This window comes from Cornus florida, unplaced genomic scaffold (genome assembly GCF_030987335.1).
Source record: "Cornus florida cultivar Cherokee Brave unplaced genomic scaffold, ASM3098733v1 CherokeeBrave_3.0.0_Hap2_Chr04, whole genome shotgun sequence".
Lineage (NCBI taxonomy): Eukaryota > Viridiplantae > Streptophyta > Magnoliopsida > Cornales > Cornaceae > Cornus > Cornus florida.
This window is the reverse complement of record NW_026775574.1, coordinates 66,081,518-66,153,606: the sequence shown is the minus strand read 5'-3', so window position 1 is coordinate 66,153,606 and position 72,089 is coordinate 66,081,518. Positions and strand designations below refer to the sequence as shown.

The window sequence follows — 72,089 nt, the reverse complement described above, 5'->3', positions numbered from 1 at the left end:
CGGTCGGTATAGTTCTTAGGATTAAGATAACTTATATTAGTAATAGATAAGGAAAACTACTCATGATCGCACAACTAATTTTTTACTTATCGGCGACCTGTTCAGCATGTCATTGGTTTTGAATCACCTCGTCCAGATCACCGAGACAAGTCACTCCACTTAGTGTTTCCATCGAGTTAGAAACCAACAGTTACACTTATGAAATAGAATGTCCAATTCTATTCCTTTGAGTGCGAACATTAATAATTATGAATACCGATGAATATATATCTCCGATGCACGAACCTTACTTTATGTGCACATAAATTTATCCTATCATAATTAATGGACAATTAGCTCAAAAAATCTTTGAACTACTCAATACAATAATTCACGGCCTTGTGACCCAATGGTATCTCCTCTACCTTCTAAAGTGGTTGGGTGAGGGTTAGAGTCTCCAAAGGAACAAAGTGGGTGTGTGAGTTTCTTGCCAATGACCAAAAAAAAAATTACATTATTTCCTATTTATCTATAAAAAAAAAAACAACCCAATACAATAATTCATCAATATTATATATGAAAATAAATAAATTAAATTTTATTAATTAATGTCAATTTACAATCAATGGCTTTGTCGGGAACAAACAAACCCTAACACCATCTATAGTAACAATTCTATACAATTTTTACACCTAGTTTTCCTTTTTTCAACAAGGTCATTTTTTTGTTCTTTGGGTATTGAGATAGGTGAATGGAATTTTCTTTTTCTTCCTTAGCTTTCTAGCTCTGCACAATTCTTCCTTACTATTAAGCTCATTGTGTCCTTTTTTATTTTAATAAAAAATAGTCAGTGTTATTCAATCAAATCGCAATTAATTTCAACTGTCACACAATTGATATTAGAATTATCGTTTAATGCAGTTATCTTAAATTTTCAAGGACTTCTAATGTAAATGACATTAGAATTATCTTTTAAAGTAGTTATCTTAAAATTTTCTTCTCGTAGACTTTGATATAGGTGTAACGGTTTGATATAGGTGTAACGGGCCGGGTGCTTGCCATAAGCCCCAAAAGCTTAAGCTATTAGGTGGATCTGCCTACCTGCCGATATAAGCCCAAGACTTTCCCTATCCGGATCCGATGTAAGACGAGAACTCTCTAACATTCTCCTCCACCCGAACTCACAACGCCCTCATTGCGGTTGGACCATCCAGCTTACTTGTCCCACCTAACGGCAGAAGTAACTAGTAACAACCCAAACACAAACCCGACCCGTGTGGGTGCTTGACATGACACCGGATCAAGGACTTGGCATACTTTGATACCACTTGTAATGGGCCTGGGGTTTGCCATCCGACCCAAAAACTTAAGTTGTTATGATGTAGGATAGAATTATGCACAGTTCCACAAACAATTCAACAAGTCCATTTTTGACAAACCAATAGTTTTTTTTTTTTTGGTAGAAACGATGCATTGAGAAATACCCATTGGCTTTAGCTTGTGGGCCACGCTGGTTTCCGGCTGAAAACCTTCGTTTAGGGCTCCGAAATCGTGTTTTATCGTTTTATACGAGGCCTGCTAGTTATTTCGGGATTTTAGTTCAAGGTCTTAATGAACTTGGATTGCTCTAAAATTTTAAATTTAGTATTTTTAATTTATTAGGTTTCTTATTCTATTTTTGTGGAATTTTTAGAGAAACTTTATTTTTAGGCTTATTTTTAGTGTTATTTTCCTTTTGCTATTAGGTTTCGTTATTTTTTAGTTTTCTTCTAATGTTAGGTTCTCTTTTATTACAAATATGTATACTGCAAAGTGTAGAATTAATTTTTAATTATTCAATTATCAATAATATATCAGATTTCTCTTAATTATCTCTTCGTTTTGTGGATTTAAAACACCTACTTTATGGATTCAAAGTAAAATGCTCCTTGTGAACAAATTTATCGCTTCTGCTTACGTCAGTTGGTATCAAAGCCCCGTCTTTTCCTTGTCTGATGGCAGATGAACGTGGTGACATCAACCTCGCTGGCGACGAAGATTGACAGAGAGAGGCTTTTTCGAGGGCCGAATTCCTGGACTTTCGATAGACAACCCAACAAGCATTGCAAGAAATTCAAGCAACCCTTGGTGGGCTCGCATTGGGTCCAAATCAGAATCGCAATAACAATAGGGTGCGAAACGTTGACGAAGATCTCGTTCGTCCTTTTTGGAAACGCAACCCCATGCCACGTAGGCAACCAGCCTACGAGGATAAATTCAGTGATAGTGATGATGAAGATTACGCTGAAGACGTGTTTGGGGGTCATAGAGACATGTCTAATCATTGGGATTATAATCTTAGGAATTTTCCTCCTAGTTTTGATGGTCGCTTTCATATTGAAAATTTTTTGGATTGGCTAGAAGATTTTTAGAGGTTCTTTGATTACATGGAAATTAAAGAGGAAAATAAGGTGGCATTGGTTGCATATAAATTTGAAGGAATAGCTTTTAATTGGTGGGAACAGTTGCGAGTTTCTCATGCACGACAAATAAAAGCACCGGTACGATCTTGGTTGAAGATGAAACGTCTTTTGCTAGCCAAGTTTCTTCCACCTTACTATGAGATAAATCATGAGAAGAATTTTGTTGTTTCACCTCTTGTTAAAGTTGATGCCGTTAAGGAATTTAATATGGCAAAAGAAGAAGATGGTGACAAGAAGTTTGAATTTCAAAGCGAAAAATATGAATCAATTGTTGACGGGGTCAAAGAAAATTTTAAATTGAATATCCAAGATGGTTTTGATGAATTTGAGATTCAAATTAGTGAAGGATCATTATTTGAGTAGATTGCAAGTGAAGAAGTTTTTATTCAAAAAGGTGCTAATAAAAATACTTTGGTGTTGTGCTTTGAAGATTCTCATGGCAGTGAACAATATGATTTTGTGGTAGGCAATAATTCATGTTGTACGCAGCCAAACTTGAGGACGAGTTTTTTTTGAAGTGGAGGGGACTGATGTAGCACAGAATTCTGCATAGTTCGACAACCCCGTTTTCGACAAACCAATAGTGTGTTTTGGGCGGAAACGATTCATTGAGAAAAACTCACTAACTTTTGCTTGTGGGCCATGTTGATTTTCGGCCGAAAACCTTTGTTTAGGGCTCCGAAATCGTGTTTCATCGTCTTATACGAGGCCGGCTAATTATTTTGAGATTTTTGTTTAAGGCCTTAATGATCTCGGATTGCTCTAAAATTTTAAATTTAAGATTTTTTTGTTTATTAGGTTTCTTATTCTATTTTTTTTCGGAATTTTTAGAGAAACTTTATTTTTAGGCTTATTTTTAGTGCTATTTTCCTTTTGCTATTAGGTTTCTTTATGTTTTTAGTTTTCTTCTAGTGTTAGGTTTTCTTTTATTATAAATATGTGTACTGCAAAGTGCAAAATTAATTTTTATTCATTCAATTATCAATAATTTATCAGATTTCTTTGAATTATCTCTTCGTTTTGTGGATTCAAAACACCTATTTTGTGGATTCAAAATAAATTGTTTCTTGTGAACAAATTTATCGCTTCTGCTTACATCATGTTAGGTGGAGCTGTCTACCCACCATATAAGCCAAGACTTCGCCATCTAGATCTGATGTGGAACAAGAACTCTCTAACAATAGAGAAATGCTTATGCTGACTATATCTGACTAAAAAAAAAATGAACTATGATTTAAAACTAGTTATAACATAGTATCATGCTGTATTTTTGCAACCAAAAAATACCCTTTCCATCACCTTTTTCAGCAGGATTGGACAAAGAAAAAGAAAAAACAATTTGAATAAGAAAAAATCCCCACAGTACAATGCTGCCAGCACTTAGAATAAGTTTTCCCACAGTTAAACAACAGATGTTCTATGGTTGAAAGAAAAACCAACCTTTTTCCCAACCTCAAGTGACCCTATTTCATTGTCCCAGAGTACTGATTTTGCACCATTTACTGTCACCATTTTCAGAATTGTTTCAGCAGGAAGAACTGTAGGATCAGTTGTTCCTTTCACACAAGCTTCCCTTCCTTTGTTGATCAGAGAAGCTAGGTACATCTCATCAACTGCACAAGGATAATTCCACGTGTAAATTCTCAACCGGTATCATTGCCGTAAGCAATACTAATCAAGAAGTAATTTCCACTTATCAATGAACTACAAAGGCATCTAGAGAACAACATTAATTTCTGTCAATTTTAAATCACGAGGGCGAACCCTAAAGAAGCAGACACTGTTTTCATGACAGAACAAATCATGGCAATAATTATAGTGCTTTGTAAATTTTGCCAAGATTACATGTAGCATGACCCAAAAGGAAGTTAATTCTTTTTCTTCTTCACTGATTTTTTCTGTCTACTGTTGTTTGCATTGTTAAAATCTTGACTTGCACCCTCCAAGAAAATGTTTCTTTTTTGTGTAAGTACAAATTACCAGATATAAAGCCACTAACACAGATCCATGACAAGCTTAACTATGCCACCAAGATTTGTAAGATGGATTTATTAATGAGAAATCCCTAAAGCATTACCGACCAAAAGAAAAACAGAAGCCAAAAGAAACTCTAATTGGTCTCTTAAAAGGATTACTAAGTCTCGATATCACAAACAGCAACTGTCTCTTTTATTTTATTTTATTTTTTTGGCTGTGGGTGAATGTGCTGGGAAGGAAAGCTGGGTAGCTGAAAATTGAGTAAGCAGTTCCTTGGTTACATCAATACCCACAAGACATCAACATTACATGATCTAAAGAAAAGGGAAATCTTACATAAAAAAAGTGCAAGATCGCGTCCATTGTGCTCCAACATGAAAGTAAATTTATTTATTTAATGGAGCAAGAATGGAAAACCAGAATTTCAGATTTAAGACAAACCAATGCTCATTCTATTATTCGATGGTGCACCATCTGTTCCCAAGGACACACAAATACCAGCCTCAATCATTTCTTTTACAGGGGCAAATCCAAGCATACGCATAGCAGCAGCAGGACAATGAGATACTTTAACACCAGCCCTTGAAAGGAAACCAATCTGAAACGAAAATATGAGATAACAGTTTAAACACCCTGCAATATATACATGTATATATATAAGCAAGGTGAAAATTGTGATTAATCAATGATCAGGTAATAAGTGCATTGACTTCTAGAGGTAATTAAAGTAACCACAAACAAAAAGATTGTTAAGAAAGTGTACCTTTTCTTTATCTGTGTTTTATTTTGTAAGTAAAAGTGCAAAGGGGGAGGGGGAATGTTCAATGATCAGCTCCAGCACTTGAAGAAGCCTATGAGGTCAACATTAGGTTGAAATCCAGAAATACTGAATATCTTTTCAACTCTATGATCAGCAGTTTAAATACAAAAATTACCACTATATTGATGTGCAAGAAATATGCAAGGCAGCTCAAGAAATATTTAAAATGCCTTGCACCAAAAAAAAATGTTAAAAATGCTCAAATTTTCCACAATAAAAGGAAAAAAAAAAAGAAAAAAAAGAAAAGAAAGAAAAATCCTTGAAACAATATCATGCATTCGTCACTAATCAAACAAATGAACCACAGTAGCACATCTCTTGCCACTCATTTATTAAGTAAAGGGAAAAAAAAAAAAGAATATTAAATGCTTATGATGTACATGAACATCTTTCAGCCTGTATTTTAATGTGCATTCCACTTCACTATCTTTGGGCAGTCTTTGACTGCATTCTGATTTTATTCTATATCCATGACAAGTTATGCAGTTTGATTTGATTAGTGCAACACAGAATGAACAGAAAGAATTACCTCAGTTTTGTTGACCCATACAGTATGAGCTGCTAGCAAATTACCCCGCAGGAGCTTGATTTTCTCCAAATATGAAACAGTTCCATGATCAACTTTTCGAGAATCCATCACAACTTCATTCTCATAAGGTATCTCTGCAACGTGCTACATACAGAAAACATTAAAGGAGAACCAGCAGCAACAAACTATTAAAGAATTCATATCCTTTGTTTTTGGGGGGAGGGGGGATGCTATGCCTAAGACTATTCTATATTTTTGAATAAACAAAGGAAGAAGAAAAAAGAGAAACAAAAAAACTTTTGTACCAGATCAACAGAAATTGGTCAAAATATTGAACAGCGAAATTCTATAAATTTCTCAAGATGAAAGCAACCTTGGCAATTTACAGTTTTGAATCTCTCTCAAAAAGAGGACTAAAAAAAAGCAAGTAATTTATGTAGTGGAATCCTCTATTGCAGTTTCAGTAAGAAGACATAGGAATAAAAACTTCTGGGGCCATGACTTGGTATACCTGGGTTTAACCATGAAGGCAAAGTAGTGGACAAAATGAGGAAACTGGTAAATTAATTCTATGAATTAAAATATCTAATCCAATGAGCTCCTCAAGCTCGATTGGAAGTTGCAGTGTTACCTCATGACTGAGCTGTAGCTCACGATGCTATCTCAAGAGTTTGTGGTGTTAGGGCTGAAAACAAGGACTCGCCAAGGTCATTCCCTGCGATGATCTACCAAGAATTTTAAATTTCTCATTCACTATTTTCTCATTCTTCATTGAGTTATATAGATGATCTAGCAATGTCGGGATTTATATTTTGTTTACAGAATCACATGAAGTTTTACCCAACACCATACATCTAATGGAATGTATGAAACACATATGAACCAAGAAGAAAAGAGAATTTTCAACTCAAATTGGAACTTGCAACAGATAAAAATGGAACAAAATTTAGAAAACATTCATGGAAACAAAATTCAGCCATTTAGACTAATTATGTTATGGATTTTGATATTTTGTCAGCTGTCATCCAGGACTCAGGTTCACCAATGTTGCTAGTGCTATTTAACCTGAGAATATTCTCTTATTTGCTCGTATCTCCATTTAGTTATGTTGTCCTAACACATGTGCTAAGTATCTCCAGTTGTCCTCTGTACTCCCGTACTCTTATAATAGGGTATTACCCCCCTCTGAATTTCAGTAAAAGTTCTGGAAAAAGAGGACAACACTGACTTGTGGCCGGGGTTCTCTCTTGATTTATCCATTGCTACCACACACTCACTCTCTCTGCCCCCTAAGGCCGCACCAGCTTCCAACCCATCCACTCTTCTTATTCCTCCATCACCCTCTCCATCACCAGACGCAGACACCCACGAGGCTCACGACAAAAGTTAATCAACACACCAGACATGCAAGAACATGGAATTCAAAGGTGTTTTAGATTATGAGAAAATTTTTACATGTGTATAACCAGGGCGTCTAATGAGATATCCTCAAAAAGCTTTCATACACACATGCATTTGTGTGTGTGTGTGTGTGTGTGTAAGAGAGAGAGAGAGAGAGAGAGAGAGAGAGAGAGAGAGAGAGCCCTACCATGTGGATCCCAGTTTTCAGCTCTTCCGCTGTCTCTCTTGTTTCAAGCAGTAAACGATCAGTTGAATTCATAATTTGCCTGATTCCAAGCCATATTCTGATGCGTCCATCTGCTGTATCGTGGTGTTTCTTGTAAAGTTCCTTTTGAGACTGTCCTTAACATAAAGACACACTTTGTTCTCATAATGATTGAAGTAATTGACTAAATCAAATAAGGATATAAATAAATCACAATAATTTCTAAGAGATGCTAATGAATAAAAGGGTAAATATTGTAACATATGCTAGGGCAGAATTGGTTCATGCACAGGATGCACCTCCAACGCTGTCTAACAAACAATTCACCCCAGCCCATGATAAAATAAAATGAAAAATAAAAAATAACCAAAAAAATAAGCACACTGAAAAAGACACAATTAGTATTTGTTATTTATCACACTAAAATAAAATAAGCACACTAAAATAAGCACACTGTTGTTTGTTATATGAGCAATTTCCGGTCGACATCATTGACACTGACAATCTTTTGAATGTCTCCTTTGAGCTAAACCTTTTGTTGTTTTTTTTTGGGTCAAGATTTCATTAAAAGAGTGCTCAAAGGGGAGCGCAACTTAAGAACAAAAGCAAGACTAAGAAAATCTGCTATACATTCACTGAATCCACAAAATTCACTAAATTCCCTACTGATTTACAATTCCATCCCTGTAACCAAAAAAATTAAAGTAAAAAGAATAGAGAATATAAGCACCCAAGTCGGAACCTCAACTCCATCAAAGGAACACCTGTTCTGCTCATGCCACAATCCCTACTATAAACAAAGGGGATTTACCCTCCAAGCATCTCGGACTGGCCTCCTCACTGCACACCCTCTCCAAGCCTCAAGCATGCCCTGTGGGGACTCTGGCATAACCCAATTGACACCAAAAAGGGCAAAGAGCATAGCCCAACTATCTCAAGCAATCGGGCAGTGCAAGAGAAGATGACTGACCGTGCAACACCAATTGACAATAATCTGACGCTTCCTCATAGATTATCAATAGTCAAAATCCTCCATAGAACCACTGTCCATCCAAAAAAGGCCACCTTGAGCGGTGCCTTCCAAGGGAAAGAAGGCCCACGAACATCCATCAAACTTCGGTAAAAAGCACGCACCTCAAAACAGAAATGGCTAGACTCCATCCAGACCCAAACACATCAGGCTCCACCCCTCCCAACTTCTAACGGTATAGCAGGGCCAACAACTTACCAATATCTCCCAACTCTCAATCCTGAAAGGGCCTCACAAACTGGACATCCCAAAGCATCATCCCACTATCAAGTGATACTGGTTGGCCACCATAATTTCCTTGTCCATAGATATCTGAAAGAAACACAAATAAGTGGATGCTAGCGAACAATCCCCACACCACACATCCGTCCAAAAGCTGACATCCTCCCACTCCTCACCCTTAACCGAATGTGTTTGGAGAATTTGTCCCATCCTCTCTGAATAGCCTTCCAATGCCCACCCTAGCCAGCTGCCTCACCTCTAAGGAACACCATCCAATCCCTGATCTCTCCAAATTTGGTGGCAATGACCCTCCCCCAAAGCTTACGTCTATCCACCCCAAATCTCCAAAGCCACTTCCCAAGCAAGGCCTTATTTATAAATATCAACAATAGTGTACAAATAAAAGCAAGTGAGGGCATACCCCCACTTACACAACAAAAACCTTCCTATGAAGGCCAACAAAAATCATGACAGAACAAACTAGAAAACAGATTACAAGATGTCTTGAAGACTAATCCCCATTACATCCATAACCTCCCACAAAATACACTTAGCTAGCTCCATAGAGTCACACAATTTATCATTATGCAATCTCTCATTTCTTTCTCTCCAAATAAAATATAAAACTGCAGTAAATAATATCATCGCCAAAGCAAGGCCTTATTGAACAGCTCCAACCTTTTGATACTCAACTCACCTAGCTGAATAGGCCTACAAACATGCTCCCACTTCACAAGATGGAATTTGAGAAAATCTCACATGCCACCCCACAAGAAGTTCCTTTGCAACTTCTCAGTTCTCCTCACAATTGAGATAGGGACCTGAAAAAGAGAAATAATATGTTGGAAGTTCATAAGAGTTAAACCACCCCCCCTCCTCCTCCTCCTCCTCCTCCTCCCCCTCCCTCTCTCTCTCTCTCTCTCTCTCTCGATATTACTTCTTCCAACCTGCTAACCTCCTCTCAAAACGCTCCACCACTGAAACCCAACACAGACACTCTCCTCGAGGAAAGATCCCAGCGGCAAACCCAAATATGTCATAGGAAGCGACCCAACACTACACCCCCAATTGTTAGGCAACAAGGTTTTATCAACAACCTCCCCAACTGGCACAATCTCACTCTTCCCGAGGTTGATCTTCAGCCCTGAAACTGCCTGAAAGCAAACCATAACACATCTCAAGAATCTTAACTGTGACTCATCCGTGTCACAAAACAATGGTATCATCTGCAAACAAGAGGTGGAAAATCTCTAGCTGATTCGGGGAGTCCCTCCCCACTCTAAAGCCTCTGATGTAACCTAACTCCACAGCCCTCCTTGCCAATCTACTAACTACCTCCATCACAAGATTGAATGGGAATTGGGATAAGGGATCCCAACACAACCCTCGAGGACTGTCAAAGAAATTAATCCGGAGATCCATTGATCAACATCGAGAATCACATTGTAGATATACAAAACCATATCCATCTCCTCCAAGTATCCCCGAACCCCATCCTCTCCAGGACAGACAACAAAACAAAACCTCCAACTAACATGGTCATAAGTATTCTCTATGTGCAGCTTGCACACCACTCCTGGAGCCTCGCTAGACAACCTGTAGTCCACACACTCACTAGCAATCAAGACAGAATCCAGAATTTGTCTTCCTCCAACAAATGCATCCTAACACTCTGAAATCACCTCAACAATAACTCCTCTTAGGTGTAGAGCTAAGACTTTGGCTACTAGCTTGTACAAGCTCTCCACCAAGTAATAGCCTAAAGTCCTTCACGTCCGCAGCACCACCCTTCTTGAGAATAAGGGCAACAAGGGAAGCATTCCAGCTCTTCTCAAAACTACCATGAGTGTGTAAGTGATGGAGCCCGCCATAATGTCTCCTCTAACCACTTCCCAGGAAGAACCCCATCGTGAACCCATCTGGTCCATGCGCCTTATCCCTGCTGTAGCTATTCAATGTCGCCAAAACCTCCTCCTCCTCAAACGGCCTCTGTAACTCCTATCTGTCTGCCTCCAAGATGCAATCAAACTCTAAGCCGTCTAGCTGAGGTCTACAACAAGCTCCCTCTGTGTACAACCTCCAATAGTAAGATGATATAGCCCTACAAACATCCTCCTCCTTTGAGCCTCTCAAGAACCAAAACTAGATTTATTGGAAGAATGAAAGGTTAGTAAGCCTTAATAAATTAAAAAAAAAACTAACCTTTTTCAAAACCAGTATACAGGCAGGACTTGTTGCATCTAAGAACCCACTAAAATTACTAATGTTTTTCAAGCTATACTAAAATAACTAGTGTTTTGCAAATAAAATATTATGTTTTACTTGAAGTATCATTTTGTTTGGATACATGAGATAGGAATCACAAGCCATCTAGTATTGAGGCAGAGGATGAATGGGGGTTGAGTCAGTTGAGCTGTGAACAAGACTTTTTTGATAGTTTATGTTGGGAAAGGAAACATTACAAGTTCTTTCAAGTCTAACTCAAATAACTGCAACTGCCAAGAGAGGTATAGGTCTATGTGGAAAATCGCGCATGTAATATAAATGTGCCAAGGAAAAAAGAACATACTTTTTAATTGGTAAATATCAGCAAAATGCACCAATTCAATTACATTGGATTGCATGATCAATAAAAAATAACAAATGATCATCCACAATGCGCATGTTAAAACATAAAATCAGAAATAGATAAACTATATCCTTCTCTAACAACAATTTATTAAAAAAAGAGAAAAAGAAAATAGTTTGGTTACATTGCACTACTCATGAAGTACATAAACTCTCAATAAAAAAGAAAACAAAATCGTTACATCCTAGAGTCGTCAATTGACACTTTAACAGATGCTGAATGTTATTTTTGTGATCAAACAAACATTCAAGATGTCGGCATGCCTCAACGTGAAAGAATAAATCAAGCATGTCATCAGAAATAAGGCCTACTGATCTACCAGTATAAATGAGAAAAAACTGCAATATCATAAAAAAAAAACACAATTCACATAGTTTTTCTGTAATTCATTGCAAAAAGATAAGGAATGGAAGTACAAAGAACCTGAATACAATCATGGGTAGTCAATTTCGTCCAAGATGTCGGTAAACCCTCCCCGAAGTCCATAGTTGACTGTGTTAAACAAGCACGCAAGCCCAGTAACTCCACTGCCCTCGCCATTCCTGATACATGCTGTCCTCCTGCTTCTGCAAAGCAGGTCACCTGATTCAGCACATCACAAACCCAAACCATTTGCATTTTAATAAATCAAAACAAGAATCCATCAGGCATTAATTAGCTTGTGATCATTAATAATACTCACACCAGAGTGTATGAGTTCGATTGCACAAAGCAAAGTGGAGATGTATGAATCTTCCTCGGTCATGTTGGACTCGTAAGGCCAAATGCGATGGTGCAACCAAGTTATCAAATCAACGTCATCAGCTATCCCTCTAGCGAGCTGTTGAGAAGTATGAACGTGTGTGTTGATGAACCCTGTATATGTAACCACAACAAACGGAGGGAAGTCACAAATACATCAAATCAAATGACAAGTTTCTGTGCCGTCAATCTAATTAAAAATTTGCCCCAATTTTTCAACCATTTGTGTACAACTGTAAAGAAGATACATACAAACACACACATTTTTTTGAAGTTTCAAGCAAACGGGCACCCCACCCACAATATTATCCCGGATAATACATGAATATATAAATCTGTGTCTAGACTCTAGAGACATAGAGAGGAACAAGGGCTAAGTTTCAGTATCTTCAATGTAATTAAAAAAATTGTCCTAATTTTTCAACATATGTGAACAACTCATTTTTCACACACAGATATATACACACATGAATATAGAAATCTATGTGTAGACTAAAAATTTCATAAGGATTTGGTTTCTTATGAGAACTGTTCCCAATAAAAGTAAATTTTATGACCAAAGGGTAATCTTTTTAGATATTCTTATATGTGTACATGAATATATATATATATATATGTGTGTGGAGAGAGATGGTAACCACTAACCAGGGAGTAGGATTTGGCCATGGAGGTCGATGATTTGGTGTTCGAGAGCAGAGAAATGGTGGAGGATGTGAGAGGATTGATCGATGGCTTTGATTTCATCGTTTTCAATTACGATACCGCCGTTTCGGAACACTCGGCTTTGGGGGTCCATAGTGACGATGAAGGCATTGTGTAGTAGTACCATCACTGAGCTCTTCTTCTCCGCCTCCATTACTACCGACTCACTGTACTCTGTTCGTTTGTTCTTCTTCAAACTAACCAACCCACCACCACCGTATGAGTATGACTCTCTCTTTCTGTCTGAACGAGCCTATAAACTCGCTCTGTTTTGGACGTTTGTCCCATTTTTAGGTCAACAATTGGCAAGCAAATTTCAACACGTCTGAATAGTAGAATATAATATTATTAAAAAAAAATGTAGACTGAGCCTGCTTTAACTTGTTAACCGAGTCTAAATCTCTCTCTAAAATTACCCATCACAATCCGTCTCTCTCACTCTAGAGTTGCCCTTTAGATCTCCACTGCCGCCGCCGTATCTCCGCCGTCCGCGGCGAAACCCTACAATGACGCATCTGAAAGCTCTATCAAAGGGCGTGAGGATCTCCAGCAGAGCTCTCTGGCTGGACATGCAGTCGTTCCTGTGCGCCGTCCGGTTCGCCACCTTCACCGTTTCTCTCTATGAGCGCCCGGTCTGCCATTATTGCCGATCTCTCCAAGAACCTTAAGCAAAGGAGCATCATCGGCGCCTCACCGGACTGTTATGCCCTAACGGCATTTGCAATTTCAGTTTGGCAGTTGAAAATTCAGGATGGGCCTTGGGTCTGATTCCTCTTGGGTTGGGCAAATAATGTTACGTGTTCATTAGTCCTTGTCAGTTGGGCTTTGGGAATGCAACTATAGAATCATCTAAATCCCCTTATACTATCCAATTTGATCACATAACCCTGTAGTAACAATTAACCCCCAAAACTAACAAAAGTGATTATTTTACCCCAATTCTTAGACATTTTCTTAAGATAGTGTTTATATATATAAGAAAAATATTTGGAGAATTATATATAAGTCTTGCAATTATTGAAAGAAAGGAAAACTACAGTATTATTAGTGTAGTATATATATATAAACTAACAAAAGTGATTATTTTACCCCAATTCTTAGACATTTTCTTAAGATAGTGTTTATATATATAAGAAAAATATTTGGAGAATTATATATAAGTCTTGCAATTATTGAAAGAAAGGAAAACTACAGTATTATTAGTGTAGTATATATATATAAACTAACAAAAGTGATTATTTTACCCCAATTCTTAGACATTTTCTTAAGATAGTGTTTATATATATAAGAAAAATATTTGGAGAATTATATATAAGTCTTGCAATTATTGAAAGAAAGGAAAACTACAGTATTATTAGTGTAGTATATATATATATACACTACACTAATAATACTGTAGTTTTCCTTTCTTTCAATAATTGCAAGACTTATATATAATTCTCCAAATATTTTTCTATATACTACACTAATAATACTGTAGTTTTCCTTTCTTTCAATAATTGCAAGACTTATATATAATTCTCCAAATATTTTTCTTATATATATAAACACTATCTTAAGAAATATATATATATATATATATATATGATATTATATATGTTAATATTTTCAATTATAAATGAAAATTTCAATGATATTATATATGTTTTTTTTTTTTTGACTATAAATGAAATTTTTTATAACTACTATTTGTATAAATTACTAAAATACTTCTTTATTTTGATCATTATTATCATATTTTGTTAAAGCTTATAGATTTATTGAATTATAATTTTTTTTTTTTTAATTTTCATCATGATAACAATGATATATCTTTGACAAAGTGGAATCAAAGTATTTTAGAAAAATAAAAATTTAGAGATTAAAATTATTGAAAATTTGAAACAATGTTAAAGGAAAAACTATTTTCTTTCTCATATTAGTTTTTCATATATTTAACCGTATTAGGGACTTGATTTGGATATATTATTTTACAAGTTGACACGTACTAGTGGTGTTACTATTTGGGTTGATATGATTAATTTAAAAAATAATGATAATTTTAGATATTTTTCTTTTTATAGGGGTTATATAACTGATTTTGGATAGTACAGTGGGTTTTATGATTTTAATCATAAAGGTCAATTTTTTCATTTCATATGTTAGTTAATAGCTCCAATGGAATGGGGATAAAATAATTGATTTTGTTAGTTAGGGGGGGCTTATTTGCTAGTATAAGGGGTTAGAGCATCTCCAATACCCACTCAAATGGCCTCTAAAATTTAAAATATAGCAAGTGGACGAAAATTAGGCACTCCAATGGGCTCTTAAAAGATCTCTCATATTTTGAGATTATCAAAAGTATTGTGAAATATAACAGCTCTCAAATGGCCTCTCAAACTCAAAATATAGCAAGTGGATGAAAATAAGGCACTATAATGGACTTTCAAAAGACCTCTCATATTTTGAGATTGTCAAAAGTTGGGCGATCTTGGAACATTACATTAAGTGGGAAGATTTGATGAAATGCACCATTGGAGCAAAATTGCTAAAATATAACATTTTGACACTGTAACTCTTCTCAAAATATAACTTTGGCATAGAAATAAAACATTTTGCATTGGAGATGCTCTATTGTGATTGTTTGAGATAGTAGAAGGGTTTTATAATTTTAACCCTATTATTTATTTATACAAATTGCTTTAATTTTTTTTCTTTAAAAAATGACAATATATACTTACCTACTCACCGTTGAGTAAGTATTCCATTTTGACCGTCCTTACCTACTCAGTGACGGGGAGGGTTAGTGAATTCATAGTGTGATTTACTATAAAGAAGTTATTTTTCTTATTTATTATGTTATACAAAAAGAAAAACTCTTATTAAAAATTAAGTACATATAAATCCATATATTATCAGCCTGTACACAAATTGCATATCTGCAAATTAAATAACGAAATAGGGAGCACATAATAGTTTATTAATTTATGAAAATTTGAGTACAATCCTCTCAGGTATTCTTTACAAAAGAAAGAAAATATCCTCTGATTCAATCTCCTTTGTTGGTTAGATGCAAGGGTTGTTGGAACTTGATCTTGAATCGGGCTATTGACAATCTTCTTCAAGTATTTGTAGTTGAGGAAGACCGCCAATGATTTCTTATCGAGGGCTGACGAAGCTTGATCTTGAATAGTGTTTTTTGGTGATTCTTCAATCTTGTTGAATCACGGAGAAAAGATGACACGATTTTGATGTGTGTGTTGTTCTTTGTTAAATTTGAGAAAGAACGACACGACTTTGGATTGATGTTCTTCGTTTTCAGAAAATTTGTTGAATTTGTGAAAGAACGATTTGTTAAATTTGTGGAAGAACGGTATGGCTTTGGTTGTACTTGTTGCTCTTCTTCTTCAAGGATTGGGTGTTAGGGATGAATGGCGGTAGAGTTTCTGTATTTTACTCTGAAATTTTGGACTTCCGAGTCTCTGAATTTCTGCACTCTCTGAATTTTTGGCCCTCTGGATTTTTGAGTCTTTTAATTTATGGACCTCTAGACTTTTTGGGGTCTCTGAATTTCTGAACTATCTGAATTTATGGATCTCTGGATTTCTAGACTCTCTAAATTTTCGAACCTCTTCCTCCTTTATCTATGCCTCTATTTATAAGCTTATTGGATTAATAGAATGATGACATGTGTCATTTCTTAATAATGACATAATTATAACTGGGTCGGGGTGGTTATATTGTGATAATTATCCATAAAAAATAATTATTCCAAATATATTTTATTAAGAAAAAATATTTTTTTAATTTAATCACCTGGGCTGGGCTAATTAAACATGAGACCCATAATTGACCAAGTTTGGGCCAAATAAATAATTTACTTAAACATGAGACCCATATTTGATGGGTTAATTTGTCAAAATAAAAGTCAATAAAATTTTAGTGTTTACAAATTGCCCCTACTTTGAGTCCCGCTTTGCACCGGACTTGTTTTCTATTTCAAGTGGGACTTTAAGTATCCAACCTGGTCTTTGAATTATAAAATTTTCTTTTTTGTTTTTCTATCCAACTTTGGATTGTAAGATTTCCTTTTTCGCTTTTCTATCCAACTTTGGATTTGTAAAATTTCCTTTTTCGCTTTTCTATCCAACATGGGATTGTAAATATGCACTTTCCAATTTGAATTGAATTATACAAATCCCATTACAAATTGAAGGTATTTTATTGCCCATATATATCACCCATGTCATAGGGTTTGACATCAATTCCAGTACTGTTGAAGACTTGTTAGGTTGGAGCTCTCTTTCTCTCTCTGAAGATTTGTTAGATCGCAGCCTCTTTCTGAGCAAATAATTGGTACGTCTTTTTTATGCTTGCTTCTTCTTTTGTTTTTTTCGTCTTGTCTTCTTTTCTTTCATATAATCCAATCAATGCACATGATTTTTTTTTTTTTTTTTTCACGTAATCCATGCACATGATTTTTTTATTATTAATTTTTTTAAATTGATTTTTTTTTTTTTTTCCCCAGGATTCTGCAAAAACTTTCAAAAGTATTGATGAAAATTTTGTCAACCGAAGCAGAAATTGGATTCCTTCTTTCAGACAACATTGATTGGGTTCCAATTAATTTTGCTCATTTATCCCATTATGGTGGTATAAGCAGAAATTATATATATCCTTGTAGACAACACCAATTGGATTCGAACTTTGTTCGTTATCCCATCACGGTGGTATTCAAATGTTTCACAAAGCAAACGGCGACTATCTCAGAAAGAAAAGGTGATCGAAGAGGCCAAGGAACCGCAGTTTATAAACACAACTATCAAAAGGAAGCACATGGTGACCAATTTGGGAAGAAGACCGATCCATGACACTTGGGTTACAAGCACCACGATGAGAAGTTGTTGCAGATACTGTAAGGATGTGACAGATGAAGCTTACATGCCTATGCCTCTGTGTGGTGATTTTTTTTTTACTTCAACAATACTTTGTCGACACCATGAATTTTCCTTGACGCAATACCTCAATGGAAAACTAGATTTCTCTTTCAGCAACCCCTCAGTGGCGAGCAGATTTTTTTTTTTCAACGACACCTCGGCTTCGAGTAGAATTTTATTATTTTTTTCTTTCAGCAATACCTCGACGGAAAGCCAAATTTATCTTTCAGCAACACCTCGACGGCGAGCAAAATCTTTTTTCTTTTAGGAAAGCTAAATTTCTATTTTAGCAACACCTCGGTGGCAAATAAATTTTTTTTCTTTTCTTTCATCAATAACTCAACGGAGAGCCGAAGTTTTCTTCGAGTAACACCTTAGAGATGAGCCAACAATTAATTTTTCTAGAGACACTTTGGCGATGAACCGGATTCTTTAGCGACTCCTTGGCAGTGAGTCAAATTTATTTATTTCTTCTAGCGATACCTCGATGACAAACCAGATTCTTCAACGACGTCTTAGTGGCAAGTCGAATTTATTTATTTCTTCTAGCCACACTTCGACGATGAACCGATTTTTTTTCCCTTTACAACGACATTCTGATGATGAAGCAAAATTATTCTTTGCCGACGGATCAAATTTTCTTTTGCATTTACAACTCTGGCGACGAACCAAAATTATTGTTTGTAGTTACATTTTGACGGCAGACCTAATTTCTTTCTTACAGCTACAATTTGGCGACAGACCAAAATTTCCTTTACAATTCGGTGGCATGCCAAGTTGACAGGGTGCGACGAGCAGTTTTGATATTGCATAATGAGTGACAATAATACCTTGACAATAAGTGAAGTTGACAAATTGTGACTAACCCTTTTGATATCTTGTGCCATTTTGCAACTCTAAGGAGTTTTTTATTATTTATTTTTTTGTGGACTAAACTTGGAACAAACCTCCAAGAAACCTCCAAGATGCCTACGTACCCTAAACAGGAATCAAGTCATCATATAGTCCATTTTTTTTTTATAGATAGTTTATACTCCTATTAAAGAGTTCTTGATATATATTTTTTCTTTTTTAGGCAGACATTTTATACTCGTGTCAAGGAGTGTCATTTTTTTTTTTTTTTTTTTTTTTTGTCCTTTCAGGTAAACATTTTATACTCGTGTCAAGGACAACTTTATTTATTTATTTATAATGTAAACAATTTTTACTCATGTTAAGGAGTTCTTGATTTTTTTTCTTCTTTTCAGGTAGACATTTTATACTCGTGTCAAAGAGTGTCATCGATAGTTTAGGCTCATATCGGGGAGCACTTGATCTTTAATTATTCTTCAACTTTGCAAGAATCTTCTTATATTTGAAAGCAGATTTTCTTGACAAGTTTGGTCTTCTACCACGGTTTCCTTGACTTAATGCCCCCTTTGACTGAGCACCTTCTATTGAAGTCATTGTAGTAGCATGATGCGTTTCTTGATTCAAGTCATTGGAGACGATTCTCGTAATGAAAGATGAGCTACTTCATCATCAGAGTTAAGAAGTATTTTGTCTTCCTCTTCGGACTCACTTCCTTCATCTTAAAGACTGTCTGGTAAATTAGGAACATCTTCCTTTGCACCATGATTTTTCATGCTAAGCTCTATGTTGTGGGCTCAAGTAATAAGCTCTTCAAAAGTGCGAGGCTTTATTCCTTATAGGATGTAAAGAAGCTCCAAGCGCATGCCTTGTATATATGTTTCAACTACCGAAATTTCAGATAAACGATCTTTATAGTCAAAACTTAGAGCTCGCCAACGATTTATGTAGTCTACCACAAGTTTGTTCTTCATTTGTTTGGTGTTAGTAAGCTCTAACATGCTCATTATTCTGCGAGTACTGTAGAAGCGGTTGAGAAATTCTCGCTCCATCTGTTCCTAAGTGTCAATACTCCCAGCTTTGAGGTATGTGTACCAATCAAATGCAATCCCTTTGAGGGAACAAACGAATTGTTTGACAGGGAGATCTCTGTCTATACCAGCATTGCCACAAGTTTTTGCGAAGTGTACAACGTGTTACTTGGGATTGCCTTTTCTGTCAAACAGTTGAAGCTTTGGAGGTTGATACCCAACTGGCATTTTTAAGCTCCTAATTCTTTCGGGGTAAGGCTTTAAGTACATGCAAGCACTTTGAGGGACGCCACTGTATTGTCTTTTTATAGAATTTACTATCATGTCTTGAAGTTGTTGGACAGAAAATGAGGCGATAGAGGCATCTTCAATTTCTTGGTTGGCGGATATGACGTTTTGATAGTCAATTAGAGTGATCTCTGGCTTGGAATCAGGAGGAATTCTGCCTTTGTCTAAATCAGTAATGTCGTCACGCAATTTTAACTTTTCTGTTAGTGAGGCAATTTTCAGATCTTGCTTATTGAGAGTCTCTTGTAATCTTTCAATTGCATGGGCCATACTCATCAATTTCTCTTTGTACGAGGTAGTACTCATCATCACGAACAACATAATAACGGAGTCAGAAAAGTTCTTTAGCCTTGGGTAGACTAGCCTCGAACTTGGATTTGACAACAGTTTCTCTGAGATAAGTTGAACCTCTGAGTTTGCATAAACCTTTTCCCTTGGCCCCGGAGAGGTAAAAGTGTTATGAGTTTGATTTGTTGCTTTGATGGATTTGACGGAGTTGACTTTCACCGTATCATGTTGTCTTTTGACAGGAACGGATGATTTGGCTATGTTCTACATCATTGGGCTTGCAGAGATGTTGGTACCACTTGGCGAAGTTGCAACCTTTTTACCACCTTTTGTGGTGGTATTGATGTTGTCGGCCGTGACTACGATGTCTGTAGTGGTTTTTTTTTGCTTTTCGTCTGAATCTTGTCGGAAGTTATAGATCCTAACGATGAGTTTATTGAGGATTTGATGTAGGAGAAAGATGTGAGAGGCAGAGGATGTCCCACCAGGCGTGCCAAAAATTTGTAGACACAAATTTCGTATCTGCAAATTAAATAATGAAATAGGGAGTAAATAATAATTTATTAATTTATGAAAATTTGAGTACAATCCTCTAAGGTATTCTTTACAAAAGAAAGAAAATATCTTCTGATTCAATCTCCTTTGTCGGTTGGATCCAAGGGCCGTTGGAGCTTTTATTTTAAATCGGGCTGTTGATAATCTTCTTCAAGTATTTATAGTTGAGGAAGACCGCCAATGATTTATGATCGAGGGTTGACGAAGCTTGATCTCGAATAGTGTTGTTTGGTGATTCTTCAAACTTGTTGAATCACGGAGAAAGAATGGAAGGATTTTGATGTGTTTGTTGTTCTTTGTTGAATTTGAGGAAGACCGACACGATTTTGATGTGCTTATTGTTCTTTATTGAATTTGAGGAAGAACGACACGACTTTGGATTGAATGTGCTTGTTGTTCTTCGTCTTCAGAATTTGTGGAAGAAGACACGACTTTGGATTAAATGTGCTTGTTGTTCTTCGTCTTCAGAGAATTTGTTGAATTTGTGGAAGAACGATTTGTTAAATTTGTGGAAGAATGGCACGGCTGTGGTTGTGCTTGTTGCTTTTCTTCTTCAAGGAGGGTATTGGGGATGAATGTCGGCAGAACTTCTATATTTTACTCTAGAATTCTGGACTTCCAAATCTCTGAATTTCTGGCCTTCTGGATTTCTGAGTCTCTCAATTTCTGGACCGTTAAAATTTTTGGGGTCTATGAATTTCCGGACCTCTTACTCCTTCCTCTATGCCTCTATTTATAGGCTTCTTAGATTAATAGGATGATGACATATGTCCTTTCTTGATAAGGACATAATTATAACTAGGCCGAGCCGGTTATATTGTAATAATTATCAATAAAAAATAATTATTGTAAATATATTTTATTAAGAATAATTATCTTTTAATTTCATCACCTGGGCTGGGCTAATTAAATAATTTAAGTTGACCAAGTTTGAGCCAATTAAATAATTTACTTAAACGTGAGACCCATATTTGATGGGTTAATTTATCAAAATAAAAGTTTCAAATTGCTCCATAATCATCAATTTTGACAAAAAAAAATTTATTTATGAAAACTCCAAAACGCCCTCATTGCTGATGTAAGCAATAAAAAAATAACTCTCTCTTCTTTCTCTTTCCTAAAATTCTTTCTCTCCACTCTCTCTCTCTCTACAACATAGATTACCGGACCTCTTTATCTACTTCTAGGAAGGTTAGTGAGGATGATGAGATTGCTTGTCATGTTTTATTCTCAATCCTAATTAAACACCCAAACACCACCATCACCCCCGTGTACACCATTAACCATTGTACTGGAGTGATCGGGAATTCTGGGACAATCATTATACAGTTGTAAATTGGTTGTGGATGTAAACTTTAATTAAATTTGTGTTAGACTTTAATCACAAATTATCATAAAACCTTAGATCTTAGAACTTCAATTAATTTCACATCCTTATAACGCATAAATAAATATAGTTAGATATACATACCTCTATTCATGATATCAAACATTGTTGAGATTAAATTCAACGTCCAGATCCTTTAATCACGAACCAATCTGCAACTCTGATCAACAGGCAAAAGCGGAAACTGGTTTCTCTCTCTTGGCCTTTTGCACACAATAACCTTTTATGTGTTGTCTCAATAATCGTACATAATTGATGGAGCATATGCACTTTTATAAAGGCATAGAGAGGACCAATTTTCCTTTTAGTAATACAATTCTACTTTCCATCAAAGTAAGGAATTAGAAGGAAAACACTTCTCCATAAGTAATTACCAAAAAAGTAATTATAAATTGACCAAGAATAATTAATTGATATCTATTTACTTAGCCACCAAGTAATATGTCACATGTCCAAATCATGTGGGCCACAATTAAATAAATAATCTTACATTCTCCCACTTGGCACATATGATAACTTCTGTAGTGGTTTAGTAAAATAGTCATTAATGTGCATCATAAATCAAATTAAGATATTAATATGGTCATCATAAATACCATGGTAAACAAACTACCAATATGAGTCATGGCGATTGTATATCACTAAATGACACAATCCCTTCCATGTACCACAACACTAGTAACCTATTTAACATGGTCTATAAGTGAGAAGCATCAATAAAGGTCTAGCAATAATGTCTTTTCTAAGACTATTCCTGTTTTCATCATTTAAAGTAATACATGCATGTACATACATAAATTAACAGGAAATAACAGAAACACATTTTAATGAGCTCAAAATGTCACATATAAATAAGCATTGTTAAGCAATCCATAACAAAAATAATAGTTAACTTTGATTACATTCAAGACCCATTCTTTTAAGATGCCCTATGAATGTCTTGGGTGGTAATCCTTTTGTTAATGGATCTGCAACCATAAGTTGTGTGCTTATATTTTCAAAAGACACTCGTTGTTTCTGAGCTTCTTTTTTAATGGTAAGATATTTTAGCTCTATATACTTAACGCCATTGGAATACCTATCATTTTTAGTAAAGAAGACAGTTGCGGTGTTATCACAATAAATTTTCAGCGGTCTGGAAATTGAATCTATAACACCAAATCCTGAAATAAAGTTCCGCAACCACAAACTATAATTTGTAGCCTCAAAGCATGCTACAAACTTAGCCTCCATAGTAGATGAAGCAATAATAGACTGTTTTGCGCTTTTCCATGATATTGCCCTTCTAGCTAAAAGGAACAAATAACCAAAAGTGGACTTCTACTATCCACACATCCAGTAAAATCTGAGTCTGAGTAACCAGTAACCTCTAAGTCACCAGTCCTTCTAAATGTGAGCATATAATTCTTTATTCCTTATAAGTATCTCATAACTTTCTTTGCAGCTTTCCAGTGATGTATTTCTGGATTGCTTTGGTATCTGCTTAGCATTCCAACTGCAAAACCAATATCTGGACGAGTGCAAACCTGTGCATATATCAAACTTCCCACAATAGATGCATAAGGAATATTTTGCATTTCTTTATGTTCTAATTCATTCTTTGAGCATTACATCAAACTAAATTTATCCCCTTTCTGTATTGGAACAATACTAGCTGAACAATGTTCCATACCAAATCTCTCTAGAATTCTCTCAATATATGTTTTATAAGACAATCCTAACAATCCACGTGACCTATCACGGAATATTTCTATTCCTATCACGTAGGATGCCTCACCCATATATTTCATCTCAAAATTCTTAGAGAGATAATTTTTAGTTTCATGCAATAAACCAAGATCACTACTAGCAAGCAAAATATCATCAACATATAGAATCAGAAATATAAACTTACTCCCATTAACCTTCTGGTATATAAACCGATCAACAGTATTTTCATTAAAACCAAAAGAAGTAATAGTATCATTAAACTTAATATACCATTGTCGGGAAGCTTGTTTAAGTCTATATATTGACTTCTTAAGTTTACAGACCATGCGTTCTTTACCCTCTAATCTGAAGCCTTCAGGTTGATCCATATAGACTTCTTCTTCTAAACTCCCATTTAGGAAAGCTGTTTTCACATCCATTTGATGCAACTCTAAATCATAATGAGTTACAAACGACATGATAATTCTAAAGGAATCCTTCTTAGGTACAGGAAAGAAGGTTTCTTTATAATCAATGCCTCATATCTGAGTGAAACCCTTAGCTACAAGTCTGGCTTTATATCGTTCAATATTGCCATTAGAGTCGCGTTTGGTCTTAAAGACCCATTTACACCCGACTTGCTTAAATCCTTCAGGCAATTCAATGAGTTCCCAAACTTTATTTTGTTACATTGACTTCAACTCCTCATTCATGGCATTAATCCAATTAGTAGAATTATTACTATTAATGGCTTGTGAATATATAACCGGATCCTTACATATCCCTATATCAAAATCAGATTCATGTAGATATACCACATAATCATCCGAAATAGCAGGTCTCTTTTCTCTTTGAGACCGTCTTAATGTTATTCCTTGTGGTTATTCTATAACTTCATTGGTGATAGTTTCATTATGGAGTTGTTGATCATTTAATTGTTCTTCGTTGTTATACAGTTCAATAACTGGAGAAACAATTATTTCTTTAGAAGTTGTGGGTAAAGGGATTTGTACCCTAACTTCTTGAATGATCACATTCCCATTTCTATCACTCCTACTGATTTCACCATCCTCAATGAATCTGGCATTACCGGTTTCAACAATTCTTGTACTATATGTAGGACAGTAAAACCTATACCCTTTGGATTTTTCTGGGTAACCAATAAAGTACCTACTAACTGTTCTAAAATCCAACTTCTTTTCATGTGGATTATAAATCCTAGCTTCCGCTGGGCAACCCCAAACATGTAGGTGCTTTAAACTAGGTTTCCTTCCTGTCCACAGTTCAAATGGAGTTTTTAAAACTGCCTTACTAGGAACCCTGTTTAATATATACATAGGAGTTCTAAGAGTATACATCCACAATGATATGGGTAACGAGGAATTACTTAACATACTCCTAACCATTTCCATAAGAGTACGATTACACCTTTCAGCTACACCATTCTGCTGTGGCGTGCCTGGCATAGTGTATTGAGCACAAATGCCACGCTTTTCAAGGAATTTAGCAAACGATCCAGGGCATTGACCCATTTCATCATACTTTCCATAATATTCACTTCCTCTATCTGACCTTACTATTTTCACTTTTTTATCTAGTTACTGTTCAACCTCATTTATGTATACTTCAAGAGTATTCACTGCTTGAGATTTTTCATGCAACAAATAGATATATCCATAACGTGAAAAATCATATATAAAGGTGATAAAATATTTTTCTCCACCAAAAGATGGAACATCAAAAGGTCCACAAATGTCTGTATGAATAATTTCAAGAAGCTCTATACTTCTTGTGGCTCCCTTCTTTGTGTGTTTGGTTTGTTTACCTTTAATACAATCCACACACACAATAAAATCAGTAAAATCTAGATTCCAAAGAATTCCATCTTTTACTAATCTTTTTAACCTTTCACTGGATATATGACCCAATCTTTTATGCCACAAGAAAGATGAATTTTCATTAATTAAGTTACGTTTGGTTCCAACATTATGATGCAAGGTCAAAAGTGTTTTAGAAAATAAATCATCAAGCTTTATCTTGTATAAACCTTCAACAAGAATACCAGAACCAACAAATTGGGATTTTTTGAACAAACTGAAACATCCATTACCAAATTTAAATAAAAAACCATCAACATCAAGTTTGGACATAGAAATCAAATTACGGGAAATTGAAGGAACATAAAGAGTTTTAAACAAATCTAAATGAAATCCACTATCTAAAACTAAACGAAATGTCCCAATGGCTACAACTGAAATTTTATCCCTATTCCTTGTAAATAAGAAATCATCATTTGGATTTGTGGTTTGGGTTGAAAGGAATCCCTGCATCGTATTGGAAATATGAACATTAGAGCCTGAATCAACCCACCAAGTATTAGAAGGAACTTCAATTAAGTTTGATTCAAAATATACAAAAGCCAAAGGCTTACCCTTTTTTTCGAACCATTCTTTACGTTTCATGCAATCTTTCTGAAAGTGTCCAGATTTGTTACAAAAATGACGCTTATCATTCTTGCGTTCCTTCTTTTGAGTAGCTTGATCAGAATCCTTTATTTGGGGTGTTGCTCGCTTAATGCCTTTTCTAGGCCTTTTCCCAAATTTCTTTCTAGCTTCTTGAGTCATGAGATGAACATTATGATTATCTTGTTGCTTAAGCCTTCCTTCCTCCTGAACTAACATACTGGCCAATTCATTCACATTCCACTTGTCCTTAATAGTGTTATAGTGAATTTAAAATGGCCCATACTGAGTAGGTAAGGAATTGAGAATAAATTGAACGAGAAAAGTCTCATCCACATTCATCCCTAAAGTTTTCAATTTCGCAACAAGATTGGTCATGTCAAGAACATGCTCATGCATACTACGAGTACCATCAAAACGCATAGTAGTGAGGTCAGCCATTAATTTCCCTGCAAGAGACTTATCTGCAGTATGGAAATGTTCTTCAATATTTTTCAAATATTCCTTAGCACTATTAGTTTGGGGAAGAGTTATTTTGATATTGTTTGTAATAGTCATTCGCATAAACATAATACTCAATCTGTTCGATTTCTCCCAAACTTTATGGAGAGACCTTTCTTCCTCACTGCTTTCACCAGTAATAGCTGTAGGTTTCTCAATTTGAAATGCTAAATCAAGATCTAGCACACCTAAGTTAAACTGAACTTGCTCATTCAATTCTGAGAAGTTAGTCCCATTGAGAATTGGAACAGATGAAGCATGCGAATTTACTGAAACAGGAAGAAATACTGCAATAAAATAATCATAATAAGGTAAATGCTCATAACATTAATACTTTGAGATAACAACACATATAAAAATAAATAAATACATTGTACAACTATGGTACCCCTTTGGGTAGTAACCACAAAATACAAAAAATGATGCTTAGATGTATTTATTTATATATAGCTTCATTGGTGATGCACTAATTAATTAAATAGACAAGTTACCTTTGGATATCCTATATCTACCCAATTAAAAATTACATACAACCCCTTAATGTTTATTTAATTACTTAAAATTAATTCCCTTTGAGGAATTATTTCTAATAATTGAATAAACCTAATATTCATGAATTTTACAAAAAATTATAAGCATCATTATTCATAAAATATTGCAATTATATCTATCACTAAAATCAATATTCATCAATCATTATGGTTAGGCCACTTTGGTAGCTACCAACCATTCTATAATATGAATATTAAATTATCTAGTAATAAATTCAACATTAAATTACCCACCATATTATGCACACATAATTTACAAAGTCAATTAATTAAATTGTTAGTGGGTGTCTTAAAATTTCATAAATACATATACTATAATGTCTATTAATAAACATAAAATAATAATAATATATATATATATATATATATATATATATATTATTAGTATAATTTAAGAACCTCGATTTACGCAGCGAAATTAAAACCAAATATATATATTTATATTCATTCCGTATACAAATTATGCACGGAATATCAATCATACTATAAGTTCATCACAATGCACGAAAACCATTATGCAACTATACAGAATGATGCTAACATTATGCAACTATACAAATCATTATAGATATATATAACATTATGCAACTATACTGTACACTAATCATTATGCAAGTTAAACATACAATTTTTCAACTTCTGTAAGTTTCATCATAATGCACGAAAATCACAGCAGCCTCATAATATATACCACATGTCAACTATTATGAAAGTACGGAAATCGAGGTACTCTTTTAGAATTAATTGTTTAATTTCAATAAAAACTAATCTCACGTACATACAGTTTCTTGGAACCAAATAAGAAAAACGGTACTGTATATGCGGATCTCAATCAAATCAGTAAAATGAATATAATAAATTAAAATTAAATAATTTTAATTTAAACTTACACATATTATTTATGCAAGTATAATGGAAAAATAATGAGTTCCAAAACTACGGGCTCTGATACCACATGTAAACTTTAATTAAATTTGTGTTAGATTTTAATCACAAATTATCATAAAACCCTAGATCTTAGAACTTCAATTAATTTCACATCCTTATAACGCATAAATAAATACAGTTAGCTATACATACCTCTATTCATGATATCAAACCTTTTTGAGATTAAATTCAACGTCCAGATCCTTTAACCATGAACCAATCTGCAACTTTGATCAACAGACAACGACGGAAACTGGTTTCTCTCTCTTGGCCTTTTGCACACAATAACTTTTTACGTGTTGTCACAATAATCGTACATAATTGATGGAGCATATGCACTTTTATAAAGGCAGAGAGAGGACCAGTTTTCCTTTTAGTAATACAATTTTACTTTCCATAAAAGTAAGGAATTAGAAGGAAAATACTTCTCTATAAGTAATTACCAAAAAAGTAATTATAAATTGACCAAGAATAATTAATTGATATCTATTTACTTAGCCACCAAGTAATATGTCACATATCCAAATCATGTGGGCCATAATTAAATAAATAATCTTACAGTGGAGGAGGCCAAAAGAGGCGTCACCCATCCAACCCGTATACAACACTTGTTTTACAAACCCATCCAACTCGTAGTCAATATTACACACACACACACACACACACACACACACACACATATATGGTTGTATACATTTAACCCAAAATCCACCATCATTAAACCCTATATATATAGAGAGAGAAAGCAGTGGTGGCGGTCGGTCGTTGTGGTGATGTTGCCGCCACTGGTTGTGGTGATGGGTAAAAACATAAAGAGCAGCAATTGAGAGAAGGTGGGTGAGAAAGGTTGGTTTTTGGTGGTGCGGTGGCGACCGGTGGTTGAGGTGATGTTGTTGCCCGCTGGTAGTGGTGATGGTTGGTTTTAAAATTACTTAATGTGATAGGTTGTATTGGTGATTTTTTTTTTTTTTTTTTTTTTTCCAAAAAAAAGTGGTGACCGGTGGTTGAGGTGATGTTGTTGCCCGCTGGTTGTGGTGATGGTTGGTTTTAAAATTACTTATATGTCCACATTTTAATGGTGTGGTAGGTTGTATTGGTGATTTTTTTTTTCCCAAAAAAATGGGGGTGAGTTTGTTGAAAGCTTCCCCCCCCCCCCCCCTCTCTCTCTATATATTTAATTTTATTGGGACATTAATCAATTCATTGTTTAATTTTCTCAAAAGTTCTTATTTGCACAAATTAAAAAATGTAAGGGGTTTATTGAACAACAAGAGGTATTTTCACATTCGGTATATAGTGAGATTTTTATTTTATTCTTTATTTTATTATTATTATTATTATTTTTGGCACTTATGTGTATATGTGATTAGACTACATCAACGATTAGAAGGGAGCAACGTAACAACTCACATGTGGATAGTTAAGTATTGTCAAATATATATATATATATATATATATATATATATATATATATATATATATATATATATATATTTGACAATACTTAACTATCCACATGTGAGTTGTTACGTTGCTCCCTTCTAATCGTTGATGTAGTCTAATCAACGTAACAACTCACATGTGGATAGTTAAGTATTGTCAAATATATATATATATATATATATATATATATATATATATATATATATATTTGACAATACTTAACTATCCACATGTGAGTTGTTACGTTGCTCCCTTCTAATCGTTGATGTAGTCTAATCAACGTAACAACTCACATGTGGATAGTTAAGTATTGTCAAATATATATATATATATATATATATATATATATATATATATATATATTTGACAATACTTAACTATCCACATGTGAGTTGTTACGTTGCTCCCTTCTAATCGTTGATGTAGTCTAATCAACGTAACAACTCACATGTGGATAGTTAAGTATTGTCAAATATATATATATATATATATATATATATATATATATATATTATTTTATTTTTTCCTTTTTTCCTTTTTTGGGCATTCATTTTATTTATTTTATTTTATTTTATTTATTTAATTGTTTAATTCTTTTCGAGTTACCTTAGGGTTTTGTAGAACCCGAGGTAAAGTTCGGTGTTCGGACTTGGTTTCCGACACCTCACGCATTTGCATTAGTTTATTTTAATGTCAATGCATGATTTAATTACATAGAAAAGTATGCTCGTTTAATTTTATTTTCTGGGGGTATGTGATAAGCGCTGAAAAGTGCGCATTTAAACACTTAATCTTGAATGTTCTAGGACCCTATTCTATCTTATTTTCTCATTTTTGTCTAATTTCATGTTATTTCCCTTTCAGACACTTATCCCCAAAATAAGTCAATTCAGCTGAATTAGAGCATTAAAAGAAGCAATCTCAAGCCTAATGGAAGAAAGGGACAAAGTGGAAGCAAGTGGTGAAAAAGTTCTCTCCGATTGATCAGAACCAAGCTGCGATCGATCACACTGTGATCGTTCCAACCCTGCCATATATGTGGATCGAACCCCTTGTCCTTATCCTCAAGAAAATTTCCTGTTCAATCGATCCAACCTCTCTTTCGATCAATCGAACCCTTTTGATCTTATCCTCACCTACCACTTTTGTCTTTTTCCTAAAAAATATCTCAGCCTTGTCATTATCCAAAAAGTGCGTCGCCATGGTTCGATCGATCCGAGCAACCATGTGATCGATCGAGCTTCAAATTGCATGAAAAGTTGATTTCAAGCCAAATTAAATGTGTGCCTGTGGTGTAATCATTTGGAGGTCCTTGACACGAGGTCTAACCATTGGGTGTGATATTTAAGTTACCTATGTAAGGATTTTGGCTATTTTTAGAAAGGAGGTTGGTTAGTTAGAGAGGCTTGGCTAGAGATTAGAGAGGAAACATACAATTTAGGAAAGTTCTTCCACTACTCTAGGGTTTCTACCAAGAACACAAGAAGAGGAGTATAAATTCTACCATGGAAATAGCCCTTGAGGGTTGGATGACAACATCAATGAGTGGCTAAACCATCTTCTTAGGGCTAGAGATAGCCCTAAACATGCCTCATAGACGTTGATGTTGTGTAATTAATGGGGATTTGTGTTGTATTTCTTGTCTTGACATCTTATATATAAATCTTGTTTCTACAATGATTTATGTAGTTTAATACGTCCAAGCGATTATTTAATTCTATCCATATGTCTATGTATGCTAGAATGGATGTTCATGTGTTTATCTCTAGATTTTGTGACATTGATGCATGTTTATGTGTGTTGATACTATGAATCTAGTGATGGTCAAGGTATAGTGCTTAAATGGGTTACTCTTGTAGTTTATTTGATGGTTCATACTTATTTCTTGATGGATTGTGTCACCTCCTTAGTTTAATTTTCATGTCACTAGCTTAGTTGTTGTGTAATTATCTTACTTTCTTAGATAAGTGGACAACCCATTCTTGTTATTTGATGTTCCATGCTTATGAATGCAAATGGTATATTTCTCTAACTTGTTGAGTGTGCATTGATTGTGGGCTTATGGAAGGATTAATGACTTAACTTGATATGTTGTGCTATTCACTAGATTGACTAGACAATGTATGCTTACTTGGCCATCCATGCTAATATTTCAATTAATGGTACACACTTTCATTTACAACACACAATCCCCCTAATCCATCAAATATTGAATGTCTAGGAAGGTAATGCTTAATGGTAAACTCTATGACCCAAGACTCCTCTCTCGTATTCTCTACACCTTATTTGTTTTAGTTGTTTTACATTGCATTTATTTAGTTTAAATTGTAGTATAATTCAACTAACAAACCATCTTTTGATCATTCGACCTACTAATCCAATAATTGATTCCAAAACACGCTTTATTTTCCTTGGGATGATCCCTATTCACTCTAGCTACATTAATAGTTAGTAATGGTAGTGACATTCTATAAATTCAAACTTGGCCACTTTATCACACTTTTGTGCTTTGGTATCGACGACACACTAGTATGGATGCATAGTTTCTTCGAAAACATTTTCATTTTTTGGGGTTATTTGTGTAATTAAGTTTTTGAGATATTTTGTCTTAGAGACCATTTTATAATTTTTGTTGCTAGATATTTAAAGAAAGGACCTTTTTGTAATTTTTGAAAAGTGTGACAAGTGTCACACTTTCCTTAGACCACATATTGACTTTTAGGTGGAACACTTGTAACCTTAAGATGGTGACAAGTGTAGGATATAGATTTAACCTTGTGATGAGGCCTAGGATCATGACAAGTGGAGGGGTGTGATGTGTGTGTGTGTGAGAGAGGTAGTATTAGTGTTGTATATATGACTAACCATTTCATTTCCTCAGTGGATTTTCTAGTAAACTTAGTTGTCTTATTCATTTTTCACCTTAAGCCACCATTAGAGACTTGAAACCCTAGCTTCCATAGCTTGATTTCAAGCCTCTTCCTCTCATCTTTTGGTCTTACACTTGGAAGACAAAAGCTTCCTTACACCTTTGTCTACCACACCTTTGCTTGGATTCCATTTTTACTTCCATTTTTCTTGGTTTTTAGAGATACAATTCTCTAGTGAGGTAGGGGGTGACTTATGTTTATACCCTTAGTGCTTTAATGAGTTATTTGAAATTAATATATATTGTATGCATGTTATTTGAATTCTAGGGTTGCATATAGATGTATATAGTATGAAATTAACTTAGGGTTTTATATTGTGCAAGGCTTGTAAATGATTTACATCTTGTGTCAATATTATTTCATTTGGTAGAGGATTGAAATCTAGTGATTATTTTTATGTAACTATAGAAATTCTATTTAATTCTTGTTAATGATTTAATTGTTTATTTAATACTATATTGTTGTTTAAATCATGGATTTGAAACTCATTATATAATAGCATGAATGGAGTTACTATATTGACAACATTGTAGTAGCTTAGTTTGATTCACGTTGTGGACTTCTTGTTGCAAATGTCATTGTAGCTGAGGACTTAGGGTATGGATTGTATAGTTTCCAAACTTGGTTGTGCATGGAATGTGGTTAAGTGCATTGTATACTTATGTATGTGTTGTGGTATCATTGTTGATTTTGGATTCTTGGGACGTCGTTGTTGTGACATGGCTATAGTACGGCTCTAGTGCGGGAGGTACGAATTCTCCCCAATTTAGTGTGCACTAAGGTAGTTACCGATGGGCTAGTAACCCAAAATAGCTAATTTCATTTGGTTTATATCTGGCGTGATGTCCAAGTATTATCCTATTGTTTGATTTCGAATTTTGTTTCAAGTTGACATTACTTTGAAGTTGTACCTTGTTGTTGACATTGGAGGTTCCAATATTGTTTAAGATCTTTGCTTATTGTGGATTATGTTTGAAATGTTTCAAAGGTAGCTTTAGGATGATTCATTAGCTTTACTTTGAACTTAGACGTTAGGGAGCATGATCCACGTGTATTCATTTATATTATACTTGCAAATCAATTAAAACTTTAGGTTATATGCATATGTATCGTCCTACTGAGTAATTCAATTACTCACCCTAGTTGATATTTGTTTTTCAGGAAAGGAGGTAGTACTCTTTTTGGATGCGAACCATCCATAGCTCGACTCATGTTTACATTTTGATCATCTTTTGATTTATGCTCATATGCAAAGTGTTTAGCATATTGTATGCATCTTTTGGGAATGTTGATGTTGATGTGTAATGTGTACTATCTTATTCTCTTTTGAAGGGGGAAATGGAGTTGGGACTAGTAGACCTTTTGGTTGAGTCCCAAGGCCATTAATTTTTACCCTAGTTCATCTTTTGTGTAACCATAGACATATTGTAACAACCCACTCCACCACTTGGTATGATATTGTTCGTTTTGGGCCTGAGCCCGCACGGTTTTGCTCTTGGGCTTTACCCCAAAAGGCCTCATACCAATTGGAGTGACACACTTACATATAAACACTTCACCTTTCCTTTACCCAGGCGATATGGGACTGTGCATCCATAGCTCGCCAGTGTGGTAGCCTGTCAGTGTCTCGCACCCGCCCACGGCACACCCGCCCACAGGGTCATCACAATCCACCCCCTTGGAGGCCCGACGTCCTCGTAGGCACACTTCCGGCTGGGTCAGGCTCTGATACCATTTGTAACAACCCACTCCACCACTTGGTATGATATTGTCCGCTTTGGGCCTGAGCCCGCACAATTTTGCTCTTGGGCTTTACCCCAAAAGGTCTCATACCAATTAGAATGACATACCTACATATAAACACTTCACCTTTCCTTTACCCAAGCAATGTGGGACTGTGCACCTGTAGCTCATCAGTGTGGTAGCCTGTCAGTGTCTTGCACCCCCCCACAACATACCCGCCCATAGGGTCATCACACATATGGATTATGTTATTTTGGATTTGGCATATAATGAGGCCTTAGAGCCATTGTATTTCATTTTCTCATGTGTTTATCACTTATGTGCATGTTCACACACTTACACTTTTAAAATTTCATGTTAGACCAATTCATGATGGGGATTGAGGTTTGTATGAAGCTTTGATATTTTTTGGTGCATCAGCTGCTAATTTTTGAGCTATTTCGGTTAACCGAAATACTACTTCGGACAACCGATTGCTTTTAAATTTAATTGAACAGCTAAAAGTCATTTTTCAGTAGCCGAGGACCTGTAGGGACCAAAACCAGTCGACCAGTTTTCCATTGTGAAGGACCGGAGTGTTTAGGCACATTTCGATCGACTGAAATGTTGTCCAGGCTGTCCAACCTGGTTTGGACACTGCCCTTGTTTGATTATACCATTTGCATGTTCCTCTCTTTTACTTTTGGCCTTGTATAAGCCATCTTATGGCGATCATGTTCTAGTTTGATCTAGCCCATGTTTCTTGGAGTGTCATTGATGCCGTAAGGTACCATTTAACCTTTTTAACTTAGCTTCTGCACTTTGGATCCGTTATCGGGTTACTCATTGATGCACTGGGTTCTTTGAAATTCAGGCCATCACAAAAACTTATAGTATTCATTTCTCTCTTTTCATATATATAACCACTTATATATTGTGGTTACTCTATTTCTGAAGAACTTCTTTATCGTTTCTCTATCTACAATGTCAAATCTTATAACCATTCCTCTCTTTATATATATATATCAACCCCTTGTATATTATGATTACTCTCTTTCTAAAGGACCCATTTGACTTCTCTATCTACAATGTGAAATCTTATGATTGATTTTGTAATTAAAGATGATGTGCTCATTTGTCATTTAACCACATAAGTGGTGTGAACATAATACCTATTCACTGGTGAATACCCAAGTATAATCTATTTTGAAATACTTCGTGTGATTAAAATAATACTGGTATTTTTACTTTCTTTGATAATATTGGCTTGAGTTCAAGCATCCTATCAAGTTTGAGTTCGAGCTCGAGTCGCCAATTTAAATGAGTTAATGAGCTAAACTTAATATTCCTCAATTCTAGGCGAGACAAGCTCGAACACTAATGTTCGAGCTTGAGTCAAGTTTAAATAGTCGTATTGTACGACAAACCCAAGTTCAAACATTTTTATTGTGAGGTGTGTTCAAATACCAAAACAGATAATATGTCGGTTTTAAAACCAGGGATAGTTAAGTAATCTCATCTCGGTAAAGTCAATTAGCGGTTTCAGTGTGGGTTGTGTTGGGTTAAGACTGGAGCTAGGATGGCATTGCATTTTATGAAATTGTGCATGTTTTTGGATCACTAAATTGTGAAATGAATGCTATTATTGTTATGTATGTTGTTGCAAGTATATGATGCCCCTAAGCATAATCCCGGTCACTCTTTAGTCCCTTTCTTTAGTGATTGACTCAAGGGAGTCTTTAGTCCCTTAGGCATCTCTTACTGAGCCTCCGTGCTCACCCCTTCCCTTAATTTTTTTCAGGTCATGGCAAGGAGGTAGTAGATGACATGCCCCTACAAACATAGTCGGAGACAAAGAACTCATGTCTTGCAGTTTTTGTATCAATGTTTACGTAGATAGTGGTCATCCTTGTAATGAAACCAATATTCGTGGGCACTATGTAAAAACATTGTATTTGTGGCCATGGAGGCCTTATTTTGTAACCCTATTCTTTGGGAAGTTTTTGTATAATGAAATAACTTATCAATGGATCATATGAATTTTGAATGGAAATGAACTATTTTAATGCTTACATTGATGTTTAAGATTATAGGATGGTTATAGTATATTTATCGTGATTTGGGACAGGTTTACTACAAGTTGAGGCTCACAAATGAGCCCAGATGCATTCAAGACCTCAAACCCAAAGACTTGTAGTATTTGCTCTCGGTCCAATCGATTGGACCTTAATCCAATTGATCGGAATCTCCTATACTTAGAATGTTTTTTGAATTTTCTGTAAAACCTGTACTCGGTTTGATTGATCGGACTTCAATCCGATTGTCTAGCTATTTGTGAATGGAAAATGATAGAAGATATTGCAAAAATGGGGTTACATTTCAATGACAGCGGCGAGCCCGCTACATTATTTAGTCTCGTGGCAAAAGTAAAATAAAGATCTTGAGGTGATTCGCTCACGGATTTTGCGTGGTGAGACAGTTGAAGGTTGGATATTGCGTCCAGATGAAGCTTTACGGTTCAAGGGTGTGACAGTTGTTCCTACATCTTATCGTGAAGACGTCTTATGGGAGTTTCACACTTCTTGTTTTGCGATGCACCTCGGTAGCACCAAGACGTATCATAATTTGAAGTGACAGTATTGGTGGATAGGAATAAAGAGAAATGTGGCACAGTTTGTTGCTAAATACCTTACTTGTCAGCAATTGATGGTCGAACACCAAAGGCCAGCAGGTTTACTTCAGCCATTAGATGTGGCACAATGCAAGTGGGAGCATGTCACTATGGACTTTGTGATGGGGTTTCCAAGGTCTGTGAGGAGTAATGACCTAGTTTGGGTCCTGGTTGATAGATTGACCAAGTCGGCTCATTTTCTACCTATGATTGTGTCGGATAATGTTGAAACGCTTAGCTAGTTGTATGTGGGGGAGATTGTGAGGTTGCATGGTTCCCTCGTGACTATTGTTTCGGAAAGAAATCCTCGATTTACCTCCAAGTCATGGAAGGAACTTCAGACGACACTTTCTACACAGTTAAATTTTAGTACGGCATTTCATCCCGTAGACGAATTGCCAGTCGTAGCATACCATTCAGATTTTAGAGGATATGCTTCAGGCATGTATTCTCGATTTTGGAGGCAGTTGGGAGGACCATTTGCCATTGGTTGAGTTTGCCTACAACAATATCTATCAGGCGAGTATAGAGATGGTTCCTTGTGAGGTGTTGTATGGTAGACCTCGTAGGTCTCCGATTTGTTGGACTGAGGTGGGTGAGGCTATCATCTTAGGTCCAAAAATCGTACACGAGACTATAGAGAAAGTTAGGCTCATTAGATAGAAGCTGCTTACGGCATAGAGTAGGCAGAAGAGCTGTGCGGACAAGCGGAGGCGACCATTGTCCTTTGAGGTGGGTGTAATACCCCTAATTTTAAAAGGATAGTCTTGGTATTTATTTATTTGTTTTAATTATATTTTTAATTGTTTAATTGATTAGTTGACTAATTGCTTATGTGTTTAATGGAATTAAGTATTACTTGATTAATTAGTTATTTGTCTAGGTGTTATTTGTATTATTTGTTTATTAGATTGTGTGCTTAAATGATGTGTTTGATTAATTGTAATTAATTATAAATTAAATGTTTAAATGCTTTATTTTATTTTATTTTATTTTATTTTATTTTATGGTTATGGTTATGGTTAGTAGTAATGTGCCAACCAATTAGGTCCCATGGACTACTTGGATAGGAGGTTTAATGGTTATAGATAATTATCCATGGATAGTTGTACATGTATATATATAGATATATATATATATATATATACATATAAATATAAAAAGAAAGTAATTTATTAATTAATATTATGGTAACTCTAGTATGTATAAATAATTTGATGTATATATTTTATATAGTTATATAATAATAATATACATAGATTTTATACGTATTATGTTTTAAGTTACCTTTTAATATTATGGTAACTTTAGTATTAATAAATAATCTGATGTATATATTTTATTTATTTAATAAGGATATACATAGATTATATACATAACATATTTTAAGTTACCTTTTTAATTACCCATGGATAATTATATATGTATATAAATAGATATGTATATACATATATATATAAAAGGAAAGTAATTTATTAATTAATATTATGGTAACTTTAGTATTAATAAATAATATGATGTATATATTTTATTTATTTAATAAGGATATACATAGATTATATACGTAACATATTTTAAGTTACCTTTTTAATATTTTAATTTTATTATTTTCTTCATTAAGTTGACTTGGATTGGGAAAAGGAGTAGGGTTATTATTTAGCCTATAAATATATAACTATAGGATTGTAAAATAGGGTTAGAAATATATCACGTAATATATTTTAGAGAGAGAGAGTTAGAGAGAGAAGGAGGAAGAGGAAGGAAGGATGAGAAAAACCTTTAGAGAAGAAGATCAAGGAAGAAGAAGTTTAAATTTCGATCCGAAAGTTTAAGGCAAGTTCTTCTTCTATCTCTCTTCCTTTGATTTGCGCTTCTATACATGCCTAGGAGATTTCAGGATTTTTAAACACATAAAACTAAATAATTATGCATGTTTAATTGGATTAGAACATAGGTTTTACGAATTTGGTTCATATTTGTTCTTGTTGTATGAATTGATAAATTCATGGATTTGATCTGGTTTCTTTATGAATTTTTTTACATGTTTTAAATGATGTAATTTCATATCTGTGTATTGATGGAACCAAGAAACATGCCTTAGAATCCTTAAACAGTTGGGTTGAATCACGTAACAGTACTCGATCCGCTGTTACAATGCTCGAGCCTTGGAAGCAAAGCTCGAGCCATAGGAGAAAAGCTTGAGCTATGGTTAAGAAGCTCGAGCCATGGATCGAAAACTCGAGCTATTGGAGAAAAGCTCAAGCTATAGTTAGGAAGCTTGAGCTATTAGGAGGAAAACTCAAGCTTTGCCTGGGAAATTTTCATAAACAGCGTTAAATTGATCTTAATTGGTTTTGAAGGGTCCTGAACATTAAATAGACTAGGTAGGAGTTTAAATAAATTTTAAATAAACTTGATCATAACAATGCATACTATTTAAATGTTTTAAACAAATGAATGGATTTAATCTTTTAAATTATTTTAGCAATTGAGATTAAATATTCAGTATGAATTGAAATTGGAGAATGCTTACTTGGCTGTAAAATAAATATCAGCATATTTAAGATTCAGTTTGTGTAGGATACAGGATGTAGGAAGTTTAAAAAAGTTTATAAGTTATTCCAATTTTGTGATAGCATAATATTCTATTATTATGTTAATTTTTGGATTATTTGATGTATTATTTTATTTGTTACATCAATTGTTGGATTGTATGGTTTAATGCACCGGTATGGGACGGTGGCATTCTAGGGACGGATTAACTATTAGTTAAGTCCTACCTATTTTGTATAAAGGAATGGATTAACTAAAATGTTAAGTCATCCTTATATTCAAGTCAGGTCAGCTGAACAAGTTGAATGACTTATAGAGGATTACTTTATACTCGATAGGATAGATTATATATATATATATATATATATATATATAATTATATGCCATGATATGAGCTGGAGTCTCAGGATCAGTGGTTAGGGTGCATATATTGCTAGGGATGTGTAGCTAGATATAGTGTAGGTGTATGCCTTGGTAGGTCTAGGTACTCATGTCCACAATATGTGCGTTTTGCATGTTGCCTACTATTCAGGTTGAGGCAACTCTATAGTCCAGTGAGGTTTTTTTAGTGTGTATATATATATATATACGGACTACTAGTTATTGTTGGATTGACTAGGATGTATACGTGTATTAAATCTTTGCTTGGACTGTAGTAGAGTAGAACTTGTTTTTGGATCTGACCCACCATTATTTTTTAGGTGTTCTTCAAGTGTTGAGGATTGTTCGTGCTGAGTAGGGATCGGTCTACTTCACTCTTCTGAGTCTACTTAGGAGATTCATTTATGTTTCATCTTTTAGATGTAAACAGTCATTATGGTTACTTATTCAATTGTTTTTTTTTTTTTGTTAGGAGTTCACACAGTATGGATTCTCGAGTTGTATTAGAAGATTGATTGTATCATAATATTTTATTATTTAATGAAAATTTATTCTGATGATTTATTGGATTATCATTTTAGTGTTCATTTCAGCATTTTTATTTATTTATTTTTTATCCTCTTGTATTCTGTGTTCGATTATTATCGATTTGTTTTTTATATCCTAGGGTATTCGGGAGTGGGTCTGGCCAACCCGCATTCGGAAATCCGGGGGTATCACAGTGGGAAACCACGTGTTTTTGAAGGTTTCGCTACGGAAGGGTTTGTTAAGGTTTAGGAAGAGTGACAAGATATCGCCACGGTTCACTGGCCCGTTTAAGATTTTGGAGTGTGTTGGGAAAGTTGCTTACCGGTTGGCATTACCGCCACATATGGACAGAGTCCATAACGTATTTCATGTGTCCATGATTTAGAAGTATGTGCTGGATCCGTCATATGTGTTAAGTTAGGTGGATGTTGAGGTTGACGAGGACATAACCTACGAGGAGAGGCCGATCCAAATTCTTGATAAAAGGGACAAAGTGTTGAGGGACATGACGATTCCATTTGTGAAAGTTTTGTGGCGTCACCACGGTGTGGAGGAGGTTACATAGGAGGTAGAATAGGAGGTTCGTTCCAAGTATCCCGACATATTTCCATCTCCATGTACGACTTGATTTCGGGGATGAAATCCTTTTAAGGAAGGTAGATTGTAATATCCTAGATTTTTTTTCTGGATTTATTTATTGAATTTTATTTCAATTATTTCCGTGCCTCGTTCTGCAAGCCCCACGGGCTTTAAGGGCTGTTTAAGGTAATTTCTTGAGTTGGGAGTTTTAGAAATGCACTTTTTATATATTTTAAGTTAATTAGAAATGACGATATCATTTTTAGAACTTTTCGGAAGTCGGGACGATTTTTGGGCTCGAGAACCTCTCCCGGTTTTGCCATTTCTATAGATGGGCACAATGGACATTTCACACACACACACACACACACACAGACATGTATCTATAGTTTAGAGGGAGATATTTTAGTGACCATTTGGGGTTATGAGGAAAGGGGAGGGATACTAGAGTAATTTTACACAAAAGTGGAATCACCCAAATTGTGACTAGTGGCAATGGAGGGACCACACACTCAATTTTGAATTGTCAAGCCATATCCTCCTTCCTCTCATTTCAGCCAAGCACTCTCTTTATAATTCTTCTTTCTCTCTTTATATCTATATACCATATGCTTGAATCTCATTTTGAGAGCCCTAAAGTAAGATTTAGGCTTATAGCAAGAAAAGAGTTTTGATCTATAAAACAAGAGCTTCCATTTGAGACCAACCTTGCAACCATTTAGGGAATTTCGAATTTGGTGTGGCATAGGGCTTGTTTGGTTAGCTTTTACTGAGGTAGGGTTGTTTAATGAATTGTGTTTTGTGATACCCCCTAATTTTGGAACACTGGTTAATCAAGTCCGCATACAAAATCAGGGGATATCAGCCAATCAATAATAAGCAAGCACAGAATACAAGAGGAAAAATAAATAAATAAATAAATAATTCTGAAAGAGAAATCTAATTTAATAATTAAATAATAAATCATTTAATATAGTAATCTCTAATAAATTCTCATTATAAGAATAAAACCTCCAGAGTACAACTTGGGAATCCATACAATGTGAACCCCTAATAAAAATCCCAAACTAAAGACGAAATAAATAAATGTCTATCTCACAAATAAATAAAACACAATGTAGAGTCCTACGTTGATGACACCGGAAGAGTGAAGAAAACCGGCCTCTGCTCAGCACGAATTGACTCTACGCTTGAAACTGACGAGGACCTGAAAAGATAACAACAAAGGTGGGTCAAAACCCACAAACAAGCCCTCTCTACTACATCCTAAATAGAGACCCGATAACAATCCATCTTAGTCTGACTCATACAATAGCTATGTAGGTCAATACACATAAGTATACACATTATAGACTCTCACTGGATCATAAGACAGCCTCAACTGGATAGTAGGTCTCATGCAAGCGCACACAAAGTGATCACAAGTACCTCTTCTACCAGGGCACACACATCCCTAGATCCAACTACCCATCTCATCTGGCAATATACGCCAATCCTAACCATCGATCACGAGATCTCAAGCTCGTATCATTGTACCCAATAAAAATATATTTATGTAAGTAACTGTAGCCATATCCTGACAATGGTACAATTTAAGGTCACAACTATATCCTGACAATAGTATGACCAAAACGTATGGGTATAGACTTATTAGTCAGCCCATATGTATCAGCAAGCCATATCTTAACAATGGTGTTACTAAGACTATATCCTGACAATGGTCCTCCATATATAATGAGCGCTGAATATATGCATATTCGAGCCCCTAAATACGTATATGTTAAGGCCTAAAGTGATACTTTTATCCATAGTTAGACTAATTTATGTTTAATGTGTGTTTGTAGGTACTTTCCCATTGAAATGTTTAAAACCAGGACTTTATGATGATATCGAAACTTACAGAGTCGTTACTGGTCATTCAGAGCAAGCCGAGAGCTTAAATGGTGAAGTTTGAAGCAATTCAAGCTCCAGAGCTCGAGCCCAAGTGTTGAGGCTCGAACATCACAACAAAGAAGAGAAGAAAAGTCAACAAGGCTCAAAAGCTCGAGCCTTGTACCTTGGTGCTCGAGCCCTAACTTAGGGTGCTCGAGCCTTACCTAAGGGTGCTCGAGCCTTGAACCTCAAGCTTGAGCATGAGGCGTTGGAAATTAAAGAGTTGATTTTAATTGAAAGGCAATGCTACCAGGTCTCGTGCCTCAACTCCAAGATCGAGCACTTTTCACTGATGCTTGAGACTTGAGCCTCAAATGCTCGAGCTTGGTACCTAGTGCTCGAGCTTATGAAGTTTGGATCGAGCAATGTTAAAAGAGATGAACCCCAAAAATATTCTAAGTGTTGAAGAAAAAGACGTTTCGGAAAATAGTTGAAGAAATTTGGCTAAGTATCAAAGTGAAGATTGAGCACCAATTCTTGAAGCTTGAGTATCAACCCAGAGAAGCTCGAGCCTTGTTCCTAAAGCTCAAGCCTGAACCCTAATGCTCGAGCCTCTATTCTAAAGCTCGAGCCTTCCATGACATGTCAGATTTAAAGTATGGGATTGCTTTCTTTACTAGCCGTATCTCATCCCAAATGGGCCAGAAGACCTAAAAGTCCACCAGATCCTTATTTTCTTCTATAAAAGAAGGCATGAGCCTTGATAGAGGAGGTCCAAAATTTTAATTCCTTTTTACGGTGTTATTCAGAAGGCTGGTAGCGTGGTGGCTTTTAGGGTTCCTACAACCTTGAAAGTGAAGATTCTGAGAAGAGAAATGTCGTCCATGACAATGGAGACAACTCAAACACAGATGATATCCAACCTCGTCATGAGTAGCTAATTCCTCTCTTAGGGCACTAATGTAACCCAATCTGATATTATGGTTTGATTGTTTTAACTCTGAGATTTTATTTTAATATATGATGTTTTCTTGATTATATGACTATGAGCACTTGAGACAACTCAAGTGGTTTTCATGCTTTAGTAAAATATAAACTGTTATTCCCTTGTCTTAGATGTAATAGTTTATGTTCTATTCCCAACTTATCTTGTTGTGCGGTATCTGGCGGAGCCCTGCCGGACACAAGAATAGAGGTCATATAATGGTACTCTAATCTTTTTTTGCAAAAGAAGGTTTTTATAGTCTATGCTTAGGAAAGGTGGACTGTTTATAAAGTAGTTAGAGTACGTAGGTAGATAGTCCTTGCTGACCGCAGATAGGTTATAGTTAACTAATTTTGTAAAACATCCTTCTCTAAAATTTGAATTGAACGAATGTTATTGAGTTTAATTCATTTGGAAACATAATTGGTTAAATTTCCAGAGTTGATTCAATTGACCATAGTATGATGGCTGTGGTGAAGTCAAAGCCCTAAGATCTCTCTCTCTGATCATTTAATTTAGTTTAATTCGCTCTAGTTAAATATTTTATTTTAATTTTAGTTTGTTAAATCGTAACAACCAACAAAATTTCCAACCAAGTTACCTGTAAACCATTAAGACTAAAATAAAGACTAATGCAAATCTCATCTCCCTGTGGGTTCGACATCCTCTTTACATAGAGCTATCCTACACGGAATCATTCTATTGCGAGTGGTAAAATTAGAGACACAACAATTTTTGGCGTCGTTACCGGGGAGATTAGTTTTTGTTTAGTTTTTAATTAGTTTATTTTGGTTTACCAGTCTTCGAACTTTCTGATATCTCACCTTAATTCTTTTTCTTTTTAGGTACAAATTAGCAGTGGGGACAAAGAAGCTTAAGGGATAAAAAGCTTCGGTTTATTAAACCCTTTTGTGAGTTTTACTATTTTTCTATTACTTGGAATTCTTTCTTTTTGTTACTGTTAGGATTAGTGGAACTAGTGTATGTTAACTTGCCAAAATAGGTCAAAACCTTTAGTGCATGATCCTGAAATAGAGAGAACTTTGAGTCAGTTAAGAAAACTTAAAAAACATTTGAATAATATAGATAGTTCCTCTGATAATATGGCTGAATAACATAATGCACCGGGTAATAATGGTAATGGTAATAGAGAACGGGATCCACCTGTTCTGCCACCATAACCACAATTGAGGGACCATTTCATTCCTACCACATATACTTTCCCTTCGTGCTTTATTTTTTCGGATGCTGATGTAACCCATTTTGAGATCAAGCCTGCTATGATCCAAATGCTTCCTACCTTCCATAGGTATGCTATAGAGGATCCTTATAAACACTTAGATGTATTTTTGGAATTGTGTTCAACTACCAAGTTGACCATTCTTACCAATGATTCATTTAGAATATGTCTTTTCCAATTCTCTCTTAAGGACAAAGCAAGAACTTGGTTGCAGTCCCTTCCAACAAATTACATATCTATATGGGACATGTTGCAATAGGATTTCTTGAAGAAATACTACACTGTGGGTAAAACCACACAAATGAGAAGAGAAATTATGGCATTTTCCCAAATCCCGGGAGAACAGCTCCATGATGCATGTGAGAGATATAATGATCTTCTAAGAAAGTGTCCACACCATGATATTGCTCAATGGCACTTAATACAGATTTTCTATGATATTCTTACAGACTCGTATAGAAATATGGTTGATGCATCTAGTAATGGAGTTTTTCTGCGTAAGAGTCCGGTTGAAGCTTGGGAACTGTTTAAGGCCCTAAGTGAAAACTCAGTGCAACATGCTTCTTCCTCTAGGTCTAGGTCTTCACCTAGAATGCACAAGATTGAAAAACTTTATAAGGTAGATAGAGCTAGTGAGTTAGTCGCTCAAATAGAAGCCTTGAACTGTAGGTTCGATAAAATCTTATCATCTGGCTTTGCACCTGTACAAACTGCCTTGCCAAAGGAAGTTTGTTCAATCTGTGTTAATCCCAATCATTTTGCTGACACTTGCCTTATGCTGGGACAATCATCTGAGATCCCATGGGAGCAAGTGAATGGTGCATTCCCTAGACTAGCTTATAATCCATATTCTTCTACATATAATCCTGGCTAGAGAGATCATCCTAATCTGTCATGGCGTAACCATAGTCAAGGAAGCACTACTCCCTAATCTCAGGGGTAGTACCAAAATTCATCCAATCCTATGCCACAAAATACTTCTTTCAACCAATCTGGTATTTACCGTCCACCTTAGTTTAGGAATCAACCCACTCAAGCTCCAAATCTTCCACCTCCTCCTAGAAATTCTGCTTTTGAGGAATAAGTACTCAATGCTCTTGTTGAAATTAAAGCTAATACCCAACTTCTTAATACTCATTCTCAGGCCATAGCAAAGTTAGAGGTACAAGTTGGGCAAATAACAAGTACTCTATCTCGAAAAGAGGATGGAAAGCTACCTAGTCAGCCAATAGCCAACCTGAAAGGGCAGACTTACATGATTGATGAAATCAATTCCTCAGGTATTCATTATGAGCAAGTTTATTCTATCACTACATTGAGGAGTGGTAAAGTGGTTGATAACCAAGTTGAAAAAGGACAGGAGGCAAAAGAAAGGCTTAGGATTCCTATTGTTCCTATCAATCATAATCCACATCCCAAGGATGTTTCCTCAAATTCTATTCCATAATCCATAAGAGGAGTTGAAGGTTTAGTCACTTCTTCATCTACTCTTACCCCTGAGACAGCTTATGAGTCAAAAGTACCTTATCCTAAACGTCTTAAGGAACCCTCCCACTTTAGTAAACAAGGGGAGAAAATTCAAGATATGATGGAGGTCTTTAAACAGGTCAATCAATCTTCCTTTGCTTGATATTATAAAGCAAATCCCAGCCTACTCTAAATTTCTAAAGGACGTGTGCACCTTTAAGAGAAATCCATAAGCCAAGTTCCTAAGAAAGTTTATCTCACCGAGCAGGTCAGTGTTATTCTTAAGTATAACACTCCTTTCAAGGTTAAAGATCCTGGTGCTCCTACAATTTCTTGCATAATTGGAAACAATATGATAGAGCGAGTACTTCTTGACCTTAGAGCAAGGGTGAACCTTATTCCTTACTCGATGTATGAAAAGTTAGGTTTGGGAGAGTTAAAACCTACGTCGGTTGTTCTACAGCTTGCTGAACGTTCTGTCAAACAACCATGAGGTATTGTTGAAAATGTACTCATAAAAGTGGATAAGTTCTATTTTTCGGTCGACTTTCTAGTTCTTGATATAGAACCAGACCACGATTCCAAAAAGTATATTCCAGTCATTCTTGGGCGACCTTCTCTAGCCACAGTAAATGCTTACATTAACTGTAGGACTGGATCCATGGATTTATCTTTTGGAAATATGAAAGTCAAGTTAAACATCTTCAATGCTATTCATCATCCCCACGATGATAGTGAATGCTTCTTCCTTGATGTTATTGATGAGCGCTGAAAAGTGGGTATTTAAACCCCTTAAGCTTAGGCATTCTAGTACCTTTATCTATCTTACTTTACCGTTTTAGATTGATTTCATATTAATCCTTTGGAAATATTAAATTCAAGTTAAACATCTTCAATGCTATTTATCATCCCCACGATGATAGTGAATGCTTCTTCCTTGATGTTATTGATGGGCGCTAAAAAGTGCGTATTTAAACCCCTTAAGCTTAGGCATTCTAGTACCTTTATCTATCTTACTTTACCATTTTAGATTGATTTCGTATTATTTCCATTTTCAGGCACTTATCCCAAAAATAAGCTAACTCAGCCAAATAAGAGCTTAATTGAAGCAATTCTACGATTAAACGAAGAAAGGAGCAAAGTGGAGAAAGAAAGAAGCATATGAAGCAAAAGGTGGAAAGCAGCAAAGTTCGATCGATCCAACTTCAAGATTCGATCAATCGAACAATGATCAATCTCAGCACTTCAAGATAGATCCAAACCATGGCCCAAAGTAGGAAATCCAAAGTTCGATCGATCCAACACTACCCTTCGATCGATCGAACACTTTTGTCCTTATTCAAATGATTGATCTCATCCACAGCTGTATCACCCACTAATCACTTTTGTCCTTTTCCCAAAAATATCCCCCAAAATATCTCGGATTTGTCTTTTCCCAAAAAGCTCAACCAGTTGGATCGATCCAGCCTAAGTTCGATGGATCTCAGCTAGTTCGATCGATCCAAATCCAAGGTTCGATCGATCGAACTTCCTCCAGTGCGAAAAAGTTTAAATTCCAGCTCATTGAAAGTTGTCCTTTATCCAATCATTAGGGAATATTGTGTGCACGACCCCAGCTCATTTTGTGTGTTATTTGACCTACCTATAAAAGGAATATGATGCACTTTTTGAAAGAGATTCTTAGAGAATTAGAGAGACAACCTTAGAGGCAATTCTTAGAGTAGAGGAAGAGGCTAGAGACACCATTGGAGACTCTTCATCATCCAAGGAGCATATTTCAACCATGGAGTTAGCCCTTGAGGGTTGGAGGAGCACTACCATGAGTGGCTAGACATCCTCTTGGGGCTAGAGTTAGCCCTAAACATGCTTTCTATATCTGAATCTTGTGTATTATTGAGGGATTAGTGTTGTAATTGATGTTTTGACACTTTGATATATATAGATCTTGTTTATTCAATGATTTATGTGGTTTAATGCTTCCAATTGATCATTTCATTCTATCCATATGTCTATGTATGCTAGGATAGATGTTCATGTGCTTGTCTCTAGATTTTGTGTTGTTGATGCATGTCTATGTGTATTGATGCTATAGATTTAGAAGTTGTCAAAAGATAGTGCTTAAAAGAATGCTCTTGTTATTTTCTTGATGGTTCATACTTGTTCCTTAATGGATTGTGCCTCTTCCCTAGTTTATTTTCATGCTAGTTGTGTAGATGTAGTGTAGTGTTAAATGGGAGGACAATCCATGCTTGTTGTTTGATGTTCCATGCTTTTGAATGCAAGTAGCATATGTCTCTAACCTTGTGGTGTATCTGGATTGTGAGGTTAATGAAAGGATTCATGGCTTGTTTTGATCTATTGTGCCTTTAACATGTTGTTTAGACAATATATGCTTCATTAATTAGATATATTGTGCCTTTCACATGATGTTTAGACAATACATGCTTAATTGGTCATCCTTGCTTATTGAACCAACTAAAAACACACACACTCCAATATTGCAACACACAATTTCCCTCATTAATCACTTGTCAATAGTATAGAAATGCATTGCTTGGTGGTGACCTTTAAACCCCAAGACTCTTCTCTCTCTTACTTACTCCTAATTGCATTCAATTATTTAGTTTAATTTAGTTGCTCTCTAGTTTAACCAACCAACCATTTGTTTGATTACTCGACCTATTAACCCTAATTGCGATTCCACAACCAAGTACGACTCCAATCCCTTGGGACGATCCCTACTTGCCTTAACTATATTTTTAGTGAAGGTAGTAGTGGCTTTTATAAATGTAAAACTCTTGGCCCTCGCCTTAATACACTCTTTTAAGCTTATGGTAGCGCGACGACCAGTTATTGATGAGTTGGTTGAGGAATCACTCCCAACTATTTTATCCAAGGATCCTTTAGAAGCTTGTCTGAATCACTTCAATTATGAAGATTTTGATATTGATTCTTCAATAGCTGAAGTGAATTCTTTGCTCAATTCCACTCCTATCACAAATTTTCCTTTATGGAAATCTAGGTTAGAGCCTTTTCCACCACTTTCTAGTACTCTGCCTATTCCTTCTTTAGAGTCTCCACCTAAGCTTGAGCTTAAGCCACTACCGGAAAAGCTCAAGTATGCTTTCTTGGGTTTGAATGACACCCTCCTGGTGATCATTGCTTCCAATCTTACAAGTTCCAAAGAAAGTAGTCTCTTAGAAGTTCTTGAGAAAAATAAAGAGGCTATTGGGTGGAGTGTGGCTGATTTGAAAGGAATTAGTCCTACCATTTGCATGCATTAGATTCATTTGGAGGAGGATTCCAGAACATCTCGGGAACTCCAACAAAGATTGAATCCTAATATGAAGGAGGTAGTTTTAAAGGAAGTTGTGAAGTTATTAGAGCGAGAATAATCTACCCCATCTCAGATAGCAAGTGGGTGAGTCTTACACAGGTAGTACCCCAAAATATAGGTATTACAGTAATTGAGAATTCCGAGGGTGAATTAGTTCTACAGCGCACCACCACTGGATGGCGTGTGTGTATTGATTACCAGAAACTCAACTCCGCTACTAGAAAAGATCATTTTTCACTTCCATTCATTGATCAGATTCTAGAGCGATTGGCTGGCCAGAGCTATTATTACTTTTTAGACGAATATTCTGGCAATAATCAGGTGGCCATTGATCCTAAGGATCAAGAGAAAACTACTTTCACTTGTCCATTCGGTACGTTTGCATATAGACAGATGCCTTTCGGATTATGTAATGCGCCAGCAACATTTTAGAGGTGTATGATGTCTATTTTTTCGGACATGGTTGAAAAGTTTCTTAAAGTCTTTATAGATAACTTCTCTGTTTTCAGGTCCACATTCAAAAACTGTCTCCAAAATCTTTACCTAGTTCTTTAGCGTTGTAGGGAAACTAATCTTAATCTTAGTTGGGAGAAGAGCCATTTTATGGTTTAAGAGGGTATTATTTTAGGACATATCATTTTAGAGAGAGGTATTGAAGTTGATAGAGCTAAAGTAAATTTGATCTCTAAATTGCCTCCTCCTACCTCCGTAAGGGGAGTGCGATCATTTCTTGGGCACGCCGGATTCTATCGACGCTTCATTAAAGATTTCAGCAAAATTTCCCATCCTTTGTGTAATCTACTTGCAAAGGATGATCCTTTTGTCTTTGATGAATCGTGCCTTGAAGCTCTTCAAAAGCTTCGCTCTCTTCTTTCTTCAGCTCCTATAATGAATCCTCCGGACTGGGCTCTTCCATTTGAGATTATGTGTGACGCATCTGATTATGCTATGGGTGCTAACTTGGGACAACGAGTAGATAAGCTTTCTCATGTTATCTACTATACGAGACAAACTCTTTCAGATGCACAATTGAATTATACCACTACTGAAAAAGAGTTGCTTGCAGTTGTCTTTGCTTTGGACAAATTCAGATCATATCTATTGGGTTCCAAAGTCGTAGTCTATTCAGATCATTCTGTTTTGAAACATCTTCTTTCCAAAAAGGAAACCAAACCCCGTTTGATTCGATGGATCCTCTTGCTTTAAGAGTTTAATTACGAAATCCGGGATAAGAAAGGGTCAGAGAATGTGGTAGCAGACCATCTTTCTAGAATTTTGATTGAGGATACCTCAATTTCACTTCCAGTTTGTGATTCCTTTCCAGATGAACAACTATTTGAGGTTTCTCATAAGGATTTACTTTGGTTTGCTGATATTGTGAATTACCTCGAGATAGGCAAAATTCTTTTGTCTTGGTCAAAGCAGGAAAAAAGATCGATTCTTCTCCCAAATTAGGATGTATTATTAGGAAGATCCCCATCTATTCAAATACTGTGCTAATCAAATCATTCATAGATGTGTTCCTGAGAGTGAATTTCATAGTATTCTGACCTTCTGTCACAGTTTGGCATGTGGAGGTCATTTCAGTGCAAAGAAAACTACAGCTAAAATTCTTCAATGTGGTTTCTTTTGGCCTTTGCTCTTTTGGGATGCATATTTATTCTGTAGGTCATGCCTTAGATGTCAGCAGCTAAGATTGATTTCTAGAAGGAATATGATGCCCTTGACTCCAATCTTAATTATTGAGGTTTTTGATGTTTGGGGTATTGATTTCATGGGTCATTTTGTTCAGTCCAATAAAAATGAATACATTCTTGTGGCTGTTGATTATGTGTCTAAATGGGTTGAAGCAGTAGCTACTAAAACCGCCGATCATGCAGTCGTGATTAAGTTCATTCAAATGAATATTTTTAGTCGGTTTGGTATGCCACGAGCTATTATTAGTGATGGGGGTGCTCACTTCTGTAATAGGTATTTCCGTACTTTGGTACAAAGATACTCCGTCACTCATAACATTGCTTCTCCCTATCATCCCCAAACAAGTGGCTAAGTTGAGCTATCCAATCGTGAAATTAAGAGAATTCTTGAGAAAATGGTTAAGCCAGATCGCAATGATTGGTCTTTTAGACTGAACAATGCTTTGTGGGCTTACCGAACGACATATAAGACTCTGATTGGTATGTCACCTTACCGTCTTGTCTATGGTAAAGGGTGCCATCTTTCTGTAGAGTTAGAATATAGAGTTTTCTGGGCCATAAAAAAGCTCAATCTTGATATGACATCTGCTGGTTCTAACAGGAAGCTTTAACTAACTGAGCTTAAAGAATTACGTAATGATGCTTATGAGAGTGCTATGGTTTATAAATCTAAGACTAAGGCATTTTATGATAAGCATTTCTTGCATAAGACTTTTGAGGCTGGAAGAAGGTTTGGTTGTTTAATACACGACTGAAACTTTTTCCTGGAAAATTAAAGTCACGTTGGGAAGGTCCATATATGGTTATTTCTGTTACACCTTACGGTGTAATTAAGATACAAGATTGTAAGACTGGAATATTGTCTAAGGTCAATGGACAGAGACTGAAACCTTACATAGAGGGTAGTGTGCATAGAGGCACAGTGGAGTTAGTAGAACTTCATGATCCTATTTACTTGGACTAGAGAGGTTAGGTTTTCGGCGAGCTATCTACATTAAACTTAGCATACTGTCAAGCTATCAACGTTACACTTAGCATTTGTATGTTGTACCGTAGTTTATTTTGATTTTTATTTCATTACTTTAGTTTTGATTTCATTTTTTTCTTTTCTAGATTTTAGGTTTATTTTAGTCTTCATTTAGGTTTAGGTTAGTTTAGGTTTGAATAAAATTGAAAAAGAAAATAAAAATTGAAAAAATTAACAAAAATCCAAAAATAGGTCTCAATGCTCGAGCTTGAAAGTTGGGGCTCGAGCATCAGCTACTACAAGCTTGAGCTTGATGCTTGAGCCTTCCATCATCGTTAAGTTTAGGGTTTTCAATGGCCATGCTTAAGCCTTAAACCTAGGGCTCGAGCATCTGTACTTTAAAATTTTTAAAAAACCTCGAGCCGCTTTGAAACCCTCGTGCCTTTGTTTCTTTTTGTCCCCAATCATTCCCAATTTTCTCAACTCTCTTCACTCTCATCATCTACATCATCTCAAGAGTTGATTTACAGTAAGAGGTAAGGATTTTACTCCTTCTTTTGTCGATTTATGATATATATATATATATATATATATATATATATATATATATACGTATATATTTGATATCTATACTCGATTTTCTATTTCATTCTCGCATCCAAATACATAGGGAGTGTGGTGTAATCCTCTATATCACATTCTAATCATTATTTATACCCCAAAATTGCAAAAATCCCAGATCCAACTAGGGTTTGAAGAACACGATTTTGGGGTATTTTGAGGTGTTGTGGGCAATTTTGAGAAGTTTGGGGGTTTTGTTGAGCACATACAAAGGAGTTTAAGGGCCGTTTAGAAAGAAAATTGACTTATTTTGGAAGGTTGTAGGGTGATTTTGCTTCGGTTGACAACCAGAAAGCTTGAGCCTTCAGATTGAGGCTCGAGCATTTGCTTGTAGTAGGCTCGAGTATTCGGATCTCAAGCTTGTGCCTTAGCTAGTACCAAGCTCGAGCATTATACCCCCAAGCTCGAGCCTCAGAGCATAAAGTTGGGAGTTTATTTGGACATTCCTTAGAGGATATTTCAGAACTTTTGGCTATAGAGATGCCGAGGCGGTCGAGGCAGTGGGTTATTAGGATACCGATGATGGCATTAGACGATTCCTAGCGGTACAACAAGATCTGCTTTGAGATAGATTTTGTTGTAGAGGATTTTTAGCGGCACCGCGATACCGTTTGGGCAATGAAGGCCCTTCAGGCTCGCCAGCTATTGGGATTCTTGAGGCATCCAGCCCAGATTGCCTATCCCAGGCTGGTGCGAGCATTCTACAGATCCCTGCAGTTTCATACAGGTGATGAGGAGCAGGAGGAGGAGGATCACTTCACAGCTACTGTCAAGGGTATACAACTGACAGTGAGCTGTGATACTATTTCTCAGGCTATAGGTTGCCATCACAGGTGCCCAGCCGCTTTTTAGGTTAATCTCTGAGATTCCCCAAGGCGCGACTCGGGAGGCGATGGTCCGTGCTATAGGCCAGGGGAGACATGCCACCACGAGGGAGATAATTTGGAAGTTATAGCTTCCGAGACATTTCTGGTTCTTGGATACGGTCCTAGTGGCCAACGCTCACCCTATTGGACATAAGGGTGGGCGATGTACTGAGATGGTGGATGCGACTTACACATTCCATGCTGGCTACTATGTGTCTATTCCCCAGTTAGTTTTTGTGTAGCTCCGCTGTCTCTACGACGAGATGGGAGAGGCCCGATGCCCTCCTATCCACCATATTCACTTTCCCAGGCTTATCACACGCCTGATGGAGATAGCAGGGGTTTTGATACCCCTGAATGAGGCTACTGTTACTGTCTTCACCCGATACCGTTTCACGTAGTGGAACAACGTCTTCGGGTATATGCCCAAGACGAGGAAGCTAGAGTGGGGTGTTGATGATGAGATCCGAGAGGATTGACGGAACTTGGACGCCGAGGTGAGGGGTGTGCCATATGTGATGCACTTTCCACCTTATCCACCCCCGCCTACTATTCTGTCTACCGACCTTGCTGATGCGGTGCTGGCAGCAGAGGATGATGATGAGGATGATAATGATGAGGCTACAGAGGAGGAGATGGATCTCTCTGATAGCCAGCCTTCACTGAGGAGGAGACCCGCTCCTGCAGCCCAGCCTGAGAGTTCTTCTCAGGCTGAGATTAGATCTTTACAAGATAGGGTGGCCGAGCTACAGGATGGCCAGATGGTGCTGCAGCAAATGCTGAATGCACAGCAGAGCATATTAGAGGAGTTACTTCGCCGTACTCCGTTCGCTCCATCTACTTCTTCCGATCCACCACCGCCACCTATGGATTACCTTTCTAGGGCTTTTCTGTCTTTTTGTTGACTGGGGCAGACTTTTGATGTATCTCTTTTCATATGATGTATATCTGCTCTAAGTTTTATTTCAAAAGCATTGTACTAATTTATGATATATATACATGCTTTTTAATTTATTTTCCTTGTGTTGAACTTTTAATTCATTGTGATATTTCTTTATGATTACTCCATATACTTGATTCTCTAATGTGTGTTGGAGTTTATTGATTTTGCCAGATTCAATAGATTTAGTTTGGGGGTGATTTGACTAAAAACACCATTGCATGGTTTTGAGGAACCACTATGTTGAAGGAAAAGATATTGGATATTCATTTTTACCCATCGGTGTATTATTTTGTCATATCTTTGCTGGTCTGCTTGTATGGTAATATCTTTCTAACTCTTTTTTTTTTTGACACTTTACTCTGTTTGCATAAGCATGATGATATAAGCATGTGTTTGAGTTTGTTGATGGTTATATACTCTGTTTGCAGTTTGATGTTGGTTGAAAATAGTTTGTATGCTACATTACTGTGAAAGGGATTCCTTGAAATTTTTGAAATCAGTTAGTGGCCTGTGGTCCACTTTGTTAGGATGATTATTGTTTAATGATATTGATCTCTGAGATGCTACACATTGCACATATTTACACTTGCATGAATTCTGTGGGGTAGAAATTGGAAGTCTTGTTTTATTTTAAGTTAGATAGAGATGATTAGGAAGATTTGATAATTCTGATAACCGAGGCATAGGAAAAAAATGAAAAACAAAAGAAAAAAAGAAACAGATAAATTTGGTATGTATGCAATGCAATAAAGAAAAAAAAATTATTCACCAATGTGAATGAAAAATGACAAAAAAAAAAAAAAAACATGATGAATAATGAAAAAGAAGTAGAAAAGGATCACGTTCAGGTTTGTACTTAGATTGCTTGAGTGATTAAGTCCTTAGGGGTGTGTTCTGATACCTAATGCCTAAGATCATCTGGTCTGGGAGTTATTGGCTGAAAGCTTGTTACATAAGGGGTTTAGGTTGCCTAGATTACTTGAACAATTAAGTCCTTAGGGGTGTTTTAACATTTAATGCCCTAAGATCATCTGGTCTGGGAGTCATTGGCTGAAAGTTCGTTACATAGGTGATTTAGAAAGCTTAATAAACCTGAACATTGCATAATATCCTTTTTGAAAAAATGCATACCTTAAAAAAAAAAAACAATAATTGCCTTGGGAATCGGACTTTGAAAAGTTTGCCTGTGAATTGAAGAATAGCAAGAAATAAATACAAGTATAGATAGTAAGCCAAACGTTGAATTGTAAGATCACTTTCAAAGAATCTTTAGAGATTAAAATTAATGAATGAATGATTAAACTGATATGTGGGGACTATGGTTGCTTAATTGAAATTGGAAGTTGAAAGTTTTTCTGATTACATGATTGGTATATTTGCTGTATTTGACTGATTAATGAACTTTACGGATGATATGATTTGAAAACAGACTTGAATAAGCTTACCGTGCAATTAAGGCACCGATTTGAGAAGTTTGTGGGTATCTTCACTGGAAACCCTCACGAGACTACAACTCGTCCACTAGGGGTAACCTAGGGGTTTAAAGGCTTGTTGCATAAGCTAAATGTAACCGTGATGCCCACGAAAGTGGCTTTTCAGTTCTGTATTGCTAAGGGACTAGCAATATGTAAGTTTAGGGGTGTGATAAGTACTGAATATATGCATATTCGAGCCCCTAAATATGTATATGTTAAGGCCTAAAGTGATACTTCTATCCATAGTTAGACTAATTTATATTTAATGTGTGTGTATAGGTACTTTCCTAGAGAAATAATTAAAACCGGGACTTTATGATGATATCGAAGCTTACAGAGTCGTTACCTGTCATTCAGAATAAGGCGAGAGCTTAAATGGTGAAGTTTGTAGCAATTCAAGCTCCAGAGCTCAATCCCAAGTGTTGAGGCTCGAACATCTCAACAAAAAAGAGAAGAAAAGTCATCAAGGCTCAAAAGCTCGAGCCTTGTACCTTGGTGCTTGAGCCCTAACTTAGGTGCTCGAGCTTTGACCTTCAAGCTCAAGTATGAGGCGTCGGAAATTAAAGAGTTGATTTTAATTGAAAGGCAATACTCCTAGGTCTCGTGCCTCACTTCCAAGATCGAGCACTATTCACTGATGCTCGAGCCTTGAGCCTCAAATGCTCTAGCATGGTACCTAGTGCTCGATCCCATGAAGTTTGGATCGAGCAATGTTAAAAGAGATGAACCCTAAAAATATTCTAAGTGTTGAAGAAAAAGACGCTTCGGAAAATAGTTGAAGAAATTTAGCTAAGTGTTAAATGAAGATCGAGCACCAATTCTTAAAGCTCGAGCATCAACCTAGAGAAGCTCGAGCCTTGTTCTTAAAGCTCGAGCCTGAACCCTAAAGCTCGAGCCTCTATTCCTAAAGCTCGAGCCTTCCATGACATATCAGATTTAAAGTACGGGATTACTCTCTTTACCAGCCGTATCTCATCCCAGATAGGCCAGAAGATCCACCAAATCCTTATTTTCTTCTATAAAAAAAAGGTGTAAGCCTTGATAGAGGATGCTCAAAATTTCAATTCCTTTTTACGGTGTTATTCAGAAGGCTAGTAGCATGGTGGCTTTTAGGGTTCCTACAACCTTGAAAGTGAAGATCCTGAGAAAAGAAGTTGTAATACCCCTAAAATTAAAAAGGATAAAATTTGGATTTAAATTTCATTCTATGTGCATTTTTGTCTATTGATTTTGTAATTGTTGTATTTTGTTTGTTTTATTTAATTATTTGTAAATTGTTACTTGTGTATTTGTATTTCCTTATTTGGTTAATTATTTTCTTTATTTGAATTATGGTTTGTTTAGTTATCTGAGTTATTGTATTGTTTGTTTTATTTTAAATTGTATTTTAAATGCCTTATTTGGTTAATTATTTAATTGTCTTTAATAAGTGCTTAAGTAGAAGTTGAATTAACAGTTTTCAATTAGGGTTTCTTGGAGCCGTCATACAAGTATTTAAAATGTATGTGACTTAAGTTTATGGGCCGACTCTAGTTTAATTAGGGTTCTGCCTTAGCTCTAGTTTAATTAGGTTTTTCTAAAGGCCTATATATATATAGTTTAATTAGGGTTTTCTAAAGGCCTATATATATACGTGTATGAGTTTCACTAAGGGTTTTGGAAGAACCCTATTCACGGCACAGTAAAAATAGAACGTAACAAAGAGAGAGTTGAGAGAACAGAGGCAATTGTAAGAGCTACCAAGGACAAGAACAAAGAGGGTCAATGAAGGGTTGTGGTGGATTAGATCACACCCATAGGAGGCTTGAAGGAAGTTAGTAGTTGTCGGAAACTTAGAGACGACGCCGGGATTTCATAACTGAAATCACAGGCAAGTTCTTCTCTTTCTCCTTCTCTTTGGCTCGTGTTCTGTGCACCTAGATAATCTCTAGGGTTTAATCAATCAATAACTGGAAGTTATATGAATAATATATGTTATATGAATGATCTGTTTGCCGTAAATTCAAATCTGTTTACAGTTCATGTATGGTTGCTCCCAGTTTTGTTCTTAAAAACATATTAAGTTCTGTTGTAATGTTTGTTACTGTACTTGCTTCCATCTTTTATAAACGAACCATGGGGATGTTAATGGGGTGATAGAAGACTTTAGGTTCAGTATTATTGAGGAACAGAGGGGTTGGAATGGAGCTGTGGTTGCAAAATAGTTTCAGTGTTGTCCCTAAAGCATGTCTAGTTCGGTAGCAAATTTGATCTATGTAATTGATTTAAATGGTTAAAATCAAACCTTTGGGATGCTAGTGGATATTAATAAGACCCTTAAGATCAGTTTTTGAAACCAACTGAAGGGCAAAGACATGCCGAAGAAGAAGCAGAAAGTCAGAACGGAGCAGAACGGGGACAGAGGCTCTCAAAGGAGGTGAGAGCCGGCTCCATGGATGTGGGAGCCGGCTCCCATACTCATTGAGCCGGATCTAAATTCTATAGAGCTGGCTCCAGGCTCAAAAAGAGCATGCTCTTGGAATTTAGAGCAGGCTCTTTCAAATAGTGGTTTTCTGAATTTTTTTTTTACGATCTGTTTGCAACTGTTGGAGCATGGGAACTGTTTGGATGGGTCTGGGTCTACACAGAGGTATTTTTTTGGGTGTAATTAAGACCTTATGTTGATTAAAGTTGACCTCTAAGTCAATGGGATAAACAGTATAAAATTAAGGAATTTTCTATGCTGTTAACGGATGGAAGAAAAATAAATTGCTTAATTAAATTTTAGCAATTGTTATGGGATTTAGTAAGTTTTTAAAACTTATTTTATATGCACGGTGAAGTATTTTAATTAACCAATTGGACTTGTGGCATAGTGTATGGCTTTATGCTAAAAAATGAAACAGAATACGAGTATACAACTTAGTACGCTGTTATGGGACGAAATGAACTAAATTGCCTAGATTAGTTTAGGAATTGATTGGACTATAATATGATTATAAAACTTATTTGTAATGCATGATAGAGTCATTGATATATTAGATGTGATCTACGCATGTTTTGGATGCTAGTTGTTGAACCTTTAAACCGTTTCCTGCAAATATATGGTTTAACTCTTGGATTTAAATTGCTGAAACTATAAATAGTCTCCTACAAGTATTTGGGATGGTTTTGGATTGTAAATTGCTAAACTGTTAATTATGTGTTGTAATTTACATGGGTTGGATGTTAATTGTGGAATCTTATATATTATTCTACAATTAATTGGATTATGGTTTTGAACTGTAATTGTTGTGGCATTGTATAAACTATTCTGCAATGATATGGATAATTGGTTTTGGACTGTAAATTACTTGCTTATTATTTATATGTTGTAATTTACATGGATATGGAGGATTGTATGCACCGGTATGTGACGGTGACATACTAGGTATGGTTTAGCTCAAGACGCTCATTCCTACCTTATGGATTTTAATTGGTGAACAGTTTTATTTGTTCAATCAATTATATGGATTTTGTGGATTGTATACACCGGTATGGGACGGTGGCATACTAGGGACAGACTGATTCAAAATAATTCAGTCCTACCTATTTTGGATTAAGGGTTCGAATTATAAAAACATAATTCTCCTTATATTTAAGTCTGTGCAGCTAAATAAGCTGAACGACTTATTGGATTTCCTATGGATGGATATGAATGGATTTTAAATATATGTTTATGGTACCACGAGATGAGCTTGAGTCTCAGACTCGTTGGTTAGGGTGTGTATATGCAGTGGATGCGTAACTGGCTATAATAGGTTGAGGTGTACCCTGTTAGGCCTAGGTACTCATGCCCACCTTTGGGTGCGTTTTCGCATGTTGCCTTCTATTCAGGTTGAAACCCCTACTGTAGTCCAGTGAATGTCCCTTAGTGTGGATATATCTATATGTATGGACTAGATAGCTATTGTTGAGACATCTAGGGTGTATCTGCGTATCGAGTCACTGTTTAGATTGTAGTTAGAGAAGAATTTGCATGTGGGCCTGACCCACTCTTATTTTTACAGGTGTTCGTTAGTTCCAGACTTAGAGCTGGATCGTGCTAAGCAGATACAGTTATTCACTCCACCGATGCTGTAGTACTTTGTTTCATGTTTTAGACATGAGTTTCTTCCCAACTATGTAAAGTTTCAATTGGGATTGTTAGGGGTCCACTAGATGGATTCCCGAGTTGTATTAGAAATGGAGAATTTGGATGTATCAGAATAATTCTTTATTAACAAAATTTTATTCTGAGGTTTTTGGATTTTTATTCTAGTTTCTTTTCAGCAATTTATTTATTCCTGTTTTCTTAATTGTATTCTGTGTTCGATTATTGCTAATTGGTTTGATATCCTCGGGTAATCGGGCGTGGGCCTGGCAAACCCGCATCCGAAAATCCAAGGGTATAACAGAAGTGCCGTCTGTAACGATGGAGACAACTCCAACACAGATGATATCCGACCTCGTCATGAGTAGCTAATTCCTCTCTTAGGGCACTGATGTAACCCAATCTGATATTATGGTTTAATTGTTTTAACTCTGGGATTTTATTTTAATATATGATGTTTTCTTGATTATATGACTATGAGCACTTGAGACAACTTAAGTGGTTTTCATGCTTTAGTAGAATATAAATTGTTATTCCCTTGTCTTAGATGTAATAGTTTATATTCTATTCCCAACCTATCTTGTTGTGCAGTATCTGGCGGAGCCCTGCCGGACACAAGAATAGAGGTCATATAATAGTACTATAATGTTTTTTGCAAAAGAAGGTTTTCATAGTCTATGCTTAGAAAAGGTAGACTGTTTACAAAGTAGTTAGAGTAGGTAGGTAGATAGTCCTCGCTAACCGCAGATAGGTTATAGTTAACAAATTTTGTAAAACATCTTTCTTTAAAATCCGAATTAAACGAATGTTATTGAGTTCAATTCATTTAAAAACATAATTGGTTAAATTCCCAGAGTTGATTCAATTGACCATAGTATGATGATTGTGGTGAAGTCAAAGCCCTAAGATCTCTCTCTCTGATCATTTAATTTAGTTTAATTCGCTCTAGTTAAATATTTTGTTTTAATTTTAGTTTGTTAAATCGTGACAACCAACAAACTTTCGAACCAAGTTACCTGTAAACCATTAGGACTAAAATAAAAACTAATGCAAATCTTATCTCCCTGTGGGTTCGGCATCTTCTTTACGTTGAGCTATCCTACACAGAATCATTCTATTATAAGTGGTAAAATTAGAGACACAACTATATACACTTATTTATAAATATGTATAAGTTTTTAAATACACTGACTCATTCATGATTATTATCATTCTATATTTTTGTAGCAATTTTTACAACAAAATAAGTAATTACAATTATCATGCGAGAAACTTGCAACCAAGTAACGCCTTAACTACTAACATATAAACATACACTTACTTAGGAAATGGTTTGTACACCACAAAGAGTATATAATCCACAACACAACAACCACCCACGTCCTCTAATTTCTAAACCAAACATCAGATTTTAATTACATGAATTGATGGTTGCTAATTCGGTCACCGTATAGTATTTTTGTATAGTAAATAAGTTCTTAAAGTGGAAAAACCAATTCTAATTGTTTGCACTTTAACTCAACAGCCCTAACCCAATAAATCCACTTTAACCAAAATAACAATTTAATAAAGTATATAAAAAAAAAATCCCATGCACCCAATAGTCATTAGCCTGCAGCCAAAGCCCACAAAGAACCCACTTCTATAGCAGCTAAGTCGGCAACGCCGACTTGCACAATTCACAACGCTTACTTTGTATGCATAAGGAAAATCTAGAAAAATACCTAACTAGATTCATGTATATATATATATATATATATACTATTATTAAATGTGCAAAGTGTTTCAGTGTTTCAGTATTTCAGTATTTATTTATTTATATAAAAAAATATTTATTAATTGATATAAAAATAGTTTTTGTAAAAATAGTTTCTATAAAACTTTAAAAATTACTTAATAAAATCAATCACATTCTATATAAAACTCTTATTTTTAGTTATTTTTTATGGATAATTATAGTTTCTATAAAACTCTAAAAATTACCTAATAAAATCAATCACATTCTATATAAAACTCTTATTTTTAGTTATTTTTTATAGATAATTATCACAATATAACTGGCCCTGTCCAATTATGATTATGTTATTATCAGAAAAGGACACATGTCATCATCCTATTCATCCAAGAAGCCTATAAATAGAGGCATGGAGGAAGGAGGAAGGGGTACAGAAATTGAGAATTCTAGAAATCCAGAATTCCAGAGTAAAATACAGAAGCTCTGTCAAAGAGTTTCAGTATTTATTTATTTATATAAAAAATATTTATTAATTGAGTTGAATTTCAGAGTAAAATACAAAAGCTCTGTCAAGAGTTTTCAGCATTTATGAAGTGTTTCAGTATTTTAGTATTTATTTATTTATATAAAAAATTATTTATTAATTGATATAAAAATAGTTTTTGTAAAAATAATTTCTATAAAACTTTAAAAATTACCTAATAAAATCAATCACATTCTATATAAAACTCTTATTTTTAGTTATTTTTTATGGATAATTATAGTTTCTATAAAATTCTAAAAATTACCTAATAAAATCAATCACATTATATATAAAACTCTTATTTTTAGTTATTTTTTTATAGATAATTATCACAATATAACCGGGCCGGCCTAATTATGATTATGTCATTATCAGAAAAGGACACATGTCATCATCCTATTCATCCAAGAAGCCTATAAATTGAGGCATGGAGGAAGGCGTTACCAATTTATCAATTTATCATGAGTTTTTTTAATAAAAGGAAACCTAATTAGACAAGTATTATTAATATAAAAAATTATTTATTAATTGATACAAATGGAGGTTTTTAAAGAGTTTTTAAAACACAAATTACCTATTTATCTATTTATTTTGAGTTTTTTTACTAAAAGTAAATCTAATTAGATAAGAATTATTAAAATAAAAAATATTTATTAATTGATATAAAAAGAGTTTTTAAAAGAGTTTATATTAAACTCTAACACAAATTACCTATTTATTTATTTATTACAAGTTTTTTAATAAAAGAAAATCTAATTTACCTAATAAAACCAATCACATTCTATATAAAACTCTTATTTTTAGTTTTTTTTTAATGGATAATTATAGTTTTTATAAAAATCTAAAAATTACCTAATAAAATCAATCATATTCTATATAAAACTCTTATTTTTAGTTATTTTTTATGGATAATTATCACAATATAACCGGCCCGGCCCCTTTATGATTATGTCATTATCAGAAAATGACACATATCATTATCCTATTCATCCAAGAAGCCTGTAAATAGAGGCATGGAGGAAGGAGGAAGGGGTACAGAAATTGAGAATTTTAGAAATTTAGAATTTCAGAGTAAAATACAGAAGTTCTACCAAAGAGTTTCAGTATTTATTTATTTATATAAAAAATATTTATTAATTGATATAAAAAGAGTTGAATTCCAGAGTAAAATACAAAAGCTCTGTCAAAGAGTTTGAGTATTTCAATATTTATTTATTTATATATAAAAATATTTATTAATTGATATAAAAAGAGTTTTTATATCAATTAATAATAAAATTTAAATTAACCTATTCATTTATTTTTTATTATCAATTTTTTAATAAAATAAATCTAATTGGACAAGACTTATTAATATAAAAAATATTTATTAATTAATATATAAAAGAAAATAATTTTTATGTAACTCTACTATGAGTTTCTTAATAAAATTAAATCTAATTAGACAAGTATATATTTAAAGAAAATAAAATAATTTCTATAAAACTCTATTAAAAATTACCTATTTTATTTTCCATAAAACTCTATCAACAGAGTTTCTATAAAACTCTAACACAAATTACCTGTTTATCAATTTATTATGAGTTTTTTTTTTAATAAAAAGAAACCTAATTAAACAAGTATCATTAATATAAAAAATTATTTATTAACTAATACAAAAAGAGGTTTTAAAAGAGTTTTTAAAAAACTCTAACACAAATTACCTATTTATGTATTTATTATTAGTTTTTTAATGAAACTAAATATAATTAGACAATAATTATTAAAATAAAAAATATTTATTAATTGATATAAAAAGAGTTTTTAAAAGAGTTTATATAAAACTCTAACAAAAATTACCTATTTATTTATTATAAGTTTTTTAATAAAATAAAATCTAAGTAGACAAGAATTATTAATATAAAAAATATTTTTAATTGATATAAAAAATAAAATAATTTTTCTAAAATTCTACCACAAATTACCTTTTATTATGAGTTTTTTTTTTTAATAAAAGCTAATCTAATTAGATAGGAATTATTAAAATATAAAAATATTTATTAATTCATGTAAAAAGAGTTTAAAAATATTTTCTATAATACTCTAACACGTATTACAAATTACAATTTTTTTAATAAAAGAAAATCTAATTTTCAGCGTAAAATACATAAGATCTACCAAAATGTTTCAGTATTTATTTAATTATATAAAAAAATATTTATTAATTAATATAAAAAAAGATTTTATCTATACTACTATTAAATGTGCAAAGAATTTGAGTATTTAAGTATCTATTTATAAAAAAATATATTTATTAATTGATATGAAAAGAATTTTTTTAAAAGGAAAAAAAAAAAAAAAAAAAAAAAAAAAAACACTCTATCAAACTCCAAAATCTATCTAATAAAATTTAAATTAACCTATTTATTTATTTATTATTATGAATTTTTTAATAAAAGAAAATTGAATTAGACAAGAATTATTAATATAAAAAATACTTATTAATTGATATATAAAATAAAATAATTTTTCTAAAACTCTACCACAAATTAACTTTTATTATGAGTTTCTTAATAAAATTAAATTTAATTAGACTAGTATATATTTAAAGAAAATAAAATTTAAATGTGCAAAGAGTTTCAGTATTTATTTATTTATATAAAAAATATTTATTAATTGATATGAAAATAGTTTTTATAAAAAATAAATAAATAAATAAAAGAAAAAAAAAACTCTATAAAACTCTAAAATCTACCTAATAAAATTCAAATTAACCTACTTAATAATAAAAAAAAATGTCAATCAAACTCTAAAATCTATCTAATAAAATTTAAGTTAATCTATTTATCTATTTATTATTATGAATTTTTTAATAAAAGAAAATCTAATTTGACTAGAATTATTAATATAAAAAATATTTATTACTTGATATATAAAATAAAATAATTTTTCTAAAACTCTACCATAAATTAACTTTTATTATGAATTTCTTAATAAAATTAAATCTAATTAAAGAAGGATATATTTAAAGAAAATAAAATAATTTTTATAAAACTCTATCACAAATCACAAATTTTATTTTCAATAAAACTCTATCACAATAAACAAAGATATAATATTTAAAGAGTTTCTATAAAATTTTAACTCAAATTTTCTATTTATATATTTATTAAGTGTTTTTTTTTTTAATAAAAGGAGATCTAATTAGACAAGTATTATTACTATAAATAATTATTTATTAATTGATCTAAAAAGAGTTTTTAAAAGATTTTCTATAAAACTATATCACAAATTACCTATTTATCTATTTATTATGAGTTTTTTTAATAGTAGAAAATCTAATTAGACAAGCATTATTAAGATAAAAATAATATGTATTAATTAATATAAAAAGAGGTTTGAAAAGAGTTTCTATAAAACTCTAACACAAATTACTTATTTATTTATTTATTATGAGTTTTTTTAACAAAAGGAAATCTAATTAGACAAGAATTATTACTATAAAAAAATATTTATTGATTAATATAAAAAGTGTTTTTTAAAGAATTTCTATTAAACTGTAACACAAATTACCTTTTTATTTATTTATTATAAATAGATTTTCAGAAAATATAATAATTTTTATAAAACTCTACCACAAATTATCTATTTTATTTTCTTTAAAACTCTATCATATATAACTTGTTTTTATCTATTTATTGTGAGTTTTTTTATGAAGGAGATCTAATTCGACAACGATATATTTAAAAAAAATAAAATATTTTTTTTTAAATAGTTTATATAAAATTCTAATAAAATTACCTATTTATGTATTTATGATGAATTTTTTAATAAAATATAATATAACTAGACAAGAATTATTAATATAAAAAATATTTAATAATTGGTATAAAAAATAAAATAATTTTTTAAAACTCTACCACAAATTATCTTTTATTATGGGTTTTTTAATAACAAAAAATATAATTAGACAAAGATATATATATATTTAACGAAAATAAATAATTTATATGAAATTCTACCACAAATTACCTATTTTATTTGCAATGAAACTCTATCACATTAGATAAGGATATATTTAAATAGTTTTTATAAAACTCTAACACAAACTACCAAAACTTTACCACAAATTAAGTATTTTATTTTCTTTAAAACTTTATCACATATAACCTGTATTTATCTATTTATTCTAAATTTTCTAATAAAATAAAATCTAATTAAATAAGGATATATTTAAAGAAAATAAAACAATTTCTATAACTTTATCACATTAGACAAGGATATATTTAAAGAAAATATATAATAATATAATAATACATATAAATAAAATATAAATGTTAAAGAATTTGAACATTTCAGTATTTATTTTTTAATATAAAAAATATTTATTAATTAATACAAAAAGAAAACTCTATCACATATAAGTATATAACCCTTGTATTTATCTATTTTTTATGAGTTTTTTAATAAAAGAAAATTTAATTTTACAAAGATATATCTTAATAAAATAAAATAATTTCTATAAAATTATACCACAAATTACATATTTAAAGAAAATAAAATATAACCTAGGGTCTTCCAAAAATCACAAACTCCATATAATAAATTTTTATATCAATTTCAATCTAATGTATAATTAGTATAATTGAATTTCTATTTTAAAATTTAATTAAAAATTAATATAATTGAATTTCTATTGTAAATTAAAAATTATACTAAATTTCAAATTATCTAATAAAATTCAAATTACAAATTACCTAATAAAATTCAAATTACCTAAAAAAATTTGTTACTTTGCAAAACTCAAATATTTCACTATTAGAATAAAAAATTATTATTTAATAAAAAATAAAATATACATATTTCAGTATTAATATAAAAACATAAAAGAATTTATTAATTTACGAAACTTAAACTCTATCACCAATTTCAAAATATTTCAGTATTTATTTATTAATATAAAATAAATTTTTATTAATCAATATGAAGGCAAAAATTTTATAAGTTACAAAATATTCATCACGTGTATCGCACGTGCCTTTTCCTAGTATATATATATATTCTTACTCATCACTGTCAAGGTCCATCATTAGCATACAAATAATCAAATAAATTTGTAAATAACTCCCTAAAGTCATTCTATAAATGAATCGAACACGAAATCAACGAGAATGAGTAGAACAAAGACTTGCCTTTTAGAGTTTCGGGTCAAAACTCTACACCGTTCTTCTCCGATTTCCCTTTGACGCCGACGGCTTCCGAGTAGCCGTTAACTACCCTTGCTGCTCCAGTTATCGCCCACAACAGCCTCCTCCTATGTCTCTTAGTCCGGCCTCACCACTCTCCTCCTTCCTTTTTTTTTTTTTTTTTTTTCCTCTCTCTCTCTTTCCTCCTCTCTTTTGCGCCGTCTCTCTGTTCCTTTCTCTGGTTCCTTTTGTTTTTTTCTTTTAATCCCCAAACCTTTAGTGACTTAGTAAATATATAATATAATAAGTAACCTATTTCTAACCTAAGCACTATTAGAGGCCCACCATAACACAACTAACCAAATACAACTACCCAGCCCACTTAATGCCACGTTTGGCATTTAAAAGCTACAAATCTACCAACTTTATAATATAAATAATATTAAACACACTAACCTTACTAACATACTGAGCAGACATATATATATCTTAAATATATACCCATATATATCCCTATATTTATATGTCAATATACATACACACACACATATATATATACACATCACCTTAATAAATATATATATATATATATATATATATATATATATATATATATATATATATATATATCTCCCACCCATGCAACTAACTAAAAATAATAATAATAATTAAAATAAAATAAAATCAATTAAAAGAATACAACTACCTAAAGAATTTCTACTAAATGATTAACATTTAAAGTAACAAATCAATAAACATTCCACCAACAATTCAAATAGCCAAGTAAATAACACTAAAATAAAATAATCACTTAACATTTAATATTTAAATGATAAACAAATAAAACCCTAAAATAAATAATTAACAATTCATATAACCACGTAGATAAATAAAATAAAATAAAATAAATAAATAAAACTTCGAAAAATTTAGGAAAAAATTTAGGGGTATTACATTCCCACCCCCCCCCCCCCCCCCCCCCCCCCAACAAAGGATTTCTGTCATCAGAATTCACCTTTTACCTTATTTTAACAATCTTGAAATTTTGAATGGATTACATCTTCCCGTTCCCAAGTGGACTCGGCCTCATTATGATGGCTCCACTGAACACGCATAAGTGGAATAGTCTTGTTGTGAAGTACTTAATCACGACGGTCAAGAATACGACACAATGGCTCGACATATGTTGCATCCGACTACAACTCAATCTCGCCAACATCTATATGCTGATAACAATCCTCATCTCGCAGAAATTTCCGCAACATGGACATATGGAAGACATTATGGACCTGATGTAGATGATCCGGAAGTGCTAACCGATAAGCTACAGCTCCCACTCGATCCGTAATCATAAAAGGACCGATAAAACGCGTGACAACTTTCCCTTCTTCCCAAAGCACATTATTCCCTTCATGGGAGACACTTTAAGCAACACCCGATCTCCTACCTGAAACTCTAAGCTGCGAGTACGACGATTTGCATAACTCTTCTACCTACTCTGGGCAGTGCGCATGCGGTTACGAATAAGAGCAATTTTCTCAGAGTTATCCTTGATAAATTCAGGACCCAGAAATATACTCTTACCAACCTCTAATCAACAAACAGGAGATTGATATGGTCGGCCATACAACTCCTCAAACGGTGCCATACCAATAGTCTTCTGAAAACTATTGGTGTAGGCAAACTTTGCAAGTGGCAAATAATCTTCCCAGTTGCCCTTCAAATCAAGGACACAGGAACGAAGCATATCCTCCATGATCTGATTAACCCTCTCGGTCTGCCCATCAATCTGAGGATGATAAGCAGTGCTAAGATGTAGTTCGGTACCTAAAGCCTGCTGAAAACTCCCCCAAAATCCTGATACAAAGTTCGGATCCCTGTCTGATATAATAGACATCGGTATGCCATATAACTTCATAATCTTTGCAATGTAAAGCCTCGCCAACTGTTCTGAAGTGAAATCTGTACGAGTATGCAAGAAATGAGCTGATTTGGTCAACCTATCAACAATGACCCAAATAGAATTGTGGTTCCTATTGGAATTGGGTAACCCATCTACAAAATCCATAGAGATACTCTCTCATTTCCACTCCGGTATAGGAAGTGGCTGCAAGGAACCAGGCGGTCTCTGATGATCAATCTTGACCATCTGACAGGTATTACACTTGGAGACAAAGCTAGCTATGTCCCTCTTCATACCTGCCCACCAAAACTATTGTTTCATATCTTGATACATCTTATCTCTACCCGGGTGGAGAACTCAGATTTGTGAACCTTCGTCATAACATCTTTTCTCAAATCATCAGCAGAAGGTACAACTAGGCGTCCTTTGTACCTCAAGCCTCCATTTGCCCCAATAGAGTAAAATGGGATATCACCAGAAGCTAACTCCGTAACTCTATCGAGGCACTGCTGATCTGCAAGTTGTGCCTTCAGTACCTTGTGGATGATAGCAGGTGTAATTACTATGCATGCCACAAAAGCATCATATAACTCATCTACAGTCTTTAAAGCATTCCATTCTATAGCAAACATTGCAGAAAGACTGGCATAGGGTCGGCGACTGAGTGCATCTACCACTATATTCGCTTTCCCTGGGTGATACTCTATAAAGAAGTGGTAATCTTTCAAAAACTCCAACCACCTACGTTGCCTCATATTCAGCTCCTTCTGTGTGAAGAGATATTGCAAACTCTTGTGGTCGCTAAATTGTCTGAAGGACTCCCCCAACAGATAATGCCTCCAAATTCATAAGGCAAATACCATAGCTGCTAACTCCAAATAGTGCGTCAAATAGTTAAGCTCATGAGGCTTAAGCTTACGAGACCCATAAAAAACCGGTCGCTTCTCATGCATTAAAACACATCCTAGACACTGCAAAGAAGCATCTGTGTACACAAGATACTCTATCCCACTCTAGGGAGTAGCTAGAACAGGTGCAGAAGTTAACTTGGTCTTCAATATGTCAAACGCAGTCTGACAATACTCATCCCATACAAATGGTATCCCCTTCCTAGTCAGATGGGTGAGTGGTCCCGCTATTTTTAGAAAACCCTGGATGAATCTGCGATAATATCCTGCCAATCCTAGAAAGTTGCGAATCTCAGTGGGTGAGGTAGGCTGTCCTCACTCGAAAATAGCTGAGACCTTGGCTGGATCCACCGCTATCCCCTTCTCTGACACTACGTGACCCAGAAACTTCACTTCGTGCTACCAAAAGTCACACTTTTTGAACTTGGCATACAACTAATGCTCACAAAAGTGTCTACAACACTATGTGAAGAAATCTAGCATGGTCCTCCTCTGACTTAGAATAAACCAGAATATCATCGATGAAAACAATGACGAACTGATCTAAGTAAGCCCTGAAGACCCTGTTCATCAAGTCCATAACGACAGCTAACGCATTAGTCAACCCAAAAGGCATAACCCGAAATTCATAAGATCCATATCTAGTGAGAAATGCTATCTTAGGAACATCCTACTCCCTAACTTGCAGCTGATGATAGCCAGATCGCAAATCAATCTTGGAGAAGTAAGAAGCTCCCTTCAACTGATCAAATAAGTCGTCGATCCTGGGCAAAAGATACTTATTACGAATAGTAACCTTGTTGAATTCCCTGTAATCTATATACAAGCGAAGTGAGCCATCCTTCTTCTTCACAAAAAACACTGGTGCTCCCCAAGGTGAAATACTTCTATGAATGAATCCCTGGCTGAGAAGTTGCTGAATTTGATCCTTCAACTCCCGCATTTCCATCGGTGCCATCCTGTATGGTGCCCTAGCAATAGGTGTAGTGTCTGGAGCTAGGTCAATCACAAAGTCTATCTCTCAACTCAGTGGCTACCCTAGAATCTCTTGAAATACGTCTGAAAATTCCTGTACAATCAGTATACTATCCAGTGCTATAGTAATCTCCTCCTCATACTCCTCCTCAATATATAATAAATGAGTATTTGATCCCCCGTTAGAATGTGGCATAGTAATAATATACATATCCTGATCCAGTATAGCAAACACAATAGACTTATCGTGACAGTTAACCTGAGCATGGTAATGAGATAACCAATCCATCCTAAGTATTACATCATAAGAATGCATGTCTAAGACCAATAGGTTGGCTAGAAATCTAAGTC

At 34.5% G+C, this 72,089-nt stretch overlaps 2 protein-coding genes and 1 non-coding gene across 4 annotated transcripts in view; all 3 read right to left on the bottom strand.

Annotated features, from left to right (window-relative positions):
• LOC132303396 (uncharacterized) overlaps positions 1-13,434 on the bottom strand; it is a 20,302-nt gene extending 6,868 nt beyond the window's left edge. The window contains exons 1-7 of one of the 2 annotated variants that reach the window (XR_009481196.1): positions 12,641-13,434; positions 11,937-12,109; positions 11,678-11,836; positions 7,356-7,505; positions 5,768-5,911; positions 4,860-5,016; positions 3,882-4,054 (exon numbers count right to left, since the gene is read on the bottom strand). Coding sequence is in view for 1 of the 2 variants with exons in the window: in XM_059800631.1 (XP_059656614.1) it covers positions 3,882-4,054; positions 4,860-5,016; positions 5,768-5,911; positions 7,356-7,505; positions 11,678-11,836; positions 11,937-12,109; positions 12,641-12,851 (1,167 nt within the window). In the remaining variant the exon portion in view is untranslated. The remainder of the gene's footprint in view (positions 1-3,881; positions 4,055-4,859; positions 5,017-5,767; positions 5,912-7,355; positions 7,506-11,677; positions 11,837-11,936; positions 12,110-12,640) is intronic. The other variant, XM_059800631.1, reaches the window with a different exon arrangement.
• A 12,998-nt stretch (positions 13,435-26,432) lies between these two features.
• On the bottom strand, positions 26,433-40,776 carry LOC132305048 (uncharacterized). Its single transcript, XM_059802735.1, has 2 exons — positions 40,692-40,776; positions 26,433-26,950 (listed from the first exon to the last, which is right to left on the bottom strand). The coding sequence occupies exons 1-2, from the start codon at positions 40,774-40,776 to the stop codon at positions 26,433-26,435; spliced, it is 603 nt and encodes a 200-aa protein (XP_059658718.1).
• Positions 40,777-45,344: 4,568 nt separating this feature from the next.
• LOC132305921 (small nucleolar RNA R71) lies at positions 45,345-45,450 on the bottom strand. Its single transcript, XR_009481745.1, has one exon. It is a non-coding gene; the product is annotated as a small nucleolar RNA R71 (small nucleolar RNA).
• Positions 45,451-72,089: the final 26,639 nt, after the last annotated feature.

Excerpts from the sequence above, each read along its gene's own strand:
- LOC132305048 (XM_059802735.1), bottom strand. The coding sequence starts at position 40,776 with ATGACGGATCCAGCACATACTTCTAAATCATGGACACATGAAATACGT. Across the intron at positions 26,951-40,691 it reads TGTGGCGGTAATGCCAACCG|TATTTCTTCCTGTTTCAGTA; the intron begins GTAAGCAACTTT and ends ATTTTATTGCAG.